This window comes from Lissotriton vulgaris, unplaced genomic scaffold, assembly GCF_964263255.1.
Source record: "Lissotriton vulgaris unplaced genomic scaffold, aLisVul1.2 SCAFFOLD_2250, whole genome shotgun sequence".
Taxonomy (NCBI): domain Eukaryota; kingdom Metazoa; phylum Chordata; class Amphibia; order Caudata; family Salamandridae; genus Lissotriton; species Lissotriton vulgaris.
The window spans coordinates 232,335-302,633 of record NW_028244475.1 but is presented as its reverse complement, the minus strand read 5'-3'; positions in this window follow the sequence as shown (position 1 = coordinate 302,633).

The window sequence follows — 70,299 nt, the reverse complement described above, 5'->3', positions numbered from 1 at the left end:
ATCACATCGTACTGCAGGCAGTGGATTCCTAATTTTTCATTGCTAGCGAAACAATTGGTGGCTCTTACGTGCAAGGATGTTTCGACTCCTTTACCATGGACGGAAGAATGTCAGAAAAGTTTTTCTGAATTACGTGATTCATTGTGTTCGGCTCCTGTGTTAGGTACCCCTGATTACAGTAAACCGTTCACGTTATATGTTCACGAGAGGGAAGGTTGTGCTTTAAGCGTCTTAACGCAACCTTTTGGTGGTAAGCAACGTCCATGTGCATATTTTTCCTCGACCTTAGACCCAGTAGCTAGAGCATTGCCGAGTTGTTTGAGAGCAACTGCGGCAGCTGCGGTCTCCATCCGACAATCAGCAGGATTGGTCATGGATAATATGCTTACGGTGATGGTTCCGCATGCAGTCGATACTCTTTTGAACCGTACGAAAACTCAGCACTTGACGAGTGCGAGGTTATCTGGGTACGAATTGACGCTCTTGGCAAGCCACATTCAGATAAAACGTTGTAATGTCCTAAATCCGGCAACTCTGTTACCAATTAGTGCAGAGTCAGATGCAGTAACAGAACATGACTGTTACTTGCGGACAGAGGAGGAAACAAAAGGTCGTGTGGACCTTAAAAACACCCCATTGGAAGACCCGGATGGCATCCTGTATGTGGATGGGTCATGTTTTAAATTGCCGAATGGTGATGTGACTACTGCTTATGCTGTGGTGACATTGAATACTGTTGTTGAGACTGCGAGATTGAATCAGAATTCTGCCCAAGCTGCAGAGCTGATCGCTCTTACTAGAGCATGTGTATTAGCAAAAGGTAAACGTGTGAATGTGTACACCGATAGTCAGTATGCTTTCGGTGTAGCGCATAGTTTCGGACGATTATGGCGAGAACGTGGTTTCTTGACGTCACATGGCACGAAAATACAGCATGGCCAGCTTGTGAACGATCTTTTGGATGCATTGACTTTGCCTGCTCAAGTTGCAATTGTTAAATGTAGTGCGCATCGTAAAGTGACGGATGATGTTGGTCGTGGTAATGCGTTTGCAGATGAGATTGCTAAGGAGACTGCCCGGAACCTTAGCACTCGAATGTATGTGACGAATTCGGTTAGGTGGCCTACAGAATCAATTATGTGTGAGAATACTATAGAGAGTGTGAAAGCAATTCAGAATGAGGCCACCGACACTGAAAAGATGAAGTGGAAAGAAAGTACGGGAAGGTTGGATGTGAATGGTTGCTGGATTGATTTGTCAGATCAGAAAAGATGGATGTTGCCTGATGCGTATGTACTGGCCGTTGTGCAAATGGCACATGGGTTAGCACATATTAGCGCGAAAGGTATTTGCAAGTTGTTGGCTGATGTGTGGAAGAATGATGGAATTACTAAGTGTGCTGAACGTTTGGTGAAGAATTGTATGGTGTGTATAATGTACAATCCTGGCAAAGGAACCCCAACTCCCCCTGGCAGTTTTGCTCCTCCTTTGTATCCCTTTGAGGTGATCCAATTGGACTTCATCCATATGGAGCGATGCAATAACCTGAAATACGTTTTGGTTGTGGTTTGCGCATTCTCCCGATGGATCGAGGCCTATCCCCTCAAAGACAATACTGCTTTGTCTACTGCGAAAATCCTACTGAAGGAATACTTTCCTCGGTATGGAATGCCTAGAGTCGTGTGGTCAGATAACGGAAGTGAGTTTGTTGGAAGTGTGATGAAGAGTGTGTGTAAGGGCCTTGGAATAAATCAGAAATTCCATAGCGCCAATCATCCCCAGTCAGCTGGATTGGTTGAAGGGTACAATGGCACCCTTAAACTAAAATTAGCGAAGATTCAAGCTACGACTGGACTTTCGTGGCCTGATGCTTTGCCTCTAGCATTACTGTCAACTAGGGCGACTGTACACTCCCGAATAGGGCTCAGTCCCTATGAAATAGTGTTCGGCCGTCCTGCGAATGTGTGGGGGGTTCCTAGGCCAGGAATATTCTCTGATCTTGAGTTTCCGATGTTGATTGATTACTTACATGACTTGACTGCTAAACTGAGGTTAATTCATCAACAGGTTTACGACGCCTTGCCGACGCAGACGGAGGGTCCAGGCCACCAGCTCCAGCCCGGAGATTGGGTGGTTACCCGAAATTTTTCACGAAAAAACAATCTGGACCCTCGCTTCACCGGACCTTACCAGGTGCTCCTGGCCACGAGGACTGCCGTTCGTCTTGAGGGGCGGAAAAATTGGGTACATGCTACCCATTGTAAGCGAGTCCCTATTCCTTTGTCGGCAGACCCGTGGGTAAGGAAAGGCATTGCGTCAACAGAAACAGAAACATTGCCGGCGTTTGTACCTTTTAGCGACGCACAGCTTGTTGGAGAACCCTCAGCGCAGCAGAAAGCCATTGTTGAACATTTGTCAGCAAGAGACTCAAGATCAAATCAACAAACTGATCAGCAGGACGCTGTCTCTTCAACGGATCCTTTATTTGACGAGCAGACACGTCCCGGGAAACATCGATATTCTTTGCGTTCTCATAATAAGGACAAATAAAATTGTTTTCTTGCTTTGCTGAAACTGATAACTGCAATATCCTCGTTTTCCCTGATTAACTTTGAACATTCGTATCATTGAAAATTGTTTGTACATATACTGAGATTTTTGTATCTTTTTCCTTCCACAGCTGAATTATTGTGCTAATTAAATACATATTGTGTATTGAGGGCCGTAGGGCCGCGCGCGTACTTCCTTCTGGACAGTAGGTCTTGACGCTAGGTTAAAGGCCGTCGGTTCCTAGGAACTCCTGGGGATTGACTATTGCTGCACAGAACGAAGTGCGTCAAGAAACGTTGCGGACGGTCGTAGGGAAATGGCATTTTCGAAGCTGAATGATTTGGAAGGAGCTCAGGCATATAGAGTCAAGCTGCAGAAACTTAGTCGTACGAAATGTTTTGTATCCCAGTTGTTTGTTTTGTTTTTAACTGCTTCTGCATTTTTGGCGGGTGGGGTGTATTACACTATGTCTTACTTCTTACTTCCTACCCCTACTCCTACTCCTTACCCTAACATTACTTCTACTGCTTCTCCTCATTCCTTTCATATGTTACCAGAACACGAACAGGCTAGACGTGTAGAATTCCGCAACAATTCCTTTATCCAGCTCCTCCATCAGCATCAGTTAGTGGTTAACACTACTAATTGTTGGGTGTGTGGGTTGATGCCACATACTACGGGTAAGGGAATTCCATATCTGGTGTTACCGTATAGTTCCCAAGGGTCGGCTCGAGCATACCAAACAATGCTTCGAAGCGCACTAGGTTTCCACCCCTCTCCAGAACGTTCCCCCAAACCGGGTCCTACCTCGTGGCAGTGGGTGGTATCGATGATAATACAGGATTTGGAAGATGAGATCTATGATGCTTTTCTCATCCCTAAGGCAGAGGTACAAGCCTATAGGGCACCGGATAGAGGGGAATATAGTACGTTCACTAATGAAAAGCAGCTTAAAAGCTCCCCTCCAATATGGGTCGTACCCCACACTGGTAATTTTTGTATCGTGGGTCGTGGTTCGCAAGCCTCACTTGGAGTAAGTGCTTGCACTGAAAGTTACGTTCTGTCAATGTCCCCGATCCCTGTGCTTCTGGCTGCCAAGGGTACGTACTTCATCTGTCATGATCGTGCATACACATGGTTGCCCGCTGACTTCATGGGCTCATGTTTTGTTGCAAATCTGTTGCCTCCGACGTTTACTGTAGATGCCGATTATCATAAGACTAGAGTTGTACGAGGCGTAATTAGCGAAGAGGATACTGCCGGTCAAGAGGCAGGAGACTTTTTCAAGGGTTTCCTCCCGTTTTGGGGACCTATGGTTAATAGTAGGAACCTGAGACATTTGACTCGAGTGGTAGAATCGACAGCTAACATTACTGCCAGTGCCCTTGGTAATATCACCACAGAACTTCAGGCGGAGAGACTTATGACATTACAAAACCGTATGGTTTTAGATGTTGTCTTAGCAGATCGCGGTGGGGTATGTAAAGTGATCCATTCGAGCTGTTGCATTTTCATTCCAGATAATGCTCCTACTGTCTATCAAGCCATCTCGAAGTTGCATAAGATCTCCGAATCCATACACGTGGATGTAGGGGATTGGACGCTACTTGGTTGGTTTTGGGGCCTGGTGTCGACTTGGGGTTGGAAGATTCTGACGATCATCGGGGTTGTGGTAGTGTTCCTGTTCACGTGTTGCCTTTGTGTGCAGTGTGGTCCTGCCTTATGTGGCCTCTGTGCTACAACGTGTATGAGACAACCATCTGTTACCAAGGGGACTCGGTTGGACAGAGCTATGCTGCAACGACATCTTGATGGTCTGATGAATATCGAGTATGATTCCGACTAGTGCTTGCCTACATGAGGGCAAAAGGAGCGTCTGAGGTTCCGTGACAATTGTAAGTGGTGTTTTTAACTCGCACGAATATGGTCGAGTCTAGTATCTATGAACCGCAAATGACGAGTTTTGTAAGTGTGCGCAGTTTCGCTGTGCTAACTTAAACCGTTCGTTTGTTATGTGGGTTTGTCATCTGTACCCACGGGTTCCATCTTAGATACGGCATCCATTTTGTCTCTTGCCCTCAAGTAGCCAGCGAACGGACGCTGTCCGCTTCGCGACCCTGGGACTCCCAAGATATTTGCGGAAGACACATGTTCTTTGTAAGTGTCTTTATGACGAGGGGGATGCTACTGTAAGGCAGATGGCGCCGCTCGAGGCTCATCTTGCCGCACGGGCTTATTGTCTCAGTCGTGCATCTCATTAGGCACGTCCCTTTGATGCCTGTATCTCGTGCTTCTCGACACTCCCCTTTTACACCCTTTCCGATCTCCCTACTGTCTCCGTCTTCCTCTGCACCTGTCTTCGTTCCTATTTCGATCTACTTTATTGCTGATTGGAATTTGCTAATGGTGGGAAGATGGGTTTTTACAGTTGGGAACCGCCAAATGTTTCCGCACTTATGTTCCGGATCTTGTGTGTTTCAAAGTGATCTAAGCGACCCCTCTGAGAGCGACTTGTGGGAACCAGGTTGTAAACTATTGTGTATCATGTTATCCTATGGGTAAAAACTGTATAAAAGGAGCGATCCACAAATACAATTTGAAGCAGTCTCCCCGAACTACACTCGATGTACTTCCTGTGACTTCTGTGTTCCCTGCAGTAAATAAACCTTGACTCTTTGACGCCGAAGGAAGTGTCCCGTGTCTCTGTGACTTGTACGCCGGAGCAGGTTACCCACGAAGGTTTCAGGTGTTGTGTCCGCTTCGCGACCCTGGGACTCCCAAGATATTTGCGGAAGACACATGTTCTTTGTAAGTGTCTTTATGACGAGGGGGATGCTACTGTAAGGCAGATGGCGCCGCTCGAGGCTCATCTTGCCGCACGGGCTTATTGTCTCAGTCGTGCATCTCATTAGGCACGTCCCTTTGATGCCTGTATCTCGTGCTTCTCGACACTCCCCTTTTACACCCTTTCCGATCTCCCTACTGTCTCCGTCTTCCTCTGCACCTGTCTTCGTTCCTATTTCGATCTACTTTATTGCTGATTGGAATTTGCTAATGGTGGGAAGATGGGTTTTTACAGTTGGGAACCGCCAAATGTTTCCGCACTTATGTTCCGGATCTTGTGTGTTTCAAAGTGATCTAAGCGACCCCTCTGAGAGCGACTTGTGGGAACCAGGTTGTAAACTATTGTGTATCATGTTATCCTATGGGTAAAAACTGTATAAAAGGAGCGATCCACAAATACAATTTGAAGCAGTCTCCCCGAACTACACTCGATGTACTTCCTGTGACTTCTGTGTTCCCTGCAGTAAATAAACCTTGACTCTTTGACGCCGAAGGAAGTGTCCCGTGTCTCTGTGACTTGTACGCCGGAGCAGGTTACCCACGAAGGTTTCAGGTGTTGTGCCCTGGCACCGCTGGGTCCAAAGAACCCAGTCCTTCAACCCTCCCACCAGACACCCTGTTTCTGAGGGGTTGCCTCCCACCAGGCACCCTGTTTCCAAGGGGTCCCCTCTCACCAGGCTCTCTGTTTCTCAGGGGTTGCCTCCCACCAGGCACCCTGTTTCCAAGGGGTCCCCTCCCACCAGGCACCCTGTTTCCGAGGGGTCCCCTCCCACCAGGCTCTCTGTTTCCGAGAGGTCCCCTCCCACCAGGATCCCTGTTTCTGAGGGGTTCCTCCTACCAGGCACCCTGTTTCCAAGGGCTCCCCTCCCACCAGGCTCCCTGTTTCCGGGGGTCCCCTCCCACCAGGCACCCTGTTTCCAAAGGGTCCCCTCCCACCAGGCACCCTGTTTCCAAGGGGTCCCCTCCCACCAGGCACCCTGTTTCCAAAGGGTCCCCTCCCACCAGGCACCCTGTTTCCAAGGGGTCCCCTCCCACCAGGCACCCTGTTTCCAAGGGGTCCCCTCCCACCAGGCACCCTGTTTCTGAGGGGTCCCCTCCCACCAGACTCTCTATTTCTGAGGGGTTGCCTCCCACAAGGCACCCTGTTTCCCAGGGGTCCCCTCCCACCAGGCACCCTGTTTCCGAGGGGTCCCCTCCCACCAGGCACCCTGTTTCCAAGGAGTCCCCTCCCACCAGGCACCCTGTTTCCGAGGGATCCCCTCCCACCAGGCACCCTGTTTCCCGGGTTCCCCTCCCACCAGGCACCCTGTTTCCGAGGGGCTCCCTCCCACCAAGCTCTCTGTTTCTGAGGCCCCCCCCCAAGGCACCCTGTTTCCGAGGGGTCCCCTACCACCAGGCTCTCTGTTTCCGAGGGGTCGCCTCCCACCAGGCTCTCTGTTTCGGAGGGGTTGCCTCCCACCAGGCACCCTGTTTCCCAGGGGTCCCCTCCCACCAGGCACCCTGTTTCCCAGTGTTCCCCTCCCACCAGGCACCCTGTTTCCAAGGGGTCCCCTCCCACCAGGCCCCCTGTTTCCAAGGGGTCGCCTCCCACCAGGCACCCTGTTTCCAAGGGGTCCCCTCCCACCAGGCACCCTGTTTCCGAGAGGACCCTACCACCAGGCTCCCTGTTTCAAAGGGTTCCCCTCCCACAAGGCACCCTGTTTCAGAGGGGACCCCTCCCACCAAGCTCTCTGTTTCTGAGGGGTCCCCTCCCAACAGGCACTCTGATTCCAAGGGGTCCCCTCCCACCAGGCTCCCTGTTTCCGAGGGGTACCCTCCCACCAGGCACCCTGTTTCCGAGGGGTCCCCTCCCACCAGGCTCCCTGTTTCCCAGGGGTCCCCTCCCACCAGGCACCCTGTTTCTGAGGGGACCCTCCCACCAGGCACCCTGTTTCCAAGGGGTCCCCTCTCACCAGGCTCTCTGTTTCTGAGGGGTCCCCTCACACCAGGCTCCCAGTTTCCCAGTGTTCCCCTCCCACCAGGCACCCTGTTTCCGAGGGGACCCTCCCACCAGGCACCCTGTTTCTGAGGGGTCCCCTCCCACCAGGCACCCTGTTTCCAATGGGTCCCCTCTCACCAGGCTCTCTGTTTCTGCGGGGTTGCCTCCCACCAGGCACCCTGTTTCCAATGGGTCCCCTCTCACCAGGCTCTCTGTTTCTGAGGGGTTACCTCCCACCAGGCACCCTGTTTCCGAGGGGACCCTCCCACCAGGCATCCTGTTTTTGAGGGGTTGCCTCCCACCAGGCACCCTGTTTCCGAGGGGACCCTCCCACCAGGCACCTTGTTTCTGAGGGGTTGCCTCCCACCAGGCACCCTGTTTCCGAGGGGTCCCCTCCCACCAGGCACCCTGTTTCTGAGGGGTCCCCTCCCACCAAGCTCCCTGTTTCCAAGGGGTCCCCTCCCACCAGGCACCCTGTTTCCAAGGGGTCCCCTCCCACCAGGCACCCTGTTTCGTAGGAGTCCCCTCCCAACAGGCACTCTGTTTCCAAGGGGTCCCCTCCCACCAGGATCCCTGTTTCTGAGGGGTTCCTCTTACCAGGCACCCTGTTCCCAAGGGGTCCCCTCCCCCCAGGATCCCTGTTTCTGATGGGTTCCTCCTACCAGGCACCCTGTTTCCAAAGGGTCCCATCCCACCAGGCACCCTGTTTCCAAGGGGTCCCCTCCCACCAGGCACCCTCTTTCCAAGGGGTCCCCTCCCACCAGGCACCCTGTTTCCGGGGGGTCCCCTCCCACCAGGCACCCTGTTTCGAAGTGGTACTCTCCCACCAGGTACCCTGTTTCCCAGGGGTCCCCTCCCACAAGGCACCCTGTTTCCGAGGGGTCCCCTCACACCAGGCACCCTGTTTCCAAGGGGTCCCCTCCCACCAGGCACACTGTTTCCGACGGATCCCCTCCCACCAGGCACCCTGTTTCCCGGGGTTCCCCTCCCACCTGGCACCCTGATTCCGAGGGGCTCCCTCCCACCAAGCTCTCTGTTTCTGAGGGGTCCCCTCCCACCAGGCACCCTGTTTCCGAGGGGTCCCCTACCACCAGGCTCCCTGTTTCCGAGGGTTCCCCTCCCACCAGGCTCTCTGTTTCTCAGGGGTTGCCTCCCACCAGGCACCCTGTTTCCCAGGGGTCCCCTCCCACCAGGCACTCTGTTTCCCAGGGTTCCCCTCCCACCAGGCACCCTGTTTCCAAGGGGTCCCCTCCCACCAGGCTCCCTGTTTCCAAGGGGTCCCCTCCCAACAGGCACCCTGTTTCCAAGGGGTCTCCTCCCACCAGGCACCCTGTTTCCGAGGGGACCCTCCCACCAGGCTCCCTGTTTCCCAGGGTTCCCCTCCCACCAGGCACCCTGTTTCAGAGGGGACCCCTCCCACCAAGCACCCTGTTTCCAAGGGGTCCCCTCCAACCAGGCACCCTGTTTCGTAGAAGTCCCCTCCCACCAGGCTCTCTGTTTCTGAGGGGTTACCTCCCACCAGGCACCCTGTTTCCGAGGGGACCCTCCCACCAGGCACCCTGTTTTTGAGGGGTTGCCTCCCACCAGGCACCCTGTTTCCGAGGGGACCCTCCCACCTGGCACCCTGTTTCTGAGGGGTTGCCTCCCACCAGGCACCCTGTTTCCGAGGGGACCCTCCCACCAGGCACCCTGTTTCTCAGGGGTTGCCTCCCACCAGGCACCCTGTTTCCAAGGGGTCCCCTCCCACCAGGCACCTTGTTTCCGAGGGGTCCCCTCCCACCAGGCACCCTGTTTCCGAGGGGTCCCCTCCCACCAAGCTCCCTGTTTCCAAGGGGTCCCCTCCCACCAGGCACCCTGTTTCCAAGGGGTCCTCTCCCACCAGGCACCCTGTTTCGTAGGAGTCCCCTCCCAACAGGCACTATGTTTACAAGGGGTCCCCTCCCACCAGGATCCCTGTTTCTGAGGGGTTCCTCTTACCAGGCACCCTGTTCCCAAGGGGTCCCCTCCCCCCAGGATCCCTGTTTCTGATGGGTTCCTCCTACCAGGCACCCTGTTTCCAAGGGGTCCCCACCCACCAGGCACCCTGTTTCCGAGGGCCCCCCTCCCACCAAGCTCTCTGTTTCTGAGGGGTCTCCTCCCACCAGGCTCCCTGTTTCCGAGGGGTCCCCTCCCACCAGGCACCCTGTTTCCGAGGGGACCCTCCCACCAGGCACCCTGTTTCCAAGGGGTCCCCTCTCACCAGGCTCTCTGTTTCTGAGGGGTCCCCTCCCACCAGGCACCCTGTTTCCAATGGGTCCCCTCTCACCCGGCTCTCTGTTTCAGAGGGGTTGCCTCCCACCAGGCACCCTGTTTCCAAGGGGTCCCCTCTCACCAGGCTCTCTGTTTCTGAGGGGTTACCTCCCACCAGGCACACTGTTTCCGAGGGGACCCTCACACGAGGCACCCTGTTTCTGAGGGGTTGCCTCCCACCAGGCACCCTGTTTCCAAGGGGTCCCCTCGCACCAGGCTCTCTGTTTCTCAGGGGTTGCCTCCCACCAGGCACCCTGTTTCCAAGGGGTCCCCTCCCACCAGGCACCCTGTTTCCGAGGGGACCCTGCCACCAGGCACCCTGGTTCCAAGGGGTCCCCTCCCCCCAGGATCCCTGTTTCTGATGGGTTCCTCCTACCAGGCACCCTGTTTCCAAGGGGTCCCCACCCACCAGGCACCCTGTTACCGAGGGCCCCCTCCCACCAAGCTCTCTGTTTCTGAGGGGTCTCCTCCCACCAGGCTCCCTGTTTCCGAGGGGTCCCCTCCCACCAGGCACCCTGTTTCCGAGGGGACCCTCCCACCAGGCACTTTGTTTCCGAGGGGTCCCCTCCCACCAGGCACCCTGTTTCCGAGGGGACCCTGCCACCAGGCACCCTGTTTCGTAGAAGTCCCCTCCCAACAGGCACTCTGTTTCCAAGGGGTCCCCTCCCACCAGGATCCCTGTTTCTGAGGGGTTCCTCTTACCAGGCACCCTGTTCCCAAGGGGTCCCCTCCCCCCAGGATCCCTGTTTCTGATGGGTTCCTCCTACCAGGCACCCTGTTTCCAAGGGGTCCCCACCCACCAGGCACCCTGTTACCGAGGGCCCCCTCCCACCAAGCTCTCTGTTTCTGAGGGGTCTCCTCCCACCAGGCTCCCTGTTTCCGAGGGGTCCCCTCCCACCAGGCACCCTGTTTCCGAGGGGACCCTCCCACCAGGCACTCTGTTTCCAAGGGGTCCCCTCTCACCAGGCTCTCTGTTTCTGAGGGGTTGCCTCCCACCAGGCACCCTGTTTCCAAGGGGTCCCCTCTCACCAGGCTCTCTGTTTCTGAGGGGTTACCTCCCACCAGGCACCCTGTTTCCAAGGGGACCCTCCCACCAGGCACCCTGTTTTTGAGGGGTTGCCTCCCACCAGGCACCCTGTTTCCGAGGGGACCCTCCCACCAGGCACCCTGTTTCTGAGGGGTTGCCTCCCACAAGGCACCCTGTTTCCGAGGGGACCCTCCCACCAGGCACCCTGTTTCTCAGGGGTTGCCTCCCACCAGGCACCCTGTTTCCAAGGGGTCCCCTCCCACCAGGCACCCTGTTTCCGAGGGGTCCCCTCCCACCAGGCACCCTGTTTCCGAGGGGTCCCCTCCCACCAAGCTCCCTGTTTCCAAGGGGTCCCCTCCCACCAGGCACCCTTTTTCCAAGGGGTCCCCTCCCACCAGGCACCCTGTTTCGTAGGAGTCCCCTCCCAACAGGCACTCTGTTTCCAAGGGGTCCCCTCCCACCAGGATCCCTGTTTCTGAGGGATTCCTCTTACCAGGCACCCTGTTCCCAAGGGGTCCCCTCCCCCCAGGATCCCTGTTTCTGATGGGTTCCTCCTACCGGGCACCCTGTTTCCAAGGGGTCCCCACCCGCCAGGCACCCTGTTTCCGAGGGCCCCCCTCCCACCAAGCTCTCTGTTTCTGAGGGGTCTCCTCCCACCAGGCTCCCTGTTTCCGAGGGGTCCCCTCCCACCAGGCACCCTGTTTCCGAGGGGACCCTCCCACCAGGCACCCTGTTTCCAAGGGGTCCCCTCTCACCAGGCTCTCTGTTTCTGAGGGGTCCCCTCCCACCAGGCACCCTGTTTCCAATGGGTCCCCTCTCACCCGGCTCTCTGTTTCTGAGGGGTTGCCTCCCACCAGGCACCCTGTTTCCAAGGGGACCCTCACACCAGGCACCCAGTTTCTGAGGGGTTGCCTCCCACCAGGCACCCTGTTTCCAAGGGGTCCCCTCTCACCAGGCTCTCTGTTTCTCAGGGGTTGCCTCCCACCAGGCACCCTGTTTCCAAGGGGTCCCCTCCCACCAGGCACCCTGTTTCCGACGGGTCCCCTCCCACCAGGCTCTCTGTTTCCGAGAGGTCCCCTCCCACCAGGATCCTTGTTTCTGAGGGGTTCCTCCTACCAGGCACCCTGTTCCCAAGGGGTCCCCTCCCACCAGGCTCCCTGTTTCCGAGGGGTCCCCTCCCACCAGGCACCCTGTTTCCAAAGGGTCCCCTCCCACCAGGCACCCTGTTTCCGAGGGGTCCCCTCCCACCAGGCACCCTGTTTCCAAAGGGTCCCCTCCCACCAGGCACCCTGTTTCCAAGGGGTCCCCTCCCACCAGGCACCCTATTTCCAAGGGGTCCCCTCCCACCAGGCACCCTGTTTCTGAGGGGTACCCTCCCACCAGACTCTCTGTTTCTGAGGGGTTCCCTCCCACCAGGCACCCTGTTTCCCAGGGGTCCCCTCCCACCAGGCACCCTGTTTCCGAAGGGTCCCCTCCCACCAGGCACCCTGTTTCCAAGGGGTCCCCTCCACCAGGCACCCTGTTTCCGAGGGGTCCCCTCCCACCAGGCACCCTGTTTCCGAGGGGCTCCCTCCCACCAAGCTCTCTGTTTCTGAGGGGTCCCCCCCCCCAAGGCACCCTGTTTTCAAGGGGTCCCCTACCACCAGGCTCCCTGTTTCCGAGGGGTCGCCTCCCACCAGGCTCTCTGTTTCTGAGGGGTTGCCTCCCACCAGGCACCCTGTTTCCCAGGGTTCCCCTCCCACCAGGCACCCTGTTTCCAAGGGGTCCCCTCCCACCAGGCCCCCTGTTTCCAAGGGGTCCCCTCCCACCAGGCACCCTGTTTCCAAGGGGTCCCCTCCCACCAGGCCCCCTGTTTCCGAGGGGACCCTCCCACCAGGCCCCCTGTTTCCCAGGGTTCGCCTCCCACCAGGCACCCTGTTTCAGAGGGGACCCCTCCCACCAAGCTCTCTGTTTCTGAGGGGTCCCCTCCCAACAGGCACTCTGATTCCAAGGGGTCCCCTCCCACCAGGCTCCCTGTTTCCGAGGGGTACCCTCCCACCAGGCACCCTGTTTCCCATGGTCCCCTACGTCCAGGCTCCCTGTTTTTGAGGAGTTGCCTCCCTCCAGGCACCCTGTTTCCCAGGGGTCCCCTCCCACCAGGTACCCTGTTTCCGAGGGGTCCCCTTTCACCAGGCTCTCTGTTTCTGAGGGGTTACCTCCCACCAGGCACCCTGTTTCCGAGGGGACCCTCACACCAGGCACCCTGTTTCTGAGGGGTTGCCTCCCACCAGGCACCCTGTTTCCAAGGGGTCCCCTCTCACCAGGCTCTCTGTTTCTCAGGGGTTGCCTCCCACCAGGCACCCTGTTTCCAAGGGGTCCCCTCCCACCAGGCACCCTGTTTCCGACGGGTCCCCTCCCACCAGGCTCTCTGTTTCCGAGAGGTCCCCTCCCACCAGGATCCTTGTTTCTGAGGGGTTCCTCCTACCAGGCACCCTGTTTCCAAGGGGTCCCCTCCCACCAGGCTCCCTGTTTCCGAGGGGTCCCCTCCCACCAGGCACCCTGTTTCCAAAGGGTCCCCTCCCACCAGGCACCCTGTTTCCGAGGGGTCCCCTCCCACCAGGCACCCTGTTTCCAAAGGGTCCCCTCCCACCAGGCACCCTGTTTCCAAGGGGTCCCCTCCCACCAGGCACCCTATTTCCAAGGGGTCCCCTCCCACCAGGCACCCTGTTTCTGAGGGGTACCCTCCCACCAGACTCTCTGTTTCTGAGGGGTTCCCTCCCACCAGGCACCCTGTTTCCCAGGGGTCCCCTCCCACCAGGCACCCTGTTTCCGAAGGGTCCCCTCCCACCAGGCACCCTGTTTCCAAGGGGTCCCCTCCCACCAGGCACCCTGTTTCCGAGGGGTCCCCTCCCACCAGGCACCCTGTTTCCGAGGGGCTCCCTCCCACCAAGCTCTCTGTTTCTGAGGGGTCCCCCCCCCCCAAGGCACCCTGTTTCCAAGGGGTCCCCTACCACCAGGCTCCCTGTTTCGGAGGGGTCGCCTCCCACCAGGCTCTCTGTTTCTGAGGGGTTGCCTCCCACCAGGCACCCTGTTTCCCAGGGTTCCCCTCCCACCAGGCACCCTGTTTCCAAGGGGTCCCCTCCCACCAGGCCCCCTGTTTCCAAGGGGTCCCCTCCCACCAGGCACCCTGTTTCCAAGGGGTCCCCTCCCACCAGGCCCCCTGTTTCCGAGGGGACCCTCCCACCAGGCCCCCTGTTTCCCAGGGTTCGCCTCCCACCAGGCACCCTGTTTCAGAGGGGACCCCTCCCACCAAGCTCTCTGTTTCTGAGGGGTCCCCTCCCAACAGGCACTCTGATTCCAAGGGGTCCCCTCCCACCAGGCTCCCTGTTTCCGAGGGGTACCCTCCCACCAGGCACCCTGTTTCCCAGGGTTCGCCTCCCTCCAGGCACCCTGTTTCCCAGGGGTCCCCTCCCACCAGGTACCCTGTTTCCGAGGGGTCCCCTCCCACCAGGCACCCTGTTTCCAAGGGGTCCCCTCCCATTAGGCACCCTGTTTCCGAGGGGACCCTGCCACCAGGCACCCTGTTTCCAAGGGTCCCCTCCCACCAGGCACCCTGTTTCGTAGGAGTCCCCTCCCAACAGGCACTCTGTTTCCAAGGGGTCCCCTCCCACCAGGATCCCTGTTTCTGAGGGGTTCCTCTTACCAGGCACCCTGTTCCCAAGAGGTCGCCTCCCCCCAGGATCTCTGTTTCTGATGGGTTCCTGCTACCAGGCACCCTGGTTCCAAGGGGTCCCCACCTACCAGGCACCCTGTTTCCGAGGGCCCCCCTCCCACCAAGCTCTCTGTTTCTGAGGGGTCTCCTCCCACCAGGCTCCCTGTTTCCGAGGGGTCCCCTCCCACCAGGCACCCTGTTTCCGAGGGGACCCTCCCACCAGGCACCCTGTTTCCAAGGGGTCCCCTCTCACCAGGCTCTCTGTTTCTGAGGGGTCCCCTCCCACCAGGCACCCTGTTTCCAAGGGGTCCCCTCTCACCAGGCTCTCTGTTTCTCAGGGGTTGCCTCCCACCAGGCACCCCGTTTCTGGGGGGACCCTCCCAACCGGCAACCTGTTTCTGAGGGGTTGCCTCCCACCAGGCACCCTGTTTCCAAGGGGTCCCCTCTCACCAGGCTCTCTGTTTCTCAGGGGTTGCCTCCCACCAGGCACCCTGTTTCCAAGGGGTCCCCTCTCACCAGGCTCTCTGTTTCTGAGGGGTTGCCTCCCACCAGGCACCCTGTTTCCAAGGGGTCCCCTCCCACCAGGCACCCTGTTTCTGAGGGTTTGCCTCCCACCAGTTATCCTGTTTCCGAGGGGACCCTCCCACCAGGCACCCTGTTTCGAATGGGTCCTCTCCCACCAGCACCCTGTTTCCAAGGGGTCCCCTCCCCCCAGGCACCCTGTTTTCAAGGGGTCCCCTCCCACCAGGCACCCTGTTTCCGAGGGGACCCTCCCACCAGGCTCCCTGTTTCCCAGGGTTTCCCTCCCACCAGGCACCCTGTTTGCAAGGGGTCCCCTCCCACCAGGCACGTTGTTTCCGAGGGGACCCTGCCACCAGGCACCCTGTTTCCAAGGGGTCCCCTCCCACCAAGCTCTCTGTTTCTGAGGGGTCCCCTCCCAACAGGCACTCTGTTTCCAAGGGGTTCCCTCCCACCAGGCTCCCTGTTTCCGAGGGGTCCCCTCCAACCAGGCACCCTGTTTCCCAGGGGTCCCCTCCCACCAGGCACCCTGTTTCCCAGGGGTCCCCTCCCACCAGGTACCCTGTTTCCAAGGGGTCCCCTCCCACCAGGCACCCTGTTTGCAAGGGGTCCCCTCCCACCAGGCACGTTGTTTCCAAGGGGACCCTGCCACCAGGCACCCTGTTTCCAAGGGGTCCCCTCCCACCAGGCACCCTGTTTCCGAGGAGTCCCCTCCCAACAGGCACTCTGTTTCCAAGGGGTCCCCTCCCACCAGGATCCCTGTTTCTGAGGGGTTCCACCTACCAGGCACCCTGTTCCCAAGGGGTCCCCTCCCCCCCAGGATCCCTGTTTCTGAGGGGTTCCTCCTACCAGGCACCCTGTTTGCAAGGGGTCCCCTCCCACCAGGCACGTTGTTTCCAAGGGGACCCTGCCACCAGGCACCCTGTTTCCAAGGGGTCCCCTCCCACCAGGCACCCTGTTTCCGAGGAGTCCCCTCCCAACAGGCACTCTGTTTCCAAGGGGTCCCCTCCCACCAGGATCCCTGTTTCTGAGGGGTTCCACCTACCAGGCACCCTGTTCCCAAGGGGTCCCCTCCCCCCCAGGATCCCTGTTTCTGAGGGGTTCCTCCTACCAGGCACCCTGTTTCCAAGGGGTCCCCACCCACCAGGCACCCTGTTTCCGAGGGGTCCCCTCTCACCAGGCTCTCTGTTTCTGAGGGGTCTCCTCCCACCAGGCTCCCTGTTTCCGAGGGGTCCCCTCCCACCAGGCTCCCTGTTTCCCAGGGTTCCCCTCCCACCAGGCACCCTGTGTCTGAGGGGACCCTCCCACCAGGCACCCTGTTTCCAAGGGGTCCCCTCTCACCAGGCTCTCTGTTTCTGAGGGGTCCCCTCACACCAGGCTCCCAGTTTCCCAGTGTTCCCCTCCCACCAGGCACCCTGTTTCCGAGGGGACCCTCCCACCAGGCACCCTGTTTCTGAGGGGTCCCTTCCCACCAGGCACCCTGTTTCCAATGGGTCCCCTCTCACCAGGCTCTCTGTTTCTGCGGGGTTGCCTCCCACCAGGCACCCTGTTTCCAAGGGGTCCCCTCTCACCAGGCTCTCTGTTTCCGAGGGGTTACCTCCCACCAGGCACCCTGTTTCCGAGGGGACCCTCCCACCAGGCATCCTGTTTTTGAGGGGTTGCCTCCCACCAGGCACCCTGTTTCCGAGGGGACCCTCCCACCAGGCACCTTGTTTCTGAGGGGTTGCCTTCCACCAGGCACCCTGTTTCCAAGGGGTCCCCTCTCACCAGGCTCTCTGTTTCTCAGGGGTTGCCTCCCACCAGGCACCCTGTTTCCAAGGGGTCCCCTCCCACCAGGCACCCTGTTTCCGAGGGGTCCCCTCCCACCAGGCACCCTGTTTCTGAGGGGTCCCCTCCCACCAAGCTCCCTGTTTCCAAGGGGTCCCCTCCCACCAGGCACCCTGTTTCCAAGGGGTCCCCTCCCACCAGGCACCCTGTTTCGTAGGAGTCCCCTCCCAACAGGCACTCTGTTTCCAAGGGGTCCCCTCCCACCAGGATCCCTGTTTCTGAGGGGTTCCTCTTACCAGGCACCCTGTTCCCAAGGGGTCCCCTCCCCCCAGGATCCCTGTTTCTGATGGGTTCCTCCTACCAGGCACCCTGTTTCCAAGGGGTCCCCACCCACCAGGCACCCTGTTTCCGAGGGCCCCCCTCCCACCAAGCTCTCTGTTTCTGAGGAATCTCCTCCCACCAGGCTCCCTGTTTCCGAGGGGTCCCCTCCCACCAGGCACCCTGTTTCCGAGGGGACCCTCCCACCAGGCACCCTGTTTCCAAGGGGTCCCCTCTCACCAGAATCTCTGTTTCTGAGGGGTCCCCTCCCACCAGGCACCCTGTTTCCAATGGGTCCCCTCTCACCAGGCTCTCTGTTTCTGAGGGGTTGCCTCCCACCAGGCACCCTGTTTCCAAGGGGTCCCCTCTCACCAGGCTCTCTGTTTCTGAGGGGTTACCTCCCACCAGGCACCCTGTTTCCGAGGGGACCCTCCCACCAGGCACCCTGTTTTTGAGGGGTTGCCTCCCACCAGGCACCCTGTTTCCGAGGGGACCCTCCCACCAGACACCCTGTTTCTGAGGGGTTGCCTCCCACCAGGCACCCTGTTTCCAAGGGGTCCCCTCTCACCAGGCTCTCTGTTTCTCAGGGGTTGCCTCCCACCAGGCACCCTGTTTCCAAGGGGTCCCCTCCCACCAGGCACCCTGTTTCCGAGGGGTCCCCTCCCACCAGGCTCTCTGTTTCCGAGAGGTCCCCTCCCACCAGGATCCCTGTTTCTGAGGGGTTCCTCCTACCAGGCACCCTGTTTCCAAGGGCTCCCCTCCCACCAGGCTCCCTGTTTCCGGGGGTCCCCTCCCACCAGGCACCCTGTTTCCAAAGGGTCCCCTCCCACCAGGCACCCTGTTTCCAAGGGGTCCCCTCCCACCAGGCACCCTGTTTCCAAAGGGTCCCCTCCCACCAGGCACCCTGTTTCCAAGGGGTCCCCTCCCACCAGGCACCCTGTTTCCAAGGGGTCCCCTCCCACCAGGCACCCTGTTTCTGAGGGGTCCCCTCCCACCAGACTCTCTATTTCTGAGGGGTTGCCTCCCACAAGGCACCCTGTTTCCCAGGGGTCCCCTCCCACCAGGCACCCTGTTTCCGAGGGGTCCCCTCCCACCAGGCACCCTGTTTCCAAGGAGTCCCCTCCCACCAGGCACCCTGTTTCCGAGGGATCCCCTCCCACCAGGCACCCTGTTTCCCGGGTTCCCCTCCCACCAGGCACCCTGTTTCCGAGGGGCTCCCTCCCACCAAGCTCTCTGTTTCTGAGGCCCCCCCCCAAGGCACCCTGTTTCCGAGGGGTCCCCTACCACCAGGCTCTCTGTTTCCGAGGGGTCGCCTCCCACCAGGCTCTCTGTTTCGGAGGGGTTGCCTCCCACCAGGCACCCTGTTTCCCAGGGGTCCCCTCCCACCAGGCACCCTGTTTCCCAGTGTTCCCCTCCCACCAGGCACCCTGTTTCCAAGGGGTCCCCTCCCACCAGGCCCCCTGTTTCCAAGGGGTCGCCTCCCACCAGGCACCCTGTTTCCAAGGGGTCCCCTCCCACCAGGCACCCTGTTTCCGAGAGGACCCTACCACCAGGCTCCCTGTTTCAAAGGGTTCCCCTCCCACAAGGCACCCTGTTTCAGAGGGGACCCCTCCCACCAAGCTCTCTGTTTCTGAGGGGTCCCCTCCCAACAGGCACTCTGATTCCAAGGGGTCCCCTCCCACCAGGCTCCCTGTTTCCGAGGGGTACCCTCCCACCAGGCACCCTGTTTCCGAGGGGTCCCCTCCCACCAGGCTCCCTGTTTCCCAGGGGTCCCCTCCCACCAGGCACCCTGTTTCTGAGGGGACCCTCCCACCAGGCACCCTGTTTCCAAGGGGTCCCCTCTCACCAGGCTCTCTGTTTCTGAGGGGTCCCCTCACACCAGGCTCCCAGTTTCCCAGTGTTCCCCTCCCACCAGGCACCCTGTTTCCGAGGGGACCCTCCCACCAGGCACCCTGTTTCTGAGGGGTCCCCTCCCACCAGGCACCCTGTTTCCAATGGGTCCCCTCTCACCAGGCTCTCTGTTTCTGCGGGGTTGCCTCCCACCAGGCACCCTGTTTTCAATGGGTCCCCTCTCACCAGGCTCTCTGTTTCTGAGGGGTTACCTCCCACCAGGCACCCTGTTTCCGAGGGGACCCTCCCACCAGGCATCCTGTTTTTGAGGGGTTGCCTCCCACCAGGCACCCTGTTTCCGAGGGGACCCTCCCACCAGGCACCTTGTTTCTGAGGGGTTGCCTCCCACCAGGCACCCTGTTTCCGAGGGGTCCCCTCCCACCAGGCACCCTGTTTCTGAGGGGTCCCCTCCCACCAAGCTCCCTGTTTCCAAGGGGTCCCCTCCCACCAGGCACCCTGTTTCCAAGGGGTCCCCTCCCACCAGGCACCCTGTTTCGTAGGAGTCCCCTCCCAACAGGCACTCTGTTTCCAAGGGGTCCCCTCCCACCAGGATCCCTGTTTCTGAGGGGTTCCTCTTACCAGGCACCCTGTTCCCAAGGGGTCCCCTCCCCCCAGGATCCCTGTTTCTGATGGGTTCCTCCTACCAGGCACCCTGTTTCCAAGGGGTCCCCACCCACCAGGCACCCTGTTTCCGAGGGCCCCCCTCCCACCAAGCTCTCTGTTTCTGAGGAATCTCCTCCCACCAGGCTCCCTGTTTCCGAGGGGTCCCCTCCCACCAGGCACCCTGTTTCCGAGGGGACCCTCCCACCAGGCACCCTGTTTCCAAGGGGTCCCCTCTCACCAGACTCTCTGTTTCTGAGGGGTCCCCTCCCACCAGGCACCCTGTTTCCAATGGGTCCCCTCTCACCAGGCTCTCTGTTTCTGAGGGGTTGCCTCCCACCAGGCACCCTGTTTCCAAGGGGTCCCCTCTCACCAGGCTCTCTGTTTCTGAGGGGTTACCTCCCACCAGGCACCCTGTTTCCGAGGGGACCCTCCCACCAGGCACCCTGTTTTTGAGGGGTTGCCTCCCACCAGGCACCCTGTTTCCGAGGGGACCCTCCCACCAGACACCCTGTTTCTGAGGGGTTGCCTCCCACCAGGCACCCTGTTTACAAGGGGTCCCCTCTCACCAGGCTCTCTGTTTCTCAGGGGTTGCCTCCCACCAGGCACCCTGTTTCCAAGGGGTCCCCTCCCACCAGGCACCCTGTTTCTGAGGAATCTCCTCCCACCAGGCTCCCTGTTTCCGAGGGGTCCCCTCCCACCAGGCACCCTGTTTCCGAGGGGACCCTCCCACCAGGCACCCTGTTTCCAAGGGGTCCCCTCTCACCAGACTCTCTGTTTCTGAGGGGTCCCCTCCCACCAGGCACCCTGTTTCCAATGGGTCCCCTCTCACCAGGCTCTCTGTTTCTGAGGGGTTGCCTCCCACCAGGCACCCTGTTTCCAAGGGGTCCCCTCTCACCAGGCTCTCTGTTTCTGAGGGGTTACCTCCCACCAGGCACCCTGTTTCCGAGGGGACCCTCCCACCAGGCACCCTGTTTTTGAGGGGTTGCCTCCCACCAGGCACCCTGTTTCCGAGGGGACCCTCCCACCAGACACCCTGTTTCTGAGGGGTTGCCTCCCACCAGGCACCCTGTTTACAAGGGGTCCCCTCTCACCAGGCTCTCTGTTTCTCAGGGGTTGCCTCCCACCAGGCACCCTGTTTCCAAGGGGTCCCCTCCCACCAGGCACCCTGTTTCCGAGGGGTCCCCTCCCACCAGGCTCTCTGTTTCCGAGGGGTCCCCTCCCACCAGGATCCCTGTTTCTGAGGGGTTGCCTCCCACCAGGCACCCTGTTTACAAGGGGTCCCCTCTCACCAGGCTCTCTGTTTCTCAGGGGTTGCCTCCCACCAGGCACCCTGTTTCCAAGGGCTCCCCTCCCACCAGGCACCCTGTTTCCAAGGGGTCCCCTCCCACCAGGCACCCTGTTTCCAAAGGGTCCCCTCCCACCAGGCACCCTTTTTCCAAGGGGTCCCCTCCCACCAGGCACCCTGTTTCCAAGGGGTCCCCTCCCACCAGGCACCCTGTTTCTGAGGGGTCCCCTCCCACCAGACTCTCTATTTCTGAGGGGTTGCCTCCCACGAGGCACCCTGTTTCCCAGGGGTCCCCTCCCACCAGGCACCCTGTTTCCGAGGGGTCCCCTCCCACCAGGCACCCTGTTTCCAAGGGGTCCCCTCCCACCAGGCACCCTGTTTCCGAGGGGTCCCCTCCCACCAGACTCTCTATTTCTGAGGGGTTGCCTCCCACAAGGCACCCTGTTTCCCAGGGGTCCCCTCCCACCAGGCACCCTGTTTCCGAGGGGTCCCCTCCCACCAGGCACCCTGTTTCCCGGGTTCCCCTCCCACCAGGCACCCTGTTTCCGAGGGGCTCCCTCCCACCAAGCTCTCTGTTTCTGAGGCCCCCCCCCCCAAGGCACCCTGTTTCCGAGGGGTCCCCTACCACCAGGCTCTCTGTTTCCGAGGGGTCGCCTCCCACCAGGCTCCCTGTTTCGGAGGGGTTGCCTCCCACCAGGCACCCTGTTTCCCAGGGGTCCCCTCCCATCAGGCACCCTGTTTCCCAGTGTTCCCCTCCCACCAGGCACCCTGTTTCCAAGGGGTCCCCTCCCACCAGGCCCCCTGTTTCCAAGGGGTCGCCTCCCACCAGGCACCCTGTTTCCAAGGGGTCCCCTCCCACCAGGCACCCTGTTTCCGAGAGGACCCTACCACCAGGCTCCCTGTTTCAAAGGGTTCCCCTCCCACCAGGCACCCTGTTTCAGAGGGGACCCCTCCCACCAAGCTCTCTGTTTCTGAGGGGTCCCCTCCCAACAGGCACTCTGATTCCAAGGGGTCCCCTCCCACCAGGCTCCCTGTTTCTGAGGGGTACCCTCCCACCAGGCACCCTGTTTCCCAGGGGTCCCCTCCCACCAGGTACCCTGTTTCCGAGGGGTCCCCTCCCACCAGGCACCCTGTTTCCAAGGGGTCCCCTCCCACCAGGCACCCTGTTTCCGAGGGGACCCTGCCACCAGGCACCCTTTTTCCAAGGGGTCCCCCCCAACCAGGCACCCTGTTTCGTAGAAGTCCCCTCCCAACAGGCACTCTGTTTCCAAGGGGTCCCCTCCCACCAGGATCCCTGTTTCTGAGGGGTTCCTCTTACCAGGCACCCTGTTCCCAAGGGGTCCCCTCCCCCCAGGATCCCTGTTTCTGATGGGTTCCTCCTACCAGGCACCCTGTTTCCAAGGGGTCCCCACCCACCAGGCACCCTGTTTCCGAGGGCCCCCTCCCACCAAGCTCTCTGCTTCTGAGGGGTCTCCTCACACCAGGCTCCCTGTTTCCGAGGGGTCCCCTCCCACCAGGCACCCTGTTTCCGAGGGGACCCTCCCACCAGGCACTCTGTTTCCAAGGGGTCCCCTCTCACCAGGCTCTCTGTTTCTGAGGGGTTGCCTCCCACCAGGCACCCTGTTTCCAAGGGGTCCCCTCTCACCAGGCTCTCTGTTTCTGAGGGGTTGCCTCCCACCAGGCACCCTGTTTCCAAGGGGTCCCCTCTCACCAGGCTGTGTGTTTCTGAGGGGTTACCTCCCACCAGGCACCCTGTTTCCGAGGGGACCCTCCCACCAGGCACCCTATTTTTGAGGGGTTGCCTCCCACCAGGCACCCTGTTTCCGAGGGGACCCTCCCACCAGGCACCCTGTTTCTGAGGGGTTGCCTCCCACAAGGCACCCTGTTTCCGAGGGGACCCTCCCACCAGGCACCCTGTTTCTCAGGGGTTGCCTCCCACCAGGCACCCTGTTTCCAAGGGGTCCCCTCCCACCAGGCACCCTGTTTCCGAGGGGTCCCCTCCCACCAGGCACCCTGTTTCCGAGGGGTCCCCTCCCACCAAGCTCCCTGTTTCCAAGGGGTCCCCTCCCACCAGGCACCCTGTTTCCAAGGGGTCCCCTCCCACCAGGCACCCTGTTTCGTAGGAGTCCCCTCCCAACAGGCACTCTGTTTCCAAGGGGTCCCCTCCCACCAGGATCCCTATTTCTGAGGGGTTCCTCTTACCAGGAACCCTGTTCCCAAGGGGTCCCCTCCCCCCAGGATCCCTGTTTCTGATGGGTTCCTCCTACCGGGCACCCTGTTTCCAAGGGGTCCCCACCCGCCAGGCACCCTGTTTCCGAGGGCCCCCCTCCCACCAAGCTCTCTGTTTCTGAGGGGTCTCCTCCCACCAGGCTCCCTGTTTCCGAGGGGTCCCCTCCCACCAGGCACCCTGTTTCCGAGGGGACCCTCCCACCAGGCACCCTGTTTCCAAGGGGTCCCCTCTCACCAGGCTCTCTGTTTCTGAGGGGTCCCCTCCCACCAGGCACCCTGTTTCCAATGGGTCCCCTCTCACCCGGCTCTCTGTTTCTGAGGGGTTGCCTCCCACCAGGCACCCTGTTTCCAAGGGGTCCCCTCTCACCAGGCTCTCTGTTTCTGAGGGGTTACCTCCCACCAGGCACCCTGTTTCCGAGGGGACCCTCACACCAGGCACCCTGTTTCTGAGGGGTTGCCTCCCACCAGGCACCCTGTTTCCAAGGGGTCCCCTCTCACCAGGCTCTCTGTTTCTCAGGGGTTGCCTCCCACCAGGCACCCTGTTTCCAAGGGGTCCCCTCCCACCAGGCACCCTGTTTCCGAGGGGACCCTGCCACCAGGCACCCTGGTTCCAAGGGGTCCCCTCCCCCCAGGATCCCTGTTTCTGATGGGTTCCTCCTACCAGGCACCCTGTTTCCAAGGGGTCCCCACCCACCAGGCACCCTGTTACCGAGGGCCCCCTCCCACCAAGCTCTCTGTTTCTGAGGGGTCTCCTCCCACCAGGCTCCCTGTTTCCGAGGGGTCCCCTCCCACCAGGCACCCTGTTTCCGAGGGGACCCTCCCACCAGGCACTCTGTTTCCGAGGGGTCCCCTCCCACCAGGCACCCTGTTTCCGAGGGGACCCTGCCACCAGGCACCCTGTTTCGTAGAAGTCTCCTCCCAACAGGCACTCTGTTTCCAAGGGGTCCCCTCCCACCAGGATCCCTGTTTCTGAGGGGTTCCTCTTACCAGGCACCCTGTTCCCAAGGGGTCCCCTCCCCCCAGGATCCCTGTTTCTGATGGGTTCCTCCTACCAGGCACCCTGTTTCCAAGGGGTCCCCACCCACCAGGCACCCTGTTACCGAGGGCCCCCTCCCACCAAGCTCTCTGTTTCTGAGGGGTCTCCTCCCACCAGGCTCCCTGTTTCCGAGGGGTCCCCTCCCACCAGGCACCCTGTTTCCGAGGGGACCCTCCCACCAGGCACTCTGTTTCCAAGGGGTCCCCTCTCACCAGGCTCTCTGTTTCTGAGGGGTTGCCTCCCACCAGGCACCCTGTTTCCAAGGGGTCCCCTCTCACCAGGCTCTCTGTTTCTGAGGGGTTACCTCCCACCAGGCACCCTGTTTCCAAGGGGACCCTCCCACCAGGCACCCTGTTTTTGAGGGGTTGCCTCCCACCAGGCACCCTGTTTCCGAGGGGACCCTCCCACCAGGCACCCTGTTTCTGAGGGGTTGCCTCCCACAAGGCACCCTGTTTCCGAGGGGACCCTCCCACCAGGCACCCTGTTTCTCAGGGGTTGCCTCCCACCAGGCACCCTGTTTCCAAGGGGTCCCCTCCCACCAGGCACCCTGTTTCCGAGGGGTCCCCTCCCACCAGGCACCCTGTTTCCGAGGGGTCCCCTCCCACCAAGCTCCCTGTTTCCAAGGGGTCCCCTCCCACCAGGCACCCTTTTTCCAAGGGGTCCCCTCCCACCAGGCACCCTGTTTCGTAGGAGTCCCCTCCCAACAGGCACTCTGTTTCCAAGGGGTCCCCTCCCACCAGGATCCCTGTTTCTGAGGGGTTCCTCTTACCAGGCACCCTGTTCCCAAGGGGTCCCCTCCCCCCAGGATCCCTGTTTCTGATGGGTTCCTCCTACCGGGCACCCTGTTTCCAAGGGGTCCCCACCCGCCAGGCACCCTGTTTCCGAGGGCCCCCCTCCCACCAAGCTCTCTGTTTCTGAGGGGTCTCCTCCCACCAGGCTCCCTGTTTCCGAGGGGTCCCCTCCCACCAGGCACCCTGTTTCCGAGGGGACCCTCCCACCAGGCACCCTGTTTCCAAGGGGTCCCCTCTCACCAGGCTCTCTGTTTCTGAGGGGTCCCCTCCCACCAGGCACCCTGTTTCCAATGGGTCCTGTTAGAATTGGGGGTCTCCGGTTGGCGCAGGTAAGTACAAGCGGGGACCCTCTCCTCTAAGTCAGGGCAAAGGATTACTCCCAGAAATAACCCCTGCTTACCCTCTAGGTAGTGTGGCGCAAGCAGTCTAGGCTAAACTCTGGAGTACATTGGGTTAAACATTTGCAGCATCACACACAATAAACCAACAACCCACCACACAATGACACAAGACTGGATTCTTTGTAAAAATATATCTCTTTATATAAACTTTACGCAGGTTGGTGAATACAGTCTCAAGTAGGCAAAATTCAGTTCCAGTTATTTTCTCGAAAATGGGCCACAGTTCTTGTTCAGCGTTAAAAGAATTGTTCTTGTGCTTTTTAAAAAGGGTTGCGGACTCTTCCCTAGTCCTGGTACGTTCCTCCAGCAAGAATTTCAATCAGCCAGGGCCTCTCTGCGCCAACGATCGGACCCGGTCTGCCCAATCTCACGCCTCTAGCGGGATCGGCGGCCGGGGAGTCACTGTCAGCCTGACGAGCGCGCTGCACGGCTGTCAGGGGAGAGAGCGGGGGCCCGGGGAGTGCTCACTGCGCGGCTCCTGGGGCTCGGCTGAGGCAGATGGCGGTGCGAGCGAGGCGGGACAGGGGCTCGCACCGCGGGACGGGAAACAGTACCTTTGTCTTTCTGAAGGGGTCGGGTGTAGGCCGGCTCGGCGGTCCACGTCGCGGTGTCTTCCTCCCGGGGTTGGAGCGAGCGGCGGCTCGGCTCTGGCTCGGAGGTTGGCGTTGCGGCGCGGGTCGGGCAGACGGCGACACACCTCAGGTCCTGGAAAAGGGGGGCAGAGCCCCGGGTAGCAGCGTGAGGCGCACACAAGCCTCTCAGGTCACAGCAGATACTTGGCCAAGTCCGTTCTTGCGATGCTTCGCAGTTAGGCAGGCGGTAGGGACGGTGATTAGGCCAGCGAGGCTGGGCCTTACGGTGTCACCTGGTGCCGGCCAGTTAGCAGATGCGGTGCTCGGCGGGACGGGGTGCCAAGGGCCTCTTAGGAGGGGCGCAGGGATTCTTTCACGGCGCGCTCCTCTTTCCTTCAGCAGCTGTGTCGATCGGATTGATGGCTCACAGCAGCTCCTTCTTCCAGGGGGACAGGGTAGCGCCCACTGTTCCTGGGGCGCTGGTCAGGGGGCAAGTTCGGCAGCAAGCCCTTGGAGATCTTGGTAAAAGTTTGGCACAAGGTGGATAAAAGCAAAGTCTTTCAGTCTTTCTTCTCCTGCTCTCCTTCAGCAGCAAGGCACCCACCACAGGCCAGTCTCTTGGGGTCAGAGTCAGTACTTCTCCTTGCAGCTTCCAGGGTCCTTCTCTTCAGGCAGAGCTTCTTCTTTGCGCAAACTGGATCTGATTTACAAGGAGCAGGGCTCCTACTTTTATACCCAGTTTCTTTTGTTCTTACAGGCCAGGGGGGCCTCTGCATAACTGTTCTCAGTCCCTGGGCACTTGTGATGGGTACTTCTGCTTCTGCATTCAGTGTGAGGGCAGGCACATCAGCCGCTCCCCAGGGGGGCGGAGCCGGCATTGTGAAGACAGGGGCAGCTTGAGCACTTTGTTGACAAGCTTCGGTCCTTCCTGGTCCAGGTGCAGGCTGAGTCATCAGTCGCTCCCCAGGGGGGCGGAGCCAGCATTGTGGAGGCAGAGCACAGCCTGATGCATCATTCAGGGAAACTCCCACCTCCCACTAAGGTGTCATCCTGCTATTCACCCACTGTCCACACCCAGCCCTGTCACTCACACAACTCAGACAGTCAGATACACACAAGAGCAGAGGCGGGCTGAAATGGTTAGGCAAGCAAATGCTAACTTTCTAAAAGTAGCATTTGCAAACCCAGGATATTAAAATAAACTTTACTAAAAGAAATATTTTATTATTCTGAGTTCAGGCATACTAAACATGACTCTCTACCATGTTCCCTGAGCCTGCTGGGATTATAGAGTGTAATAAATTCCAGCAGCCCATTCTGGCCTAAGGGGAGCAGGTAGCCTTGCAATAGTGAAAAACGAATTGGGTTGTAATTCACTACTAGGACATGCCACACACATCAGGGCTTGTCCTACCTTACACTTACAATGCACCCTGCCCTCAGGCCTACCATAGGGGTGACTAATATGAAGTTAAGGGAAGGTTTAGGGGCTGGCAAGTGGGTGCACTTGCCCAGCCAGCATGACAGTACCAGACTGCACGCAGGTTCTGCAATGGCAGACCCTAGACACATTTTAAGGCTGCTTCTGTGGGTGGCGCAACCAGCGCTGCAGGCCCACTAGCAGTATTGGCATTTACAAGCCCTGGCACTCCTGGTGCACTTTACTAGGGACTAACAGTAAATCCAATGAACCAATCATGGACATCAATCACATGTACACTTTTCAGTAGGGAGAGCATATGCACTTTAGCACTGGTCAGCAGTGGTAAAGTGCCCAGAGTCATTAAACCAAACAAAATAGGTCAGAGAGAGTATTGGAGGAAGGCAAAAAGTTTAGGGATGACCCTGCCAAGAGGCCCAGGTCCAACACAACCCCCTTCCAGCCAAAACGCAGGGTAGACCAATCACCACTGTGATGGGCTTCCCTGCTTAGGGCGATAGAACATGGACCTGGCCCGCAACAGCAGGGGCACATTCCAGTTCTACGCCAATCAGAACCTATTTTAAATCCTCTGTACATACTCTCAGGGTCCACCCAGTTACTCCATGGGGCACCCTTCTCTTCTTCTGTGGACACCACCTGGGCAGCCTCTAACCGTAACTCGCTCACAGGTGTGTCCCAACAGAAAGTCATCAAATCACAGTGGCCACTGACAGTAGTCAGGGCTGAGACCCAGGCCTCATGCCTCTCAGGGCTCCCAAACCTCTGTGGCCTCAGAGAGTGGGGGGCAGTAGCCCCAGGTGCTTGGCACCCTTTGTCCACCCTCCCTCCTGTCAGGTCAGGTATGTCATCCTGGCACTGACCCACCAGCTCCAGGCCTTTACCTGGCAGCTGAACCAAAAACTGGGGTGGGCTTTCCCACACCTGGTCCTCCTCCTTGGGGCTCTGTACCCTCCCACCTGGAGTGGTACCCCCTTCCAGAATTGTCAGCGCACCTGTGGCAGGTGATCTGCACAATTCGCCCACCAGTTCAGGGGTGCTATCCTGCAACTGGGGCACCAGGTCAGGGGGGACACCCTGCACCTGGCCCTTAAACCTAGGGTCTAGACCCTCTAGTTGAACCGGGGTCAGAGGCGATGACTTCCTCCCTCTGCACCCCCTTCCAGAGTACTGCCCACTCCCAACTGGAGTGGTACCCCTAGAAGTGACATGGGTCAGGACACTGATTACAGTGGCCCCGCCCTCCAGGTCAGACAACACCTGAACCTGGCTCTCCAACTCAGGGACCCAACCCTGCAGTTGAACACTTGCCTGGCGCACCAGGACTTCCCGGGGAGCACGCATGCCCCCCCTGAGGGTGGCACATAGCTCATGTGCCGTGCGACAGTCTGCCTGGCGCAGATCTCCCAACCCCTGTCCATCTGACAGTGCGGGAAGATCCCCCAGGACAGAAGTGGTGTCCCCATGGTCATTCACTGGGGACGCAGCCCTGCTGGCTGGCCCCTGACCCACTGGTTCTTCCACTGGGGACTGTTTCCCCCTCTCGCCCCTCCTTCTGGACTTCTGCACCCTCCCAACTGGAGTGGTACTGCCAGACACCAGAACTACTGGAGCTCTGTTTACAGAGCCTCCACGTTCTCTAGCCACTGGGGGATCCCCCTCAGCGGGTGACTCATCCGGACAGCCTAGGCTCCCCACCTGGTGCTCCCTTAAAGAACCATCCAGGCTCTGAGACTGAGGTTGGGCACTACCGGGACAAAACCCATTCTCACTCCTTCCCCTCAAGGACAGGACGTGAGGCCCTACACCCCTCTCACTACCACAGGACCTAGCTGGGCTACTCTGCGCCACTTCCACCACTCTGGGCTGGAAGACACCTGAGCCACTCCCCACAGGATCACACCCCAATGCCTCTCCAGACCCTCTGGAACCCACCACAAGGTCTGCCTCCAATGTGAGCTCCCTGGGGTCAGAGAACTCACTCTCAAACAGGTGTTGGCATAGCTCTGGAAAACTGGGACTTAAAGTATGCTCTCCCACAATTGGATTGCACAGCCCCCTAGCAGGGTTAATCAAACTATCCTTCACCTCACCATCCAGCGCCTCACACACATACTCCACACCATCCTTCTGAGACTGGCCAGACAGTAGCGGACTGTCTCTGTCACACAACCCACACTCTTCTGGGCGGTCCTTACACTCACCCACCAGGACCTCAACCATGGGGGAATCCCTCCCACCACTAGGACCATGAACTCCTACGCCAGTCACCCTATTCCCTTCAGGGTCGCTGCGAACTACTGGAGCTACCTCATGCCCTTGAACCTCCTGGTGTAAGTTAACCCCCTCCAAGTCAGGTGCCATATCTCTAGGTGCGCGCACTATGCTGTCAGCACTAGATACCTTAATGTTGCTGCCACCATCTGAGCTGGACTCCACCTCCAACTCAGCAAAGCTCAATCTCTGAGCTACACATATTTCTTGTTGCTGGGCTGAAGCCCTCCTGGCCTCAAGCCCCTCGAGCTCCAAGTCAAGTTTCCTCATTCTTAAGTCATGCGCAAGCTCCATTTTCATTTCTTCCAGGGCTAACTTCCTAGATTCTAGCTCCAGTTGGCAATTCAATTTCAGCTCCGCCAACTTCATTTCATGTATTCTGGCCTCCTTCCTGTCCGTCAACTCCTCTGGCGACAGGGCTCTACCAAAATTCATGATGCTTCTTGCTGGTTCAATTTCCATTCTGACTGATCCAGGCATGACTTCACAACAAATGGGGATTCTCTCAGTAAAACATAAATCAAAAAAAAGTCTGTGGCTTCGTTACTGGATTGTAATCACTGTGCAATGGTCACTAGTCAATGTATGGACACTGCAAATGTAAATTCGAGATCCTCACCGCTGCGTCCAATGTTAGAATTGGGGGTCTCCGGTTGGCGCAGGTAAGTACTTGCGACAAGCGGGGACCCTCTCCTCTAAGTCAGGGCAAAGGATTACTCCCAGAAATAACCCCTGCTTACCCTCTAGGTAGTGTGGCGCAAGCAGTCTAGGCTAAACTCTGGAGTACATTGGGTTAAACATTTGCAGCATCACACACAATAAACCAACAACCCACCACACAATGACACAAGACTGGATTCTTTGTAAAAATATATCTCTTTATATAAACTTTACGCAGGTTAGTGAATACAGTCTCAAGTAGGCAAAATTCAGTTCCAGTTATTTTCTCGAAAATGGGCCACAGTTCTTGTTCAGCGTTAAAAGAATTGTTCTTGTGCTTTTTAAAAAGGGTTGCGGACTCTTCCCTAGTCCTGGTACGTTCCTCCAGCAAGAATTTCAATCAGCCAGGGCCTCTCTGCGCCAACGATCGGACCCGGTCTGCCCAATCTCACGCCTCTAGCGGGATCGGCGGCCGGGGAGTCACTGTCAGCCTGACGAGCGCGCTGCACGGCTGTCAGGGGAGAGAGCGGGGGCCCGGGGAGTGCTCACTGCGCGGCTCCTGGGGCTCGGCTGAGGCAGATGGCGGTGCGAGCGAGGCGGGACAGGGGCTCGCACCGCGGGACGGGAAACAGTACCTTTGTCTTTCTGAAGGGGTCGGGTGTAGGCCGGCTCGGCGGTCCACGTCGCGGTGTCTTCCTCCCGGGGTTGGAGCGAGCGGCGGCTCGGCTCTGGCTCGGAGGTTGGCGTTGCGGCGCGGGTCGGGCAGACGGCGACACACCTCAGGTCCTGGAAAAGGGGGGCAGAGCCCCGGGTAGCAGCGTGAGGCGCACACAAGCCTCTCAGGTCACAGCAGATACTTGGCCAAGTCCGTTCTTGCGATGCTTCGCAGTTAGGCAGGCGGTAGGGACGGTGATTAGGCCAGCGAGGCTGGGCCTTACGGTGTCACCTGGTGCCGGCCAGTTAGCAGATGCGGTGCTCGGCGGGACGGGGTGCCAAGGGCCTCTTAGGAGGGGCGCAGGGATTCTTTCACGGCGCGCTCCTCTTTCCTTCAGCAGCTGTGTCGATCGGATTGATGGCTCACAGCAGCTCCTTCTTCCAGGGGGACAGGGTAGCGCCCACTGTTCCTGGGGCGCTGGTCAGGGGGCAAGTTCGGCAGCAAGCCCTTGGAGATCTTGGTAAAAGTTTGGCACAAGGTGGATAAAAGCAAAGTCTTTCAGTCTTTCTTCTCCTGCTCTCCTTCAGCAGCAAGGCACCCACCACAGGCCAGTCTCTTGGGGTCAGAGTCAGTACTTCTCCTTGCAGCTTCCAGGGTCCTTCTCTTCAGGCAGAGCTTCTTCTTTGCGCAAACTGGATCTGATTTACAAGGAGCAGGGCTCCTACTTTTATACCCAGTTTCTTTTGTTCTTACAGGCCAGGGGGGCCTCTGCATAACTGTTCTCAGTCCCTGGGCACTTGTGATGGGTACTTCTGCTTCTGCATTCAGTGTGAGGGCAGGCACATCAGCCGCTCCCCAGGGGGGCGGAGCCGGCATTGTGAAGACAGGGGCAGCTTGAGCACTTTGTTGACAAGCTTCGGTCCTTCCTGGTCCAGGTGCAGGCTGAGTCATCAGTCGCTCCCCAGGGGGGCGGAGCCAGCATTGTGGAGGCAGAGCACAGCCTGATGCATCATTCAGGGAAACTCCCACCTCCCACTAAGGTGTCATCCTGCTATTCACCCACTGTCCACACCCAGCCCTGTCACTCACACAACTCAGACAGTCAGATACACACAAGAGCAGAGGCGGGCTGAAATGGTTAGGCAAGCAAATGCTAACTTTCTAAAAGTAGCATTTGCAAACCCAGGATATTAAAATAAACTTTACTAAAAGAAATATTTTATTATTCTGAGTTCAGGCATACTAAACATGACTCTCTACCATGTTCCCTGAGCCTGCTGGGATTATAGAGTGTAATAAATTCCAGCAGCCCATTCTGGCCTAAGGGGAGCAGGTAGCCTTGCAATAGTGAAAAACGAATTGGGTTGTAATTCACTACTAGGACATGCCACACACATCAGGGCTTGTCCTACCTTACACTTACAATGCACCCTGCCCTCAGGCCTACCATAGGGGTGACTAATATGAAGTTAAGGGAAGGTTTAGGGGCTGGCAAGTGGGTGCACTTGCCCAGCCAGCATGACAGTACCAGACTGCACGCAGGTTCTGCAATGGCAGACCCTAGACACATTTTAAGGCTGCTTCTGTGGGTGGCGCAACCAGCGCTGCAGGCCCACCAGCAGTATTGGCATTTACAAGCCCTGGCACTCCTGGTGCACTTTACTAGGGACTAACAGTAAATCCAATGAACCAATCATGGACATCAATCACATGTACACTTTTCAGTAGGGAGAGCATATGCACTTTAGCACTGGTCAGCAGTGGTAAAGTGCCCAGAGTCATTAAACCAAACAAAATAGGTCAGAGAGAGTATTGGAGGAAGGCAAAAAGTTTAGGGATGACCCTGCCAAGAGGCCCAGGTCCAACAGGTCCCCTCTCACCCGGCTCTCTGTTTCTGAGGGGTTCCCTCCCACCAGGCACCCTGTTTCCAAGGGGTCCCCTCTCACCAGGCTCTCTGTTTCTGAGGGGTTACCTCCCACCAGGCACCCTGTTTCCGAGGGGACCCTCACACCAGGCACCCTGTTTCTGAGGGGTTGCCTCCCACCAGGCACCCTGTTTCCAAGGGGTCCCCTCTCACCAGGCTCTCTGTTTCTCAGGGGTTGCCTCCCACCAGGCACCCTGTTTCCAAGGGGTCCCCTCCCACCAGGCACCCTGTTTCCGACGGGTCCCCTCCCACCAGGCTCTCTGTTTCCGAGAGGTCCCCTCCCACCAGGATCCTTGTTTCTGAGGGGTTCCTCCTACCAGGCACCCTGTTTCCAAGGGGTCCCCTCCCACCAGGCTCCCTGTTTCCGAGGGGTCCCCTCCCACCAGGCACCCTGTTTCCAAAGGGTCCCCTCCCACCAGGCACCCTGTTTCCGAGGGGTCCCCTCCCACCAGGCACCCTGTTTCCAAAGGGTCCCCTCCCACCAGGCACCCTGTTTCCAAGGGGTCCCCTCCCACCAGGCACCCTATTTCCAAGGGGTCCCCTCCCACCAGGCACCCTGTTTCTGAGGGGTACCCTCCCACCAGACTCTCTGTTTCTGAGGGGTTCCCTCCCACCAGGCACCCTGTTTCCCAGGGGTCCCCTCCCACCAGGCACCCTGTTTCCGAAGGGTCCCCTCCCACCAGGCACCCTGTTTCCAAGGGGTCCCCTCCACCAGGCACCCTGTTTCCGAGGGGTCCCCTCCCACCAGGCACCCTGTTTCCGAGGGGCTCCCTCCCACCAAGCTCTCTGTTTCTGAGGGGTCCCCCCCCCCCAAGGCACCCTGTTTCCAAGGGGTCCCCTACCACCAGGCTCCCTGTTTCCGAGGGGTCGCCTCCCACCAGGCTCTCTGTTTCTGAGGGGTTGCCTCCCACCAGGCACCCTGTTTCCCAGGGTTCCCCTCCCACCAGGCACCCTGTTTCCAAGGGGTCCCCTCCCACCAGGCCCCCTGTTTCCAAGGGGTCCCCTCCCACCAGGCACCCTGTTTCCAAGGGGTCCCCTCCCACCAGGCCCCCTGTTTCCGAGGGGACCCTCCCACCAGGCCCCCTGTTTCCCAGGGTTCGCCTCCCACCAGGCACCCTGTTTCAGAGGGGACCCCTCCCACCAAGCTCTCTGTTTGTGAGGGGTCCCCTCCCAACAGGCACTCTGATTCCAAGGGGTCCCCTCCCACCAGGCTCCCTGTTTCCGAGGGGTCGCCTCCCACCAGGCTCTCTGTTTCTGAGGGGTTGCCTCCCACCAGGCACCCTGTTTCCCAGGGTTCCCCTCCCACCAGGCACCCTGTTTCCAAGGGGCCCCCTCCCACCAGGCCTCCTGTTTCCAAGGGGTCCCCTCCCACCAGGCACCCTGTTTCCAAGGGGTCCCCTCCCACCAGGCCCCCTGTTTCCGAGGGGACCCTCCCACCAGGCCCCCTGTTTCCCAGGGTTCGCCTCCCACCAGGCACCCTGTTTCAGAGGGGACCCCTCCCACCAAGCTCTCTGTTTCTGAGGGGTCCCCTCCCAACAGGCACTCTGATTCCAAGGGGTCCCCTCCCACCAGGCTCCCTGTTTCCGAGGGGTACCCTCCCACCAGGCACCCTGTTTCCCAGGGTTCGCCTCCCTCCAGGCACCCTGTTTCCCAGGGGTCCCCTCCCACCAGGTACCCTGTTTCCGAGGGGTCCCCTCCCACCAGGCACCCTGTTTCCAAGGGGTCCCCTCCCATTAGGCACCCTGTTTCCGAGGGGACCCTGCCACCAGGCACCCTGTTTCCAAGGGTCCCCTCCCACCAGGCACCCTGTTTCGTAGGAGTCCCCTCCCAACAGGCACTCTGTTTCCAAGGGGTCCCCTCCCACCAGGATCCCTGTTTCTGAGGGGTTCCTCTTACCAGGCACCCTGTTCCCAAGGGGTCGCCTCCCCCCAGGATCTCTGTTTCTGATGGGTTCCTGCTACCAGGCACCCTGGTTCCAAGGGGTCCCCACCTACCAGGCACCCTGTTTCCGAGGGCCCCCCTCCCACCAAGCTCTCTGTTTCTGAGGGGTCTCCTCCCACCAGGCTCCCTGTTTCCGAGGGGTCCCCTCCCACCAGGCACCCTGTTTCCGAGGGGACCCTCCCACCAGGCACCCTGTTTCCAAGGGGTCCCCTCTCACCAGGCTCTCTGTTTCTGAGGGGTCCCCTCCCACCAGGCACCCTGTTTCCAAGGGGTCCCCTCTCACCAGGCTCTCTGTTTCTCAGGGGTTGCCTCCCACCAGGCACCCCGTTTCTGGGGGGACCCTCCCACCAGGCAACCTGTTTCTGAGGGGTTGCCTCCCACCAGGCACCCTGTTTCCAAGGGGTCCCCTCTCACCAGGCTCTCTGTTTCTCAGGGGTTGCCTCCCACCAGGCACCCTGTTTCCAAGGGGTCCCCTCTCACCAGGCTCTCTGTTTCTGAGGGGTTGCCTCCCACCAGGCACCCTGTTTCCAAGGGGTCCCCTCCCACCAGGCACCCTGTTTCTGAGGGTTTGCCTCCCACCAGTTATCCTGTTTCCGAGGGGACCCTCCCACCAGGCACCCTGTTTCGAATGGGTCCTCTCCCACCAGCACCCTGTTTCCAAGGGGTCCCCTCCCCCCAGGCACCCTGTTTTCAAGGGGTCCCCTCCCACCAGGCACCCTGTTTCCGAGGGGACCCTCCCACCAGGCTCCCTGTTTCCCAGGGTTTCCCTCCCACCAGGCACCCTGTTTGCAAGGGGTCCCCTCCCACCAGGCACGTTGTTTCCGAGGGGACCCTGCCACCAGGCACCCTGTTTCCAAGGGGTCCCCTCCCACCAAGCTCTCTGTTTCTGAGGGGTCCCCTCCCAACAGGCACTCTGTTTCCAAGGGGTTCCCTCCCACCAGGCTCCCTGTTTCCGAGGGGTCCCCTCCAACCAGGCACCCTGTTTCCCAGGGGTCCCCTCCCACCAGGCACCCTGTTTCCCAGGGGTCCCCTCCCACCAGGTACCCTGTTTCCAAGGGGTCCCCTCCCACCAGGCACCCTGTTTGCAAGGGGTCCCCTCCCACCAGGCACGTTGTTTCCAAGGGGACCCTGCCACCAGGCACCCTGTTTCCAAGGGGTCCCCTCCCACCAGGCACCCTGTTTCCGAGGAGTCCCCTCCCAACAGGCACTCTGTTTCCAAGGGGTCCCCTCCCACCAGGATCCCTGTTTCTGAGGGGTTCCACCTACCAGGCACCCTGTTCCCAAGGGGTCCCCTCCCCCCCAGGATCCCTGTTTCTGAGGGGTTCCTCCTACCAGGCACCCTGTTTCCAAGGGGTCCCCACCCACCAGGCACCCTGTTTCCGAGGGGTCCCCTCTCACCAGGCTCTCTGTTTCTGAGGGGTCTCCTCCCACCAGGCTCCCTGTTTCCGAGGGGTCCCCTCCCACCAGGCTCCCTGTTTCCCAGGGTTCCCCTCCCACCAGGCACCCTGTTTCTGAGGGGACCCTCCCACCAGGCACCCTGTTTCCAAGGGGTCCCCTCTCACCAGGCTCTCTGTTTCTGAGGGGTCCCCTCACACCAGGCTCCCAGTTTCCCAGTGTTCCCCTCCCACCAGGCACCCTGTTTCCGAGGGGACCCTCCCACCAGGCACCCTGTTTCTGAGGGGTCCCCTCCCACCAGGCACCCTGTTTCCAATGGGTCCCCTCTCACCAGGCTCTCTGTTTCTGCGGGGTTGCCTCCCACCAGGCACCCTGTTTCCAAGGGGTCCCCTCTCACCAGGCTCTCTGTTTCTGAGGGGTTACCTCCCACCAGGCACCCTGTTTCCGAGGGGACCCTCCCACCAGGCATCCTGTTTTTGAGGGGTTGCCTCCCACCAGGCACCCTGTTTCCGAGGGGACCCTCCCACCAGGCACCTTGTTTCTGAGGGGTTGCCTCCCACCAGGCACCCTGTTTCCAAGGGGTCCCCTCTCACCAGGCTCTCTGTTTCTCAGGGGTTGCCTCCCACCAGGCACCCTGTTTCCAAGGGGTCCCCTCCCACCAGGCACCCTGTTTCCGAGGGGTCCCCTCCCACCAGGCACCCTGTTTCTGAGGGGTCCCCTCCCACCAAGCTCCCTGTTTCCAAGGGGTCCCCTCCCACCAGGCACCCTGTTTCCAAGGGGTCCCCTCCCACCAGGCACCCTGTTTCGTAGGAGTCCCCTCCCAACAGGCACTCTGTTTCCAAGGGGTCCCCTCCCACCAGGATCCCTGTTTCTGAGGGGTTCCTCTTACCAGGCACCCTGTTCCCAAGGGGTCCCCTCCCCCCAGGATCCCTGTTTCTGATGGGTTCCTCCTACCAGGCACCCTGTTTCCAAGGGGTCCCCACCCACCAGGCACCCTGTTTCCGAGGGCCCCCCTCCCACCAAGCTCTCTGTTTCTGAGGAATCTCCTCCCACCAGGCTCCCTGTTTCCGAGGGGTCCCCTCCCACCAGGCACCCTGTTTCCGAGGGGACCCTCCCACCAGGCACCCTGTTTCCAAGGGGTCCCCTCTCACCAGAATCTCTGTTTCTGAGGGGTCCCCTCCCACCAGGCACCCTGTTTCCAATGGGTCCCCTCTCACCAGGCTCTCTGTTTCTGAGGGGTTGCCTCCCACCAGGCACCCTGTTTCCAAGGGGTCCCCTCTCACCAGGCTCTCTGTTTCTGAGGGGTTACCTCCCACCAGGCACCCTGTTTCCGAGGGGACCCTCCCACCAGGCACCCTGTTTTTGAGGGGTTGCCTCCCACCAGGCACCCTGTTTCCGAGGGGACCCTCCCACCAGACACCCTGTTTCTGAGGGGTTGCCTCCCACCAGGCACCCTGTTTCCAAGGGGTCCCCTCTCACCAGGCTCTCTGTTTCTCAGGGGTTGCCTCCCACCAGGCACCCTGTTTCCAAGGGGTCCCCTCCCACCAGGCACCCTGTTTCCGAGGGGTCCCCTCCCACCAGGCTCTCTGTTTCCGAGAGGTCCCCTCCCACCAGGATCCCTGTTTCTGAGGGGTTCCTCCTACCAGGCACCCTGTTTCCAAGGGCTCCCCTCCCACCAGGCTCCCTGTTTCCGGGGGTCCCCTCCCACCAGGCACCCTGTTTCCAAAGGGTCCCCTCCCACCAGGCACCCTGTTTCCAAGGGGTCCCCTCCCACCAGGCACCCTGTTTCCAAAGGGTCCCCTCCCACCAGGCACCCTGTTTCCAAGGGGTCCCCTCCCACCAGGCACCCTGTTTCCAAGGGGTCCCCTCCCACCAGGCACCCTGTTTCTGAGGGGTCCCCTCCCACCAGACTCTCTATTTCTGAGGGGTTGCCTCCCACAAGGCACCCTGTTTCCCAGGGGTCCCCTCCCACCAGGCACCCTGTTTCCGAGGGGTCCCCTCCCACCAGGCACCCTGTTTCCAAGGAGTCCCCTCCCACCAGGCACCCTGTTTCCGAGGGATCCCCTCCCACCAGGCACCCTGTTTCCCGGGTTCCCCTCCCACCAGGCACCCTGTTTCCGAGGGGCTCCCTCCCACCAAACTCTCTGTTTCTGAGGCCCCCCCCCCAAGGCACCCTGTTTCCGAGGGGTCCCCTACCACCAGGCTCTCTGTTTCCGAGGGGTCGCCTCCCACCAGGCTCTCTGTTTCGGAGGGGTTGCCTCCCACCAGGCACCCTGTTTCCCAGGGGTCCCCTCCCACCAGGCACCCTGTTTCCCAGTGTTCCCCTCCCACCAGGCACCCTGTTTCCAAGGGGTCCCCTCCCACCAGGCCCCCTGTTTCCAAGGGGTCGCCTCCCACCAGGCACCCTGTTTCCAAGGGGTCCCCTCCCACCAGGCACCCTGTTTCCGAGAGGACCCTACCACCAGGCTCCCTGTTTCAAAGGGTTCCCCTCCCACAAGGCACCCTGTTTCAGAGGGGACCCCTCCCACCAAGCTCTCTGTTTCTGAGGGGTCCCCTCCCAACAGGCACTCTGATTCCAAGGGGTCCCCTCCCACCAGGCTCCCTGTTTCCGAGGGGTACCCTCCCACCAGGCACCCTGTTTCCGAGGGGTCCCCTCCCACCAGGCTCCCTGTTTCCCAGGGGTCCCCTCCCACCAGGCACCCTGTTTCTGAGGGGACCCTCCCACCAGGCACCCTGTTTCCAAGGGGTCCCCTCTCACCAGGCTCTCTGTTTCTGAGGTGTCCCCTCACACCAGGCTCCCAGTTTCCCAGTGTTCCCCTCCCACCAGGCACCCTGTTTCCGAGGGGACCCTCCCACCAGGCACCCTGTTTCTGAGGGGTCCCCTCCCACCAGGCACCCTGTTTCCAATGGGTCCCCTCTCACCAGGCTCTCTGTTTCTGCGGGGTTGCCTCCCACCAGGCACCCTGTTTCCAATGGGTCCCCTCTCACCAGGCTCTCTGTTTCTGAGGGGTTACCTCCCACCAGGCACCCTGTTTCCGAGGGGACCCTCCCACCAGGCACCTTGTTTCTGAGGGGTTGCCTCCCACCAGGCACCCTGTTTCCGAGGGGTCCCCTCCCACCAGGCACCCTGTTTCTGAGGGGTCCCCTCCCACCAAGCTCCCTGTTTCCAAGGGGTCCCCTCCCACCAGGCACCCTGTTTCCAAGGGGTCCCCTCCCACCAGGCACCCTGTTTCGTAGGAGTCCCCTCCCAACAGGCACTCTGTTTCCAAGGGGTCCCCTCCCACCAGGATCCCTGTTTCTGAGGGGTTCCTCATACCAGGTACCCTGTTCCCAAGGGGTCCCCTCCCCCCAGGATCCCTGTTTCTGATGGGTTCCTCCTACCAGGCACCCTGTTTCCAAGGGGTCCCCACCCACCAGGCACCCTGTTTCCGAGGGCCCCCCTCCCACCAAGCTCTCTGTTTCTGAGGAATCTCCTCCCACCAGGCTCCCTGTTTCCGAGGGGTCCCCTCCCACCAGGCACCCTGTTTCCGAGGGGACCCTCCCACCAGGCACCCTGTTTCCAAGGGGTCCCCTCTCACCAGACTCTCTGTTTCTGAGGGGTCCCCTCCCACCAGGCACCCTGTTTCCAATGGGTCCCCTCTCACCAGGCTCTCTGTTTCTGAGGGGTTGCCTCCCACCAGGCACCCTGTTTCCAAGGGGTCCCCTCTCACCAGGCTCTCTGTTTCTGAGGGGTTACCTCCCACCAGGCACCCTGTTTCCGAGGGGACCCTCCCACCAGGCACCCTGTTTTTGAGGGGTTGCCTCCCACCAGGCACCCTGTTTCCGAGGGGACCCTCCCACCAGACACCCTGTTTCTGAGGGGTTGCCTCCCACCAGGCACCCTGTTTACAAGGGGTCCCCTCTCACCAGGCTCTCTGTTTCTCAGGGGTTGCCTCCCACCAGGCACCCTGTTTCCAAGGGGTCCCCTCCCACCAGGCACCCTGTTTCCGAGGGGTCCCCTCCCACCAGGCTCCCTGTTTCCGAGAGGTCCCCTCCCACCAGGATCCCTGTTTCTGAGGGGTTCCTCCTACCAGGCACCCTGTTTCCAAGGGCTCCCCTCCCACCAGGCTCCCTGTTTCCGGGGGTCCCCTCCCACCAGGCACCCTGTTTCCAAAGGGTCCCCTCCCACCAGGCACCCTGTTTCCAAGGGGTCCCCTCCCACCAGGCACCCTGTTTCCAAAGGGTCCCCTCCCACCAGGCACCCTTTTTCCAAGGGGTCCCCTCCCACCAGGCACCCTGTTTCCAAGGGGTCCCCTCCCACCAGGCACCCTGTTTCTGAGGGGTCCCCTCCCACCAGACTCTCTATTTCTGAGGGGTTGCCTCCCACAAGGCACCCTGTTTCCCAGGGGTCCCCTCCCACCAGGCACCCTGTTTCCGAGGGGTCCCCTCCCACCAGGCACCCTGTTTCCAAGGGGTCCCCTCCCACCAGGCACCCTGTTTCCGAGGGGTCCCCTCCCACCAGACTCTCTATTTCTGAGGGGTTGCCTCCCACAAGGCACCCTGTTTCCCAGGGGTCCCCTCCCACCAGGCACCCTGTTTCCGAGGGGTCCCCTCCCACCAGGCACCCTGTTTCCCGGGTTCCCCTCCCACCAGGCACCCTGTTTCCGAGGGGCTCCCTCCCACCAAGCTCTCTGTTTCTGAGGCCCCCCCCCCCAAGGCACCCTGTTTCCGAGGGGTCCCCTACCACCAGGCTCTCTGTTTCCGAGGGGTCGCCTCCCACCAGGCTCCCTGTTTCGGAGGGGTTGCCTCCCACCAGGCACCCTGTTTCCCAGGGGTCCCCTCCCATCAGGCACCCTGTTTCCCAGTGTTCCCCTCCCACCAGGCACCCTGTTTCCAAGGGGTCCCCTCCCACCAGGCCCCCTGTTTCCAAGGGGTCGCCTCCCACCAGGCACCCTGTTTCCAAGGGGTCCCCTCCCACCAGGCACCCTGTTTCCGAGAGGACCCTACCACCAGGCTCCCTGTTTCAAAGGGTTCCCCTCCCACCAGGCACCCTGTTTCAGAGGGGACCCCTCCCACCAAGCTCTCTGTTTCTGAGGGGTCCCTTCCCAACAGGCACTCTGTTTCCAAGGGGTCCCCTCCCACCAGGCTCCCTGTTTCCGAGGGGTACCCTCCAACCAGGCACCCTGTTTCCCAGGGGTCCCCTCCCACCAGGTACCCTGTTTCCGAGGGGTCCCCTCCCACCAGGCACCCTGTTTCCAAGGGGTCCCCTCCCACCAGGCACCCTGTTTCCGAGGGGACCCTGCCACCAGGCACCCTGTTTCCAAGGGGTCCCCCCCAACCAGGCACCCTGTTTCGTAGAAGTCCCCTCCCAACAGGCACTCTGTTTCCAAGGGGTCCCCTCCCACCAGGATCCCTGTTTCTGAGGGGTTCCTCTTACCAGGCACCCTGTTCCCAAGGGGTCCCCTCCACCCAGGATCCCTGTTTCTGATGGGTTCCTCCTACCAGGCACCCTGTTTCCAAGGGGTCCCCACCCACCAGGCACCCTGTTTCCGGGGGCCCCCTCCCACCAAGCTCTCTGCTTCTGAGGGGTCTCCTCACACCAGGCTCCCTGTTTCCGAGGGGTCCCCTCCCACCAGGCACCCTGTTTCCGAGGGGACCCTCCCACCAGGCACTCTGTTTCCAAGGGGTCCCCTCTCACCAGGCTCTCTGTTTCTGAGGGGTTGCCTCCCACCAGGCACCCTGTTTCCAAGGGGTCCCCTCTCACCAGGCTCTCTGTTTCTGAGGGGTTGCCTCCCACCAGGCACCCTGTTTCCAAGGGGTCCCCTCTCACCAGGCTGTCTGTTTCTGAGGGGTTACCTCCCACCAGGCACCCTGTTTCCGAGGGGACCCTCCCACCAGGCACCCTATTTTTGAGGGGTTGCCTCCCACCAGGCACCCTGTTTCCGAGGGGACCCTCCCACCAGGCACCCTGTTTCTGAGGGGTTGCCTCCCACAAGGCACCCTGTTTCCGAGGGGACCCTCCCACCAGGCACCCTGTTTCTCAGGGGTTGCCTCCCACCAGGCACCCTGTTTCCAAGGGGTCCCCTCCCACCAGGCACCCTGTTTCTGAGGGGTCCCCTCCCACCAGGCACCCTGTTTCCGAGGGGTCCCCTCCCACCAAGCTCCCTGTTTCCAAGGGGTCCCCTCCCACCAGGCACCCTTTTTCCAAGGGGTCCCCTCCCACCAGGCACCCTGTTTCGTAGGAGTCCCCTCCCAACAGGCACTCTGTTTCCAAGGGGTCCCCTCCCACCAGGATCCCTATTTCTGAGGGGTTCCTCTTACCAGGAACCCTGTTCCCAAGGGGTCCCCTCCCCCCAGGATCCCTGTTTCTGATGGGTTCCTCCTACCGGGCACCCTGTTTCCAAGGGGTCCCCACCCGCCAGGCACCCTGTTTCCGAGGGCCCCCCTCCCACCAAGCTCTCTGTTTCTGAGGGGTCTCCTCCCACCAGGCTCCCTGTTTCCGAGGGGTCCCCTCCCACCAGGCACCCTGTTTCCGAGGGGACCCTCCCACCAGGCACCCTGTTTCCAAGGGGTCCCCTCTCACCAGGCTCTCTGTTTCTGAGGGGTCCCCTCCCACCAGGCACCCTGTTTCCAATGGGTCCCCTCTCACCCGGCTCTCTGTTTCTGAGGGGTTGCCTCCCACCAGGCACCCTGTTTCCAAGGGGTCCCCTCTCACCAGGCTCTCTGTTTCTGAGGGGTTACCTCCCACCAGGCACCCTGTTTCCGAGGGGACCCTCACACCAGGCACCCTGTTTCTGAGGGGTTGCCTCCCACCAGGCACCCTGTTTCCAAGGGGTCCCCTCTCACCAGGCTCTCTGTTTCTCAGGGGTTGCCTCCCACCAGGCACCCTGTTTCCAAGGGGTCCCCTCCCACCAGGCACCCTGTTTCCGAGGGGTCCCCTCCCACCAGGCTCTCTGTTTCCGAGAGGCCCCCTCCCACCAGGATCCTTGTTTCTGAGGGGTTCCTCCTACCAGGCACCCTGTTTCCAAGGGGTCCCCTCCCACCAGGCTCCCTGTTTCCGAGGGGTCCCCTCCCACCAGGCACCCTGTTTCCAAAGGGTCCCCTCCCACCAGGCACCCTGTTTCCGAGGGGTCCCCTCCCACCAGGCACCCTGTTTCCAAAGGGTCCCCTGCCACCAGGCACCCTGTTTCCAAGGGGTCCCCTCCCACCAGGCACCCACTTTCCAAGGGGTCCCCTCCCACCAGGCACCCTGTTTCTGAGGGGTACCCTCCCACCAGACTCTCTGTTTCTGAGGGGTTCCCTCCCACCAGGCACCCTGTTTCCCAGGGGTCCCCTCCCACCAGGCACCCTGTTGCCGAGGGGTCCCCTCCCACCAGGCACCCTGTTTCCAAGGGGTCCCCTCCCACCAGGCACCCTGTTTCCGAGGGGTCCCCTCCCACCAGGCACCCTGTTTCCGAGGGGCTCCCTCCCACCAAGCTCTCTGTTTCTGAGGGGTCCCCCCCCCCCAAGGCACCCTGTTTCCAAGGGGTCCCCTACCACCAGGCTCCCTGTTTCCGAGGGGTCGCCTCCCACCAGGCTCTCTGTTTCTGAGGGGTTGCCTCCCACCAGGCACCCTGTTTCCCAGGGTTCCCCTCCCACCAGGCACCCTGTTTCCAAGGGGTCCCCTCCCACCAGGCCCCCTGTTTCCAAGGGGTCCCCTCCCACCAGGCACCCTGTTTCCAAGGGGGCCCCTCCCACCAGGCACCCTGTTTCCGAGGGGACCCTTCCACCAGGCCCCCTGTTTCCCAGGGTTCGCCTCCCACCAGGCACCCTGTTTCAGAGGGGACCCCTCCCACCAAGCTCTCTGTTTCTGAGGGGTCCCCTCCCAACAGGCACTCTGATTCCAAGGGGTCCCCTCCCACCAGGCTCCCTGTTTCCGAGGGGTACCCTCCCACCAGGCACCCTGTTTCCCAGGGGTCCCCTACCTCCAGGCTCTCTGTTTCTGAGGAGTTGCCTCCCTCCAGGCACCCTGTTTCCCAGGGGTCCCCTCCCACCAGGTACCCTGTTTCCGAGGGGTCCCCTCCCACCAGGCACCCTGTTTCCAAGGGGTCCCCTCCCATTAGGCACCCTGTTTCCGAGGGGACCCTGCCACCAAGCACCCTGTTTCCAAGGGTCCCCTCCCACCAGGCACCCTGTTTCGTAGGAGTCCCCTCCCAACAGGCACTCTGTTTCCAAGGGGTCCCCTCCCACCAGGATCCCTGTTTCTGAGGGGTTCCTCTTACCAGGCACCCTGTTCCCAAGGGGTCGCCTCCCCCCAGGATCTCTGTTTCTGATGGGTTCCTCCTACCAGGCACCCTGGTTCCAAGGGGTCCCCACCTACCAGGCACCTTATTTCCGAGGGCCCCCCTCCCACCAAGCTCTCTGTTTCTGAGGGGTCTCCTCCCACCAGGCTCCCTGTTTCCGAGGGGTCCCCTCCCACCAGGCACCCTGTTTCCGAGGGGACCCTCCCACCAGGCACCCTGTTTCCAAGGGGTCCCCTCTCACCAGGCTCTCTGTTTCTGAGGGGTCCCCTCCCACCAGGCACCCTGTTTCCAAGGGGTCCCCTCTCACCAGGCTCTCTGTTTCTCAGGGGTTGCCTCCCACCAGGCACCCCGTTTCTGGGGGGACCCTCCCACCAGGCAACCTGTTTCTGAGGGGTTGCCTCCCACCAGGCACCCTGTTTCCAAGGGGTCCCCTCTCACCAGGCTCTCTGTTTTCCAGGGGTTGCCTCCCACCAGGCACCCTGTTTCCAAGGGGTCCCCTCTCACCAGGCTCTCTGTTTCTGAGGGGTTGCCTCCCACCAGGCACCCTGTTTCCAAGGGGTCCCCTCCCACCAGGCACCCTGTTTCTGAGGGGTTGCCTCCCACCAGTTATCCTGTTTCCGAGGGGACCCTCCCACCAGGCACCCTGTTTCGAATGGGTCCTCTCCCACCAGCACCCTGTTTCCAAGGGGTCCCCTCCCCCCAGGCACCCTGATTTCAAGGGGTCCCCTCCCACCAGGCACCCTGTTTCCGAGGGGACCCTCCCACCAGGCTCCCTGTTTCCCAGGCTTTCCCTCCCACCAGGCACCCTGTTTGCAAGGGGTCCCCTCCCACCAGGCACGTTGTTTCCAAGGGGACCCTGCCACCAGGCACCCTGTTTCCAAGGGGTCCCCTCCCACCAAGCTCTCTGTTTCTGAGGGGTCCCCTCCCAACAGGCACTCTGTTTCCAAGGGGTTCCCTCCCACCAGGCTCCCTGTTTCCGAGGGGTCCCCTCCCACCAGGCACCCTGTTTCCCAGGGGTCCCCTCCCACCAGGCACCCTGTTTCCCAGGGGTCCCCTCCCACCAGGTACCCTGTTTCCAAGGGGTCCCCTCCCACCAGGCACCCTGTTTGCAAGGGGTCCCCTCCCACCAGGCACGTTGTTTCCAAGGGGACCCTGCCACCAGGCACCCTGTTTCCAAGGGGTCCCCTCCCACCAGGCACCCTGTTTCCGAGGAGTCCCCTCCCAACAGGCACTCTGTTTCCAAGGGGTCCCCTCCCACCAGGATCCCTGTTTCTGAGGGGTTCCACCTACCAGGCACCCTGTTCCCAAGGGGTCCCCTCCCCCCCAGGATCCCTGTTTCTGAGGGGTTCCTCCTACCAGGCACCCTGTTTCCAAGGGGTCCCCACCCACCAGGCACCCTGTTCCCAAGGGGTCCCCTCCCCCCCAGGATCCCTGTTTCTGAGGGGTTCCTCCTACCAGGCACCCTGTTTCCGAGGGGTCCCCACCCACCAGGCTCTCTGTTTCTGAGGGGTCCCCTCACACCAGGCTCCCAGTTTCCCAGTGTTCCCCTCCCACCAGGCACCCTGTTTCCGAGGGGACCCTCCCACCAGGCACCCTGTTTCTGAGGGGTCCCCTCCCACCAGGCACCCTGTTTCCAATGGGTCCCCTCTCACCAGGCTCTCTGTTTGTGCGGGGTTGCCTCCCACCAGGCACCCTGTTTCCAAGGGGTCCCCTCTCACCAGGCTCTCTGTTTCTGAGGGGTTACCTCCCACCAGGCACCCTGTTTCCGAGGGGACCCTCCCACCAGGCATCCTGTTTTTGAGGGGTTGCCTCCCACCAGGCACCCTGTTTCCGAGGGGACCCTCCCACCAGGCACCTTGTTTCAATGGGGTTGCCTCCCACCAGGCACCCTGTTTCCAAGGGGTCCCCTCTCACCAGGCTCTCTGTTTCTCAGGGGTTGCCTCCCACCAGGCACCCTGTTTCCAAGGGGTCCCCTCCCACCAGGCACCCTGTTTCCGAGGGGTCCCCTCCCACCAGGCACCCTGTTTCTGAGGGGTCCCCTCCCACCAAGCTCCCTGTTTCCAAGGGGTCCCCTCACACCAGGCACCCTGTTTCCAAGGGGTCCCCTCCCACCAGGCACCCTGTTTCGGAGGAGTCCCCTCCCAACAGGAACTCTGTTTCCAAGGGGTCCCCTCCCACCAGGATCCCTGTTTCTGAGGGGTTCCTCTTACCAGGCACCCTGTTCCCAAGGGGTCCCCTCCCCCCAGGATCCCTGTTTCTGATGGGTTCCTCCTACCAGGCACCCTGTTTCCAAGGGGTCCCCACCCACCAGGCACCCTGTTTCCGAGGGCCCCCCTCCCACCAAGCTCTCTGTTTCTGAGGAATCTCCTCCCACCAGGCTCCCTGTTTCCGAGGGGTCCCCTCCCACCAGGCACCCTGTTTCCGAGGGGACCCTCCCACCAGGCACCCTGTTTCCAAGGGGTCCCCTCTCACCAGACTCTCTGTTTCTGAGGGGTCCCCTCCCACCAGGCACCCTGTTTCCAATGGGTCCCCTCTCACCAGGCTCTCTGTTTCTGAGGGGTTGCCTCCCACCAGGCACCCTGTTTCCAAGGGGTCCCCTCTCACCAGGCTCTCTGTTTCTGAGGGGTTACCTCCCACCAGGCACCCTGTTTCCGAGGGGACCCTCCCACCAGGCACCCTGTTTTTGAGGGGTTGCCTCCCACCAGGCACCCTGTTTCCGAGGGGACCCTCCCACCAGACACCCTGTTTCTGAGGGGTTGCCTCCCACCAGGCACCCTGTTTCCAAGGGGTCCCCTCTCACCAGGCTCTCTGTTTCTCAGGGGTTGCCTCCCACCAGGCACCCTGTTTCCAAGGGGTCCCCTGCCACCAGGCACCCTGTTTCCGAGGGGTCCCCTCCCACCAGGCTCTCTGTTTCCGAGAGGTCCCCTCCCACCAGGATCCCTGTTTCTGAGGGGTTCCTCCTACCAGGCACCCTGTTTCCAAGGGGTCCCCTCCCACCAGGCTCCCTGTTTCCGGGGGTCCCCTCCCACCAGGCACCCTGTTTCCAAAGGGTCCCCTCCCACGAGGCACCCTGTTTCCAAGGGGTCCCCTCCCACCAGGCACCCTGTTTCCAAAGGGTCCCCTCCCACCAGGCACCCTGTTTCCAAGGGGTCCCCTCCCACCAGGCACCCTGTTTCCAAGGGGTCCCCTCCCACCAGGCACCCTGTTTCTGAGGGGTCCCCTCCCACCAGACTCTCTATTTCTGAGGGGTTGCCTCCCACAAGGCACCCTGTTTCCCAGGGGTCCCCTCCCACCAGGCACCCTGTTTCCCAGGGGTCCCCTCCCACCAGGCACCCTGTTTCCAAGGGGTCCCCTCCCACCAGGCACCCTGTTTCCGAGGGGTCCCCTCCCACCAGGCACCCTGTTTCCCGGGTTCCCCTCCCACCAGGCACCCTGTTTCCGAGGGGCTCCCTCCCACCAAGCTCTCTGTTTCTGAGCCCCCCCCCCCCCCCAGGCACCCTGTTTCCGAGGGGTCCCCTACCACCAGGCTCTCTGTTTCCGAGGGGTCGCCTCCCACCAGGCTCTCTGTTTCGGAGGGGTTGCCTCCCACCAGGCACCCTGTTTCCCAGGGGTCCCCTCCCACCAGGCACCCTGTTTCCCAGTGTTCCCCTCCCACCAGGCACCCTGTTTCCAAGGGGTCCCCTCCCACCAGGCCCCCTGTTTCTAAGGGGTCGCCTCCCACCAGGCACCCTGTTTCCAAGGGGTCCCCTCCCACCAGGCACCCTGTTTCCGAGAGGACCCTACCACCAGGCTCCCTGTTTCAAAGGGTTCCCCTCCCACCAGGCACCCTGTTTCAGAGGGGACCCCTCCCACCAAGCTCTCTGTTTCTGAGGGGTCCCCTCCCAACAGGCACTCTGATTCCAAGGGGTCCCCTCCCACCAGGCTCCCTGTTTCCGAGGGGTACCCTCCCACCAGGCACCCTGTTTCCCAGGGGTCCCCTCCCACCAGGTACCCTGTTTCCGAGGGGTCCCCTCCCACCAGGCACCCTGTTTCCAAGGGGTCCCCTCCCACCAGGCACCCTGTTTCCGAGGGGACCCTGCCACCAGGCACCCTGTTTCCAAGGGGTCCCCTCCAACCAGGCACCCTGTTTCGTAGAAGTCCCCTCCCAACAGGCACCCTGTTTCCAAGGGGTCCCCTCCCACCAGGATCCCTGTTTCTGAGGGGTTCCTCTTACCAGGCACCCTGTTCCCAAGGGGTCCCCTCCCCCCAGGATCCCTGTTTCTGATGGGTTCCTCCTACCAGGCACCCTGTTTCCAAGGGGTCCCCACCCACCAGGCACCCTGTTTCTGAGGGCCCCCTCCCACCAAGCTCTCTGTTTCTGAGGGGTCTCCTCACACCAGGCTCCCTGTTTCCGAGGGGTCCCCTCCCACCAGGCACCCTGTTTCCGAGGGGACCCTCCCACCAGGCACTCTGTTTCCAAGGGGTCCCCTCTCACCAGGCTCTCTGTTTCTGAGGGGTTGCATCCCACCAGGCACCCTGTTTCCAAGGGGTCCCCTCTCACCAGGCTCTCTGTTTCTGAGGGGTTGCCTCCCACCAGGCACCCTGTTTCCAAGGGGTCCCCTCTCACCAGGCTCTCTGTTTCTGAGGGGTTACCTCCCACCAGGCACCCTGTTTCCGAGGGGACCCTCCCACCAGGTACCCTATTTTTGAGGGGTTGCCTCCCACCAGGCACCCTGTTTACGAGGGGACCCTCCCACCAGGCACCCTGTTTCTGAGGGGTTGCCTCCCACAAGGCACCCTGTTTCCGAGGGGACCCTCCCACCAGGCACCCTGTTTCTCAGGGGTTGCCTCCCACCAGGCACCCTGTTTCCAAGGGGTCCCCTCCCACCAGGCACCCTGTTTCCGAGGGGTCCCCTCCCACCAGGCACCCTGTTTCCGAGGGGTCCCCTCCCACCAAGCTCCCTGTTTCCAAGGGGTCCCCTCCCACCAGGCACCCTGTTTCCAAGGGGTCCCCTCCCACCAGGCACCCTGTTTCGTAGGAGTCCCCTCCCAACAGGCACTCTGTTTCCAAGGGGTCCCCTCCCACCAGGATCCCTGTTTCTGAGGGGTTCCTCTTACCAGGAACCCTGTTCCCAAGGGGTCCCCTCCCCCAAGGATCCCTGTTTCTGATGGGTTCCTCCTACCGGGCACCCTGTTTCCAAGGGGTCCCCACCCACCAGGCACCCTGTTTCCGAGGGGACCCTCCCACCAGGCAACCCGGTTTCCAAGGGGTCCCCTCTCACCAGGCTCTCTGTTTCTGAGGGGTCCCCTCCCACCAGGCACCCTGTTTCCAATGGGTCCCCTCTCACCCGGCTCTCTGTTTCTGAGGGGTTGCCTCCCACCAGGCACCCTGTTTCCAAGGGGTCCCCTCTCACCAGGCTCTCTGTTTCTGAGGGGTTACCTCCCACCAGGCACCCTGTTTCCGAGGGGACCCTCACACCAGGCACCCTGTTTCTGAGGGGTTGCCTCCCACCAGGCACCCTGTTTCCAAGGGGTCCCCTCTCACCAGGCTCTCTGTTTCTCAGGGGTTGCCTCCCACCAGGCACCCTGTTTCCAAGGGGTCCCCTCCCACCAGGCACCCTGTTTCCGAGGGGTCCCCTCCCACCAGGCTCTCTGTTTCCGAGAGGTCCCCTCCCACCAGGATCCTTGTTTCTGAGGGGTTCCTCCTACCAGGCACCCTGTTTCCAAGGGGTCCCCTCCCACCAGGCTCCCTGTTTCCGAGGGGTCCACTCCCACCAGGCACCCTGTTTCCAAAGGGTCCCCTCCCACCAGGCACCCTGTTTACGAGGGGTCCCCTCCCACCAGGCACCCTGTTTCCAAAGGGTCCCCTCCCACCAGGCACCCTGTTTCCAAGGGGTCCCCTCCCACCAGGCACCCACTTTCCAAGGGGTCCCCTCCCACCAGGCACCCTGTTTCTGAGGGGTACCCTCCCACCAGACTCTCTGTTTCTGAGGGGTTCCCTCCCACCAGGCACCCTGTTTCCCAGGGGTCCCCTCCCACCAGGCACCCTGTTTCCGAGGGGTCCCCTCCCACCAGGCACCCTGTTTCCAAGGGGTCCCCTCCCACCAGGCACCCTGTTTCCGAGGGGTCCCCTCCCACCAGGCACCCTGTTTCCGAGGGGCTCCCTCCCACCAAGCTCTCTGTTTCTGAGGGGTCCCCCCCCCCCAAGGCACCCTGTTTCCAAGGGGTCCCCTACCACCAGGCTCCCTGTTTCCGAGGGGTCGCCTCCCACCAGGCTCTCTGTTTCTGAGGGGTTGCCTCCCACCAGGCACCCTGTTTCCCAGGGTTCCCCTCCCACCAGGCACCCTGTTTCCAAGGGGTCCCCTCCCACCAGGCCCCCTGTTTCCAAGGGGTCCCCTCCCACCAGGCACCCTGTTTCCAAGGGGTCCCCTCCCACCAGGCACCCTGTTTCCGAGGGGACCCTTCCACCAGGCCCCCTGTTTCCCAGGGTTCGCCTCCCACCAGGCACCCTGTTTCAGAGGGGACCCCTCCCACCAAGCTCTCTGTTTCTGAGGGATCCCCTCCCAACAGGCACTCTGATTCCAAGGGGTCCCCTCCCACCAGGCTCCCTGTTTCCGAGGGGTACCCTCCCACCAGGCACCCTGTTTCCCAGGGGTCCCCTACCTCCAGGCTCTCTGTTTCTGAGGAGTTGCCTCCCTCCAGGCACCCTGTTTCCCAGGGGTCCCCTCCCACCAGGTACCCTGTTTCCGAGGGGTCCCCTCCCACCAAGCACCCTGTTTCCAAGGGGTCCCCTCCCATTAGGCACCCTGTTTCCGAGGGGACCCTGCCACCAGGCACCCTGTTTCCAAGGGTCCCCTCCCACCAGGCACCCTGTTTCGTAGGAGTCCCCTCCCAACAGGCACTCTGTTTCCAAGGGGTCCCCTCCCACCAGGATCCCTGTTTCTGAGGGGTTCCTCTTACCAGGCACCCTGTTCCCAAGGGGTCGCCTCCCCCCAGGATCTCTGTTTCTGATGGGTTCCTCCTACCAGGCACCCTGGTTCCAAGGGGTCCCCACCTACCAGGCACCCTGTTTCCGAGGGCCCCCCTCCCACCAAGCTCTCTGTTTCTGAGGGGTCTCCTCCCACCAGGCTCCCTGTTTCCGAGGGGTCCCCTCCCACCAGGCACCCTGTTTCCGAGGGGACCCTCCCACCAGGCACCCTGTTTCCAAGGGGTCCCCTCTCACCAGGCTCTCTGTTTCTGAGGGGTCCCCTCCCACCAGGCACCCTGTTTCCAAGGGGTTCCCTCTCACCAGGCTCTCTGTTTCTCAGGGGTTGCCTCCCACCAGGCACCCCGTTTCTGGGGGGACCCTCCCACCAGGCAACCTGTTTCTGAGGGGTTGCCTCCCACCAGGCACCCTGTTTCCAAGGGGTCCCCTCTCACCAGGCTCTCTGTTTCTCAGGGGTTGCCTCCCTCCAGGCACCCTGTTTCCAAAGGGTCCCCTCCCACCAGGCACCCTGTTTCCAAGGGGTCCCCTCCCACCAGGCACCCACTTTCCAAGGGGTCCCCTCCCACCAGGCACCCTGTTTCTGAGGGGTACCCTCCCACCAGACTCTCTGTTTCTGAGGGGTTCCCTCCCACCAGGCACCCTGTTTCCCAGGGGTCCCCTCCCACCAGGCACCCTGTTTCCGAGGGGTCCCCTCCCACCAGGCACCCTGTTTCCAAGGGGTCCCCTCCCACCAGGCACCCTGTTTCCGAGGGGTCCCCTCCCACCAGGCACCCTGTTTCCGAGGGGCTCCCTCCCACCAAGCTCTCTGTTTCTGAGGGGTCCCCCCCCCCAAGGCACCCTGTTTCCAAGGGGTCCCCTACCACCAGGCTCCCTGTTTCCGAGGGGTTGCCTCCCACCAGGCTCTCTGTTTCTGAGGGGTTGCCTCCCACCAGGCACCCTGTTTCCCAGGGTTCCCCTCCCACCAGGCACCCTGTTTCCAAGGGGTCCCCTCCCACCAGGCCCCCTGTTTCCAAGGGGTCCCCTCCCACCAGGCACCCTGTTTCCAAGGGGTCCCCTCCCACCAGGCACCCTGTTTCCGAGGGGACCCTTCCACCAGGCCCCCTGTTTCCCAGGGTTCGCCTCCCACCAGGCACCCTGTTTCAGAGGGGACCCCTCCCACCAAGCTCTCTGTTTCTGAGGGGTCCCCTCCCAACAGGCACTCTGATTCCAAGGGGTCCCCTCCCACCAGGCTCCCTGTTTCCGAGGGGTACCCTCCCACCAGGCACCCTGTTTCCCAGGGGTCCCCTACCTCCAGGCTCTCTGTTTCTGAGGAGTTGCCTCCCTCCAGGCACCCTGTTTCCCAGAGGTCCCCTCCCACCAGGTACCCTGTTTCCGAGGGGTCCCCTCCCACCAGGCACCCTGTTTCCAAGGGGTCCCCTCCCATTAGGCACCCTGTTTCCGAGGGGACCCTGCCACCAGGCACCCTGTTTCCAAGGGTCCCCTCCCACCAGGCACCCTGTTTCGTAGGAGTCCCCTCCCAACAGGCACTCTGTTTCCAAGGGGTCCCCTCCCACCAGGATCCCTGTTTCTGAGGGGTTCCTCTTACCAGGCACCCTGTTCCCATGGGGTCGCCTCCCCCCAGGATCTCTGTTTCTGATGGGTTCCTCCTACCAGGCACCCTGGTTCCAAGGGGTCCCCACCTACCAGGCACCCTGTTTCCGAGGGCCCCCCTCCGACCAAGCTCTCTATTTCTGAGGGGTCTCCTCCCACCAGGCTCCCTGTTTCCGAGGGGTCCCCTCCCACCAGGCACCCTGTTTCCGAGGGGACCCTCCCACCAGGCACCCTGTTTCCAAGGGGTCCCCTCTCACCAGGCTCTCTGTTTCTGAGGGGTCCCCTCCCACCAGGCACCCTGTTTCCAAGGGGTCCCCTCTCACCAGGCTCTCTGTTTCTCAGGGGTTGCCTCCCACCAGGCACCCCGTTTCTGGGGGGACCCTCCCACCAGGCAACCTGTTTCTGAGGGGTTGCCTCCCACCAGGCACCCTGTTTCCAAGGGGTCCCCTCTCACCAGGCTCTCTGTTTCTCAGGGGTTGCCTCCCACCAGGCACCCTGTTTCCAAGGGGTCCCCTCTCACCAGGCTCTCTGTTTCTGAGGGGTTGCCTCCCACCAGGCACCCTGTTTCCAAGGGGTCCCCTACCACCAGGCACCCTGTTTCTGAGGGGTTGCCTCCCACCAGGCATCCTGTTTCCGAGGGGACCCTCCCACCAGGCACCCTGTTTCGAATGGGTCCTCTCCCACCAGGCACCCTGTTTCCAAGGGGTCCCCTCCCCCCAGGCACCCTGTTTCCAAGGGGTCCCCTCCCACCAGGCACACTGTTTCCGAGGGGACCCTCCCACCAGGCTCTCTGTTTCCCAGGGTTTTCCTCCCACCAGGCACCCTGTTTCCCAGGGGACCCCTCCCACCAAGTTCTCTGTTTCTGAGGGGTCCCCTCCCAACAGGCACTCTGTTTCCAAGGGGTTCCCTCCCACCAGGCTCCCTGTTTCCGGGGGGTCCCCTCCCAACAGGCACCCTGTTTCCCAGGCGTCCCCTCCCACCAGGCACCCTGTTTCCCAGGGGTCCCCTCCCACCAGGTACCCTGTTTCCAAGGGGTCCCCTCCCACCAGGCACCCTGTTTGCAAGGGGTCCCCTCCCACCAGGCACATTGTTTCCAAGGGGACCCTGCCACCAGGCACCCTGTTTCCAAGGGGTCCCCTCCCACCAGGCACCCTGTTTCCGAGGAGTCCCCTCCCAACAGGCACTCTGTTTCCAAGGGGTCCCCTGCCACCAGGATCCCTGTTTCTGAGGGTTCCACCTACCAGGCACCCTGTTCCCAAGGGGTCCCCTCCCCCCCAGGATCCCTGTTTCTGAGGGGTTCCTCCTACCAGGCACCCTGTTTCCAAGGGGTCCCCACCCACCAGGCACCCTGTTTCCGAGGGGTCCCCTCTCACCAGGCTCTCTGTTTCTGAGGGGTCTCCTCCCACCAGGCTCCCTGTTTCCGAGGGGTCCCCTCCCACCAGGCTCCCTGTTTCCCAGGGTTCCCCTCCCACCAGGCACCCTGTTTCTGAGGGAACCCTCCCACCAGGCACCCTGTTTCCAAGGGGTCCCCTCTCACCAGGCTCTCTGTTTCTGAGTGGTCCCCTCACACCAGGCTCCCAGTTTCCCAGGGTTCCCCTCCCACCAGGCACCCTGTTTCCGAGGGGACCCTCCCACCAGGCACCCTGTCTCCAAGGGGTCCCCTCTCACCAGGCTCTCTGTTTCCAAGGGGTCCCCTCTCACCAGGCTCTCTGTTTCTGAGGGGTTGCCTCCCACCAGGCACCCTGTTTCCAAGGGGTCCCCTCTCACCAGGCTCTCTGTTTCTGAGGGGTTGCCTCCCACCAGGCACCTTGTTTCCGAGGGGACCCTCTCACCAGGCACCCTGTTTTTGAGGGGTTGCCTCCTACCATGCACTGTGGAATTTTGGTTTACGGGCTGAACATCATCTGCGCCAGCTTGTCCCCCACGTACAACGCGCACGACAGCCATTTTAAGTATCATGGCCTCCCAGTCCACGATCTATCGCCAGCGCGCCCCTCTGACCCAGCAAGCATCCTCCGCGCACCCTGGCTCCCCCTCCCTCCCCCTCATGAGCATAACCCTTCTGCATGACCCTGTCCTTGGGAGTCACGCCTGCGCCTGACCAACACCTCCTCTCCTTCCATGAATGCCCCTCTGTTGACAAGCCTTCCCTCCGCGCTCGATTGTCCACACGGCATGAATACCACTCCTTTGATGACCCCTTCCCCCGTGTCCAGCTGTCCACACAGGTCCGAGGCCATCGCCTAAGCCGGGAGATATCATTTACTGCCCCTTATTGTATGAAGTCGATCTTCTTCAAAGGACCCTCTATTGATCAAGACCTCCCCACCCCCTGGGATATGATCAGGCGCACACATCCTGAGACTCGGCAGAATACTCAGCTGCGTGATGACCCCCTCCTCTTATCAGCAGGTCAAGGACCTCTATTGTGGAAGTATATGAGGGTGGGAATGACACGAGGATTACGGGGATGTCTTTTTCCTTACTTCACAATGTTCTGATTGTAATAAAGAAAGGTCGCATGCCATAAACCAGTGTATAAAAGGCCAGGCCTCCGAGAGGCTGAGAGAGCACCTCGAGACGATACCTTGTTGTCTGATCTGATGTGTTCTGCTCCGTCGGAATAAAACTTCTGTTTCCTGCCTTCTGGTCTCCGGCGCCTGCCTCATTGCTTGGTAATTTGAATGGTACAAAGGCGGTTAGAGCCGGGCAAATCTTGAAAAAGGTCATAGCCCTACCTTTTTCCACAATTGGCGTCCCAAAGCGTTGGGCCCATCAGCGACACGTGGATCCAGTGGGAGAGGTCCCGACGACAGAGTGAACGACTGCAACGATCGGGAGAGCTCGTGTCCGATAGACCCTCGTCTGACAGCCGATCATCCGACCTTCACTAGTTCCGAACAGACCTCTCTCGAGTGATCTACGGTCCTGACTGGGAACCATCAGGAGTGCCACGAACATCACGAAGAAGAGAGGACGATCGGGCGCTGGATTCAGAAGACAGGAAACCGTCCATGCGGTCCAGGTAAGGTCGTGTAGACACGACAAACTGAGAAATGATTGTTTGGTTTGGATAATACTAGTATTACGCTTTGTTGATACCTCTGGAGATTCACCGTCTGCAAACGGAGAAAACAACAGGCTCTCTCTTTGCAAACAGTGAAGGATAGGTAACGCAGACTTTTGTCCCCATTGTAATCCGTCGTGCCTATCTTCCTCCCCCACTGTTTTCCCGAACTGTCGTTCGTGGATTGTTGTCTGGAGATTCTTTGTCTGCAAACAGGGAAGAACAAGGTCTCTCTTTGCAGGTAGAGAAAGAGTGGGTAACGCAAACCTTTTCGTACCCACTTATTCTCCCCACTGATTGTTTGATTGACCGAACACTGATTGTTCGGTATTGGTTCTTTTGAGGTATTCACCGCCGGCAAACAACGGAGAATAGAAATATTCTGTCTAGTCTTTGCCCGCCGTGATAAGATAGGTAGTGCAGACCTTTGTCCCCGTTGTAACCCGTCATGCCTATCTTCTCCCCACTGATTGGTAGCCTGTACAGCCCGGACCGCTTATTAGAGATGAACCATCCAGCTCCACTGGAGGGCACCCCTAATAAGGACATGTTCACTAAGCATGGACTAGTCGCTATAGCTTATACTAAGCTATGGCATAAATATACAAAGAAGAACCCTGAAAGTCAGTGGCCACTGATAGGTTCCTTTGATGAAAATAAAATAAAAACATTGGAAATAGCGCTGCAGAAAAATAAGACCACGCCCACTATGCTCGATAGTATAGGCATGTGGCGCAAAGAAACGGAACAACGAAAGAAAAGAGAAGAAGCAAAAATAGGGAAAGAATTACGAAAGGCAGCCCACCTAGCCGCTAAGCAACTAGAAGAAGAAATAAAAGAAAGAAAGGAAGCTACACAAAACCAAGAATCAGGGTCGACAGGTCAATGTCCTGTTAGGACCCCCTCTGCACTCTACCCTGAATTGCCCTCCAAACAACGGGCGAACGATGAGTTACTGCTAGGTCCCCCGATCATCTACATGCCCCCTCCATATGCCCCCTGCCAACAAAGCTTGCAAACCCTGAGTGCGAGCGAAAGTGACCTTAGTGCTAGTGCACCAGCCCTCACGGCCTCTGCACCAGCCACATTGACAACATCGCCAGATGGCCCCGAGGCTAGCAAGCAACCACCAGCCAGACCAAATAGGTTGAGCAAAGATGAACGGGATGGGATCGACAAAATAGCAAAGACATTAGTAGAGCGAAGGGAGAGCGAAGAATACACAATGAACATATATAATTCGCATGCCGACGGCCACAGACGGCATTTCGTTTTGCGATTCAGCTACCACACCCTGAACGCATATGAAGATAGGTATCAAAGTAAGGGCCCCGCTAAACTAACAACGCTGTATAGGAAGATTGATGTTGGAGATGGGACTGAATGTGAGGCGACGGAGCTCTTCATGCAGATGCTTGAGGTCCTCCGCCACCTCACGGAACAAAAACCAGAAGCCAAGGTTACAGTCCCTGAAACGACCTCAGTAGAAGTAGCCAATACTATGATGCCCATCAGAGAGGCGGCCCCTTACTGGATCCCGCCACGTGGCCAGGGAACGAGCGATGATATTAATCATGCAGATGCAAAAGGGAGGGTTGTGTACAATTGGGTTTACCAACCATGGGACCGACAAGATATCCTAACCTTTAAACAAACTCTGCCCGATTTAAGAAAGAACCCGACAGCATTCTATACCGAATTAGGCACAGCCTTGGGTTCGACGATAATGACTTTAGCGGACATTGACTTGTTCTTCGGGTTATGCCTGCCAGCTGACGTGTGGAAGCAAATCCGGAAGGCTGACCACACGGATCTGTTTGGACATACCTGGGACCAACTCGGTAAACTAGATAGACTGCGAGAGCCAGGAAGGAAACACATACTGGAGCTCCCAGACAAACTAGTTCAGAAGTTAAAGACACTGATCCCAGAAAGAAAGGTAGACTGGTCGATAGTCACGGCCTGTCGACAGAAACCCCAGGAAGATGTGTCAGAATACTTCTCCCGATTCGAGACAGTGTTCTCCGACTACAGTGGCCAAGACATGACCACCGCAACCGGACAGCACCTGTTCGTACAAAATTATGTAAAGGGCCTATCCCAAGAAGTCTCCCAAAAACTGCAGACGAGTGAGAGTAGTTGGGGGGCCTCCAAACCCGCAGCTATCCTTCAGATGGCTCAGTATTACGAGCACCAAAAGAATGAGAATGATAGGGCGTCCGAGAAAAAGAAGAAAGATTTAAAAGAAAGGGTGATGATAGCCCAGATACAAGGTATAGCGGTGGGACGGGAACACCAAAGGGGGAACTACCAATCGACCACCCCCAGAAATCTACCTCCTAAAGATCACACCCCAACACCCCACACTGGACGTAGAGACATTAGCAATGACCAATGCGCCTTCTGCAAAGGATTTGGCCATTGGAAATCCCAGTGTCCGGTTCTGCTAGAGATGAATAGAAATAGGGACACCAGGGATGTGGCAGGTGGTCCGAGCAATAGAGGACAAGGACGAGGGCACACAAACAACACCAACAATGACGGATCAGGGAGATTAAACACATTTGACCGCCCCGACAGAACCAATATCAGCTATCCGATGGTGAGAATGCCCCCGATTTTGCATAGGACTGCCAGGGGCAAGGGAGGGATCCAGTCGAGCTCTGTGTTGACCAGCAAGGTCCTTATGTCACCGCTAAGGTCCTGGGTACAGAGTCTCCATTTTTGGTAGACACTGGAGCGACACGTAGTGTGTTATCGAAACGACTGATTCCAAGGGCACCCTTGTCTGGCTCGCACATTACATCGATAGGTTTCGATGGGACGCCCTCCACTAACCCCCTGTCCGTACCTATCACCTTTGACCTAGAAAACAACACCACTGACGCGACATTTCTGCTCTCCTCCAACTCCCCTGACGCCATCATGGGCATTGACTTACTGAAACATTTCCGAGCTACCATTAGGTGTTCCCCAGATGGGATCCGAGTCATCCTGTACGACAACCCAGACATGCCTAAATCTTGCCCTGCACGACACATGTGCCCCTTAACCGATGCTGACCTGTCCTTGCTTGATACTCTGCCTCCGTACCTATGGGCCAAAAATGACTCTGATGTGGGACGAATGATGATTGACCCCATTCATATAACCGTAAGACAGGACGCTATGCTCCCGAAACTCCCACAATATCGGATATCTCCCGAAGGCGAGAAGGCACTGGTAGCGATCATTCAGTCTCTGGTAGATGCAGGAGTGGTTGAAGAGGTGGTTAGCAACGTCTGCAACAGCCCAATCCTACCTATTGTTAAGAAGCAAGGCGAAGGAGATGAGAAAGCATACCGCTTCATCATCGACCTGCGAGAAATTAACAAAGTGGTTGTACCCCAATACCCTGTAGTCTCCGATATCACCACCATTCTGACCCTCATCCCGTCCACTGCCACCACCTTCACTGTTATCGACCTTAAGAATGCGTTTTTCTCTATCCCCATCCATCCAGACAGCCGTTACCTCTTCGGCTTTACTTTAAAATCCCGCTCGTACCGATTTTGTAGAGCTCCCCAGGGGTACACCGAAAGCCCCAGCATTTACAGCCAGGCCCTCAAAAGACAGCTGGATGCCTTCCAGCTACCAGATGGAGTGGTGTTGATCCAATATGTCGATGATATCCTTTTGGCGGCCGACACCACCCCACTTGCAATCACAGCCACTGTCCAACTCCTACACTTTCTTGCAGAGAATGGCCATAAAGTTTCCAAAAAGAAATTACAGTTCTGCCAGCCACAAGTGACATACCTAGGCCATCTCCTGTCCAAAGAAGGGAGGAAACTTACACCTGACCGAATCCAAACCATCCTAGACACCCCCCTCCCAAAAACACAAAAGCAAGTCCGCTTTTTGGTTGGCCTAACCTCTTTTTGCAGACAGTGGTTACCTAATTTCAGCCTCATTGTAAAACCCCTACTTGCCCTATTAACCAAAGATGCCTCCTTCCCGCTCCCTTGGACCGCTGAGTGTCAAGCATCCTTTAAGGAATTGCGGGATGCACTCTGTTCAGCACCCGTCCTAGGAACCCCGGATTACTCCAAACCCTTCTCCCTCTTCACCCACGAAAGGGAGGGGTGTGCATTATCTGTCCTAACTCAATCAATTGGTCCTAAGCAGCGCCCTTGTGCCTACTTCTCTGCCACTCTTGATCCTGTAGCCAGAGCTTTGCCTGCCTGCCTTCGAGCAGTAGCTGCCGCTGCTGTCTCTATCCGCCAGAGCGAAGGAATCGTACTTTCAAACCCCCTCACTGTGTTAGTACCCCATGCAGTCGACACCCTTTTGAACCAGACAAAGACCCAACACCTGACTAGCGCACGACTGACAGGATACGAGTTGACTCTACTTGCACCCCACATTACACTGAAGAGATGCACGACTTTGAATCCTGCCACCCTGTTGCCCTTGCCTGAAAATGACCCCGACGCGCCTCCCATACACGACTGTGTGACCCTCACGGACGAACAAACTAGGAGTAGAGTTGACCTCCGAGACACTGCTTTCACTGACCCCGATGGAGAGCTATGGGTAGACGGCTCATGCATCAAGCTCCCAGATGGCACCACTTCAGCTGCCTATGCAGTAACGACAGCCCGAACAGTAGTTGAAACAGCCTGCATCACACAACGATCTGCCCAGGCAGCAGAGCTGATAGCCCTCACACGAGCATGCATCATAGCCACAGGGACCACCGCGAACGTATATACAGACAGCCAGTATGCCTTCGGGGTGGTTCACCATTTTGGACTCCTGTGGAGGGAGAGGGGATTCCTAACGTCCCACGGCACCCCTATCCTCCACGGAGATCTAGTCTCCGCCCTGATTGAAGCAGTTCTCCTCCCCAAACGACTAGCGGTGATCAAATGTCAGGCACACAAAAGGGTGACAGACTTGGTCGGACAAGGGAATGCACTGGCCGACATCACTGCACGAACCACAGCTGAGAATAGGACGGTGACACGCATGTATGTGACCAAGTCACAAGCAGAGAAATGGACTGACACAAGGGAAATGATCAGAGACATCCAGTCGGCCAGCACCCCTCACGAACTGACTAAGTGGGCGGAGGTGGGTTTGAAGGATGATGAGGGCTGCTGGCGAACAAAGGATGCCAACAGATGGTTGCTGCCTGACTCATATCTGATCCCCATACTGACGATGGCACATTCCCCCGCACACATAGGATCTGCACCCATGATCAAACTCATTTCCAAAGTCTGGCACAACGACAAAATCCCCGACTCAGCCAGACGCCTAGTCCAGCAGTGCCTTATCTGTCTGCAACACAACCCCGGGAAAGGAACTGTGGTACCCCGGGGAGGGTTTGGGACCCCCAATCACCCCTTTGAGGTCCTTCAGATGGACTACATCCAACTAGAGAGATGCCGAAGCTTGAAGTATGTACTAGTCATCGTATGTGCCTTCAGCAAATGGGTAGAGGCCTATCCAACCCGTGACAACACTGCCATGACAACTGCCAAAGTACTACTGAAAGAATTCTTCCCTCGCTATGGCCTTTGTCGAATTTTATGGAGCGACAATGGCCCCCACTTCATAGCTGAGGTTATCCAACTAATCCTAAAGGGATTGGGGGTGAAACAGAGATTCCACGCAGTCTTCCACCCCCAATCCGCCTGCCTGGTGGAACGCCATAATGCCACACTGAAGTTGAAATTATCAAAAATAGTGGCAACCACCGGACTTAAATGGCCAGACGCTCTCCCTTTGGCCCTGCTATCGATGCGCTCTACTCCCACCAAACACCATTTGACCCCCTACGAGGTTGTATTCGGGCGACCGATGAACCTCTAGACTGCTCCCAAGCCAACCTCCATTCGTGACGTCCCGGACGTCCTACTATCTGATTATTTGTGCAAGTTAACTAAAACGTTGTCTGTCATTCATCAACAGGTGCAGCAGGCCATCCCCGATGCTTCCAGGGGCCCCGGCCACGACATCCAACCGGGAGATTTCGTTCTAATACGAAATTTCCAACGGACCAAGAGTCTGGAACCCCGGTGGACGGGCCCCTGGCAAGTGCTGATTATCACACGGACGGCGCTTCGAGTGGAGGGGAAGAGGCACTGGCTGCACGCACATCACTGCCGGAAGGTCTCTGCAAACCTGACCACGACAGAAAGCGTCAACACCCAAGAAGAGCTCCTGAACAAAGACCGACCGACATTGAACTGTTATCCCGATACTGAGGCACTTGAACTTGCTAAATTCTCTGATCCCACTGTGCCATCCAGAGAAGGGTATTTCCTGCGTCGAAAGGAGGGAGCTTCGGCTAAGTAGGCCACGGACTAAGTTGAATCTCAGAACGGTGACCTAAACACAACCAAGGGTTACCGGGAGAGAAGCTAAACGAAGTCTGTGGTTCTGCCCGCTACCGAGCCCCTTGAAGGTGATGGAAGCGCCAGATAAGAAGATGATGGAAGCGCCAGATAAGAAGATGATGGAAGCAACAGGAAATACCCACTATAGAAACCCAAAGACTGACAATTTGCACAAATCAAAGACAATCGCCCTCTTTATTGTCTTCCTCTTCTGCCTCCTCCTCATGACCTCCTTCTGGATTCTGGAGGAAAGCACACCGGCTCATGGGGCATTGCTACCTACTGCACAACCAACACCCCTGAAAGAGCATCACCTAATCTCTCTGTCGCCTCAGCTGCGAGAAAGGCGCAGGGAATTCTGGAACAATTCCTTCGTGCAACTGTTGCACCAACACAACCTTGCTGCAAATGCTACGAACTGCTGGATCTGCGGGTTGCTCCCGCATGCCACTGGACACTCCATCCCCTTCATCCCTTCCCCTTTCTTAGTTCACGGCTCCTGCCTCGCCTGGTTGATCCTCATGCAAGAGAGCCACAAGGACAACGCCACTTCCAGCCAGACAGTGTCGCACTTCTACTCTGGGTTCTGGCTGAACAAAACCGGAAAGACTTCTGCTCCCCTGTGTCCTGCGCTCACAGGCGCCACCTTCCTTAAAGACATTCCAGCCAAAGAACGTGTTGAAGTACAGGTACTCCACAATCCAGCTAGATCCACCTTCTCTCTTCTGCAAAAACAAACCACCGCCACTCTGACTGTGGCTCTGTCTGTTATCAATGTCACAGGTCTTGTGTGCCTCGAAGGCCAGGGAACGCAGCTGGTGGGTCACAGTTCCTGCCGAATCACCAGAACATTGGACTCAGTTGACCCCCCTTCTTTTGTCGCCTCTCCAAATATGTACTTTGTGTGTGGCACCAAAGCTTACGCCTGGCTCCCGAAGAGTTGGAAGGGTATCTGTTACATTGCCTTCGTTCTTCCCCCCACGTATGTAGCCCCTGCCAACCATCACCGGCAGAGGCGTGCAGATGACATTGGACAAGCCGACTCCACTGGAGCACAGTTCCTAGATGCAGCAAAGGGACTTGTTCCTCTGTGGGGCCCAATGGCAAATAGCCGCGCTATCCGACACCTGACCCAGGCAGTAGAAACAACGATCAACATCACGGCTGGCATCCTCGCTAACAACACGGCGGAGCTTCAGGCGGTCCGCCTTGTGACCCTTCAAAACCGCCTTGTCCTAGACGTGGTCCTAGCCGACCGAGGAGGAGCATGCCGCATCATCGGATCTAGCTGCTGCACCTACGTGCCAGATAACTCGCCTTCAGTCTACAAAGCCATTGAACACCTCCACAGACTTTCCTCAGAGGTTCACCAAGAGCAGGAAGGATGGTCGCTTGGGAGCTGGTTTTGGGACACTTTGAGGAACTGGGGTTGGAGGTTGTTTTCCTTCATACTGATACCTGTTGTGATATTATGTGGGTGTTGCTTGGGTATTCAATGTCTACCCTCCTTGTGCAGCTTCGTTTCTAACTGTATGTGCCCAAAGACTTTGGACTTCCGAACTGAGCACATGAGTCCCCTCTACGAAGTAGAAATACGTGGCCTTATGGGGATAAATCCGAACTGACAAGTTGGCGAGACATGTTAAAAGGGAGGACTGTGGAATTTTGGTTTACGGGCTGAACATCATCTGCGCCAGCTTGTCCCCCACGTACAACGCGCACGACAGCCATTTTAAGTATCATGGCCTCCCAATCCACGATCTATCGCCAGCGCGCCCCTCTGACCCAGCAAGCATCCTCCGCGCACCCTGGCTCCCCCTCCCTCCCCCTCATGAGCATAACCCTTCTGCATGACCCTGTCCTTGGGAGTCACGCCTGCGCCTGACCAACACCTCCTCTCCTTCCATGAATGCCCCTCTGTTGACAAGCCTTCCCTCCGCGCTCGATTGCCCACACGGCATGAATACCACTCCTTTGATGACCCCTTCCCCCGTGTCCAGCTGTCCACACAGGTCCGAGGCCATCGCCTAAGCCGGGAGATATCATTTACTGCCCCTTATTGTATGAAGTCGATCTTCTTCAAAGGACCCTCTATTGATCAAGACCTCCCCACCCCCTGGGATATGATCAGGCGCACACATCCTGAGACTCGGCAGAATACTCAGCTGCGTGATGACCCCCTCCTCTTATCAGCAGGTCAAGGACCTCTATTGTGGAAGTATATGAGGGTGGGATTGACACGAGGATTACGGGGATGTCTTTTTCCTTACTTCACAATGTTCTGATTGTAATAAAGAAAGGTCGCATGCCATAAACCAGTGTATAAAAGGCCAGGCCTCCGAGAGGCTGAGAGAGCACCTCGAGACGATACCTTGTTGTCTGATCTGATGTGTTCTGCTCCGTCGGAATAAAACTTCTGTTTCCTGCCTTCTGGTCTCCGGCGCCTGCCTCATTGCTTGGTAATTTGAATGGTACAAAGGCGGTTAGAGCCGGGCAAATCTTGAAAAAGGTCATAGCCCTACCTTTTTCCACAGCACCCTGTTTCCAAGGGGTCCCCTCTCACCAGGTTCTCTGTTTCTCAGGGGTTGCCTCCCACCAGGCACCCTGTTTCCAAGGGGTCCCCTCCCACCAGGCATCTTGTTTCCGAGGGGACCCTCCCACCAGGCACCCTGTTTCGAATGGGTCCTCTCCCACCAGGCACCCTGTTTCCAAGGGGTCCCCTCCCACCATGCACCCTGTTTCCAAGGGGTCCCCTCCCACCAGGCACCCTGTTTCCAAGGGGTCTCTCCCACCAGGCACCCTGTTTCGAAGGGGTCCTCTCCCATCAGGCTCCCTGTTTCCAAGGGGTCCCCACCCACCAGGCACCCTGTTTCCACCATGAAGAACTGGGTTTTAGAACCCAGCGGCGCCAGGAAAAACGCCCGATGTCTTCGAGTTCCCCTGCCTCGGCAAACAGAGACACGGGACACTTCTTGATGATGTCAAAGGCCAAAGTTTATTGGCTGCAACCAGGAGCAGAGGTCTACGAAGCACACACAGGTGGTTCGCTAGAGACTGCACAAATTCAACGAGCGGAGCATGGTCTTTTATGCCAAAAATCACATTCCAAAGCAGCACCAATTACTTTCAAACCAACCAATGACAATGTGACATTTCAAAAGTAGCGCCTGACGACAATCCCATTTTCCGTTGTCCAGCCCACCAGAAATGACCAAGCACATTTCAATATCCTGTTCGATCAGGCCGGACAAACCCATCATAAAACATTAACCCAAATCAGTGATTATGTCGTAAAGGAAGGAGCAGAAACAGATTGGAAACAAGATAGAAAGGTGGGTGCAGTGTACTGTAAACTTTGGCATGTCCTGCTCTTTGATCTTTATCTGACCAGCTGTTTAACAAGGAACTGGCTCAGCGAGGTCAGCCTCGGGCAAGGGAGTCAGTTCGGCCAGGTCACTCAGAAGTCAGCTAAGGTGTACGTGTCCCAAGGACTCGCTCGGCCGCTGTCATCGGCCTATGTGAGGGCAACCACACAAAATGGCTGCCGTCCACAAAATGGAACCAGAGGGTTCAGACGAAATCCCTGAATACGTAGTGTTCTCATTGATCGATTAAGACAAAAACACTCGTACACACCGCACTCGTGATTTGCGGTCTGCTGACACCAAAATCGTCTATTTCCGACGACCTTTATTGAACGGGTTCGGAATCACCGAACCTCAGACCCTCAAACTACGGAACTGCAACCAGGCACCCTGTTTCTGAGGGGTTGCCTCCCACCAGGCACCCTGTTTTCGAGGGGACCCTCCCACCAGGCACCCTGTTTCGAAGGGGTCCTCTCCCACCAGGCACCCTGTTTCCAAGGGGTCCCCTCCCACCAGGCACCCTCTTTCCAAGAGGTCCTCTCCCACCAGGCACCCTGTTTCCAAGGGGTCCCCTCCCACCAGGCACCCTGTTTCCGAGGGGTCCCCTCCCACCAAGCTCCCTGTTTCCAAGGGGTCCCCTCCCACCAGGCACCCTGTTTCCAAGGGGTCCCCTCCCACCAGGCACCCTTTTTCTGAGGGGACCCTCCCACCAGGCTCCCTGTTTCCAAGGGGTCCCCTCCTACCAGGCACCCTGTTTCCGAGTGGACCCTCCCACCAGGCTCCCTGTTTCCAAGGGGGTCCTCCTACCAGGCACCCTGTTTCCGAGGGTCCCCTCCCACCAGGATCCTTGTTTCCGAAGGGTCCCTTCCCACCAGGCACCCTGTTTCTGAGGGGTTTCCTACCACCAGGCACCCAGGGCAAGAACTCTACCGCGGAGGTCGCACAGGCCCTGCAAGTAAGGGGTCGCAAAGGGAAAGCCAGGGGTCGCATTCATGGGCAACCGCAGGGGGGGGCAAGAGGGGGCGCTTGCCCCCCCTGGATCCAGGCCCGGTTCTAGAGGATGGGCCCACATACCTGGGCCGACTTTCCTGCTGGGGCGACACCTGAAAGGCTGCTACAGTACAGCCCGAGTGTGAGTCCCAGCAGGTCACAGAGTCAGCCGTTCCATTGTCATGGGCAGTATGACAATGGGCCGGCAGAGGAGACACAGCATGGAGCATCTCCCCCCATCCCAGGCCTCAGGAGATGACGTGGAGTTCTTGGGGAGCTGCTGATGTTTTCAAGCAGCACAATTAGCAGGGGCCGTGAGCTTTAGTCCCTCACAGCAGGCCACAACGATCAGATAAATAGCTAAGGGGCGTGGGTGGGGGCGTCGTTTGGGGAGCGGGTTAGTGCTAACATTCTTAGTTTAAAAACTGTGAAATTACAGACAGGATTGAAATTGAAAGTTTCATTCTCATGAATTTATGCAATGGGGAGAGAGCTCTATACAGCTAAGAGTGGAAATACTCAGAAAAAAACACTAAGGACTGAAATAACTACATTTAAAGAACAATATGACTAAAAATGGAAAAAAAATGAAAATTCGATTTTGACAAGGTTGTAGTGGAAAAATGTAACTAACCCTCCATGTTGAGGCTAAGGGAGACGTAAGAGCAGAGGAGAGATAAAAGAGAGAGATAGAGCCAAAAGGAAAAATAAGAGACGGAGTGGGAAGTAGAGACAAACGGAGAGGGGGAGAGGAAAGAGGGAGAAATGATTGACGAGAGAAGATAGTGAAAGAGGCGAGGGGGGACATTATTATAGAAAAGCACAATGAGGCAGGGAGACAGAGGGCGACAGAGGGAAGGGGGCAACAGAGGGAAGGGGGCGACATAGGGAGGGAGACAGACAGACAGGGAGACAGATAGAGGGAGATACAGGGTGGGAGACAGACAGAGACAGGCAGAGGAAGAGAGACTGAGAGAGAGGGAGACCGAGAGAGAGGGAGACCGAGAGAGAGAGAGACCAAGAGAGAGGGAGACCGAGAGAGAGGGAGACAGAGGGAGGGAGACAGAGGGAGAGGGATGGAGACTGAGGGACGGAGACTGAGGGAGGGAGACTGCGGGACGGAGACTGAGGGAGGGAGACGGAGGGAGACAGAGACAGACAGAGGGAGACAGAGAGAGAGGGAGACAGATAGAGCGGGGGACAGAGGGAGAGAGACAGAGGGCAACAGACAGAGGGAGGGGAGCGATAGAGGGAGGGAGACAGACCGGGAGAGAGACAGACAGAGGGAGGGAGACAGACAAAGGGAGGGAGACAGACAAAGGGAGGGAGATAGAGAGAGGGAGACAGAGGGAGGGACACACAAGGGATGGAGACAGGGAGGGTGGGACACACAAGGAAGGGAGACAGAGGGAGGGATACAGAGAGGGAGGGATACAGAGAGGGAGGGAGACAGAGGGAGGGAGATAGAGGGAGGCAGGGGGAGGGAGGCAGAGGAAGGGAGGCAGAAGGAGGGACACAGACAGAGGGCCACAGACAGAGGAAGGGAGACAGAGGGCGACAGACAGAGGGTGCAAGACAGAGGGCGACAGACAGAGGGCGACAGACAGAGGGAGCGAGACAGAGGGAGGGAGACAGACAGAGGGAGACAGACAGATGGCGACAGACAGACAGAGGGGGAAAGACCGACAGAGGGCAACAGACCGACAGAGGGTGACAGACAGACAGAGGGCGGGAGACAAAAGGAGTGACACAAAGGGAGTGAGACTGCGAGACAGAGAGAGGGAGGGAGACAGAGGGAGGGAGACAGAGGAAGGGAGACAGACAGAAGGAGGGCGACAAACAGACAGAGGGAGGGCGACAGACAGACAGAGGGAGGGCGACAGACAGAGGGAGGTCGACAGACAGACAGAGGGAGGGAGACAGAGGGAGGGCGACAGACAGACAGAGGGAGGGAGACAGACAGACAGAAGGAGGGAGAGAGAGGGAGGGAGAGAAAGAGAGGGATGGAAAGGGGGGGGTAGAGATGGAGGGGTAGAGAGGGAGGGAGGGAGAAAGAGGTAGGGAGGGAGGGAGAGAGACGGAGGGAGGGAGAGGGAGAGAGAGTGAGGGAGACAGAGAGAGGGATGGAGAGAGAGGGATGGAGAGAGGGATGGAGAGGGAGGGAGAGAGAGGGAAAGGGAGAGAGACAGAGGGAGAGAGACAGAGGGAGGGAGAGGGAGGGAGAGAGAGGGAGGGAGACAGAGAGAGGGATGGAGAGGGAGGGAGAGAGAGATAGACAGAGTGAGTGAGACAGAGGGAGACAGAGAGAGGGAGAGGGAGGGAGAGAGAGAGATAGAGAGAGGGAGGGAGACAGAGAGAGGGGGAAGGAGACAGAGAGAGAGGGAGGGAGACAGAGAGACAGACAGAGAGAGAGAGAAAGAAAGATGTGTGTATGCCGGGTCTGGTGGCTCAGCGGACGAAGGCGTCCGCTGGCGCTGCAGGGACTTGTGTTCAACCTCATTGTCATAGTTTTTTTGTTGCTCTAGCCCCACCCCCTCCCTCACTGACCCCGCCCCCACCATTGCGGCCCTCGGCCACAAACCACACTGTAAATTAGGCCCCTGAGAGAAAGTTTGTGAGTACCCATGCTCTAGAACCGCATCAACCTGATTTAGAATGTTTTTGTTTTTTTCCGGGTATTTTTAGTTTTTCCCTCTGTTTTATTACTTGCCAGGTTGTCTGATGTGGCGCCTCACAAGATTTTTCTCTTCCCCCTATGGATTTCTTTGTTTATTTAAGCTCTTTGTCTTATTCAATTTTTTTAATGTATTTATTACTTGTGCTCAATCATGTCGGAGGATGGTGATGAAGTTAAAATGTTGCCCCCCCCTGGAAACATTTCTGCGGATGCCCGACTCGCATTGCGACCCCTAAAGTTGACTCCAGTTACATTCTGGTTTTGGTGTTTCACTGTGTCCAAATCAAAAACCAATTCCGTTCCTGATACTGATACTCCAGCGTCCAAAAGCCCTCTACTCACAGACAGATCCGCTAGAGCCCATTTGTAACTGGTCCCATTCCTTTCCCACCGGGCTGTGGGTCTTGAGTTGGGCACGTTACGGAGCACCTGTGAACGGTCTGTGACTCAGACCAGGACTCCTTCTTGGACCCGCTGATTCAAAGCAAACACGGCTGAGGCCCGCTCTCCGACCACCTGGACATAGTGCGTAAAGCACAGAGACCGAGCAGGTCACCTACGGAGTCACCTGAAGGTCAAAATACAAAAGCGCGCCCGTAAACTATCTTGTCGTTGCACGACCTCAGATAACAGACAACGGAGTCAGTGACAGGGGGAGGAAGACCATGCAGGAATGTGTACGTGTGAATCAACCCAGAGCCGGCCTTACACAAAGTTTGTTTGCCCTTTGCAACACTTCCCGTTAGCACCTTCCAAAGCGTGCTTGCCCTGTGGGGCCTGGTATGTGGTCTGCGCCCCAGCTGAGGGGCTGTGTTTGCCCTGCACGCCTGTCCACTGTCAGTGGTGACCCAGGCCCGCTGCTGATTAACTGCTGAGGCCGGCACACACAGGCCCTTTCTCCGGGATGGAATGCTTCCTG